The sequence below is a fragment of the Eubalaena glacialis genome, chromosome 5 (genome assembly GCF_028564815.1).
Source record: "Eubalaena glacialis isolate mEubGla1 chromosome 5, mEubGla1.1.hap2.+ XY, whole genome shotgun sequence".
Taxonomy (NCBI): Eukaryota; Metazoa; Chordata; class Mammalia; order Artiodactyla; family Balaenidae; genus Eubalaena; species Eubalaena glacialis.
Genome location: NC_083720.1, coordinates 136,639,248 through 136,704,896, shown reverse-complemented (window position 1 = coordinate 136,704,896; position 65,649 = coordinate 136,639,248). Strand labels below are relative to the sequence as shown.

The 65,649-nt window shown below is 38.4% G+C and overlaps 2 protein-coding genes across 2 annotated transcripts in view; both read right to left on the bottom strand.

Annotated features, from left to right (window-relative positions):
* LOC133092399 (alcohol dehydrogenase E chain) overlaps window positions 1-8,103 on the bottom strand; it is a 20,058-nt gene extending 11,955 nt beyond the window's left edge. The window contains exons 1-2 of the mRNA XM_061191696.1: window positions 8,031-8,103; window positions 5,046-5,147 (exon numbers count right to left, since the gene is read on the bottom strand). Of these exons, the coding sequence (XP_061047679.1) occupies window positions 5,046-5,147; window positions 8,031-8,048 (120 nt within the window). The 5' untranslated portion in view covers window positions 8,049-8,103. The remainder of the gene's footprint in view (window positions 1-5,045; window positions 5,148-8,030) is intronic.
* Window positions 8,104-36,321: 28,218 nt separating this feature from the next.
* Window positions 36,322-49,054, bottom strand: LOC133092398 (all-trans-retinol dehydrogenase [NAD(+)] ADH7-like). The gene is given in 7 exon segments (XM_061191695.1): window positions 36,322-36,346; window positions 38,480-38,618; window positions 39,355-39,490; window positions 41,268-41,317; window positions 41,660-41,870; window positions 48,663-48,879; window positions 48,972-49,054. Coding segments are annotated over 6 exon segments (705 nt in total). The 5' UTR covers window positions 48,807-48,879; window positions 48,972-49,054.
* Window positions 49,055-65,649: the final 16,595 nt, after the last annotated feature.

Genomic DNA, 65,649 nt, shown 5'->3' with positions numbered 1-65,649 from the left:
CCACGTCTCAACAAATGACTCAATTTCATTCCTTTTTATGGCTGAGTAATATTCCATTGTATATATGTACTACAACTTCATTATCCATTCGTCTGTCGATGGACATTTAGGTTGCTTCCATGACCTGGCTATTATAAATAGTGCTGCAATGAACACTGGGGTGCATGTGTCTTTTTGAATTATGGTTTTCTCTGTGTATATGCCCAGTAGTGGGATTGCTGGATCATATGGTAATTCTATTTTTAGTTTTTTAAGGAACCTCCATATTGTTCTCCATAGTGGCTGTATCAATGTACATCCCCACCAACAGTGCAAGAGGGTTCCCTTTTCTCCACACCCTCTCCAGCATTTGTTGTTTGTAGATTTTCTGATGGTGCCCATTCTAACTGGTGTGAGGTGATACCTCATTGTAGTTTTGATTTGCATTTCTCTAATAATTAGTGATGTTGAGCATCTTTTTATGTGCTTCTTGGCCATCTGTATGTCTTCCTTGGAGAAATGTCTATTTAGGTCTTCTGCCCATTTTTGGATTGGGTTGTTTGTTTCTTTAATATTGAGCTGAATGAGCTGTTCATATATTTTGGAGATTAATCTTTGTCCGTTGATTCATTTGCAAATGTTTTCTCCCATTCTGAGGGTTGTCTTTTCATCTTGTTTATGGTTTCCTTTGCTGTGCAAAAGCTTTGAGGTTTCCTTAGGTCCCATTTGTTTATCTTTGTTTTTATTTCCATTACTCTAGGAGGTGGATCAAAAAAGATCTTGCTGTGATTTATGTCAATGAGTGTTCTTCCTATGTTTTCCTCTAAGAGTTTTATAGTGTCCAGTCTTACATTTAGGTCTCGAATCCATTTTGAGTTTATGTTTGTGTATGGTGTTAGGGAGTATTCTAATTTCATTCTTTTACATGTAGCTGTCCAGTTTTCCCAGCACCACTTACTGAAGAAACTGTCTTTTCTGCATCGTATATCTTTGCCTCCTTTGTCATAGATTAATTGACCATAGGTGCGTGGGTTTATCTCTGGACTTTCTATCTTGTTCCATTGATCTATGTTTCTGTTTTTGTGCCAGTACCATATTGTCTTGATTACTGTAGCTTTGTAGTATAGTCTGAAGTCAGGGAGTCTGATTCCTCCAGCTCCGTTTTTTTCCCTCAAGACTGCTTTGGCTATTCAGGGTCTTTTGTGTCTCCATACAAATTTTAAGATGATTTGTTCTAGCTCCGTAAAAACTGCCATTGGTAATTTGATAGGGATTGCATTGAATCTGTAGATTGCTTTGGGTAGTATAGTCATTTTCACAATGTTGATTCTTCCAATCCAAGAACATGGTATATCTCTCCATCTGTTGGTATCATCTTTAATTTCTTTCATCAGTGTCTTATAGTTTTCTGCATACAGGTCTTTGGTCTCCCTAGGTAGGTTTATTCCTAGGTATTTTATTCTTTTTGTTGCAGTGGTAAATGGGAGTGTTTCCATAATTTCCCTTTCAGATTTTTCATCATTAGTGTATAGGAATGCAAGAGATTTCTGTGCATTAATTTGGTATCCTGCAACTTTACCAAATTCATTGATTAGCTCTAGTAGTTTTCTGGTGGCATATTTAGGATTCTCTATGTATAGTATCATGTCATCTGCAAACAGTGACGGTTTTACTTCTTCTTTTCTGATTTGGATTCCTTTTATTTCTTTTTCTTCTCTGATTGCCGAGGCTAGGACTTCCAAAACTATGTTGAATAATAGTGGTGAGAGTGGACATCCTTGTCTCGTTCCTGATCTTAGAGGAAATGCTTTCAGTTTTTCACCATTGAGAATGATGTTTGCTGTGGGTTTGTCATTTATGGCCTTTATTATGTTGAGGTAGGTTCCCTCTGTGCCCACTTTCTGGAGAGTTTTTATCATAAATGGGTGTTGAATTTTGTCAAAAGCTTTTTCTGCATCTATTGAGATGATCATATGGTTTTTATTCTTCAATTTGTTAATATGGTGTATCACATTGATTGATTTGCGTATATTGAAGAATCCTTGCATCCTTGGGATAAATCCCACTTGATCGTGGTGTATGATTCTTTTAATGTGTTGTTGGGTTCTGTTTGCTAGTATTTTGTTGAGGATTTTTGCATCTATAGTCATCAGTGATATTGGTCTGTAATTTTCTTTTTTTGTAGTATCTTTGTCTGGTTTTGGTATCAGGGTGATGGTGGCCTCATAGAATGAGTTTGGGAGTGTTCCTTCCTCTGCAATTTTTTGGAAGAGTTTGAGAAGGATAGGTGTTAGCTCTTCTCTAAATGTTTGATAGAATTCACCTGGGAAGCCACGTGGTCCTGGACTTTTGTTTGTTGGAAGATTTTTAATCACAGTTTCAATTTCATTACTTGTGATTGGTCTGTTCATATTTTCTATTTCTTCCTGGTTCAGTCTTGGAAAGTTATACTTTTCGAAGAATTTGTCCATTTCTTCCAGGTTGTCCATTTTATTGTCATAGAGTTGCTTGTAGTAGTTTCTTAGGATGCTTTGTATTTCTGCGGTGTCTGTTGTAACGTCTCCTTTTTCATTTCTAATTTTATTGATTTGAGTCCTCTCCCTCTTTTTCTTGATGAGTCTGTCTAATGGCTTATCAATTCTGTTTATCTTCTCAAAGAACCAGCTTTTAGTTTTATTGATCTTTGCTATTGTTTTCTTTGTTTCTATTTCATTTATTTCTGCTCTGATCTTTATGATTTCTTTCCTTCTGCTAACTTTGGGTTTTGTTTGTTCTTCTTTCTCTAGTTCCTTTAGGTGTGTAAGGTTGTTAGATTGTTTACTTGAGATTTTTCTTGTTTCTTAAGGTAGGCTTGTATAGCTATAAACTTCCCTCTTAGAACTGCTTTTGCTGCATCCCATAGGTTTTGGATCATCGTGTTTTCATTGTCATTTGTCTCTAGGTATTTTTTGATTTCCTCTGATTTCTTCAGTGATCTCTTGTTTATTTAGTAACGTATTGTTTAGCCTCCATGTGTTTGTGTTTTTTACGTTTTTTTCCCTGTGATTCATTTCTAATCTCATAGCATTGTGGTCAGAAAAGATGCTTGATATGATTTCAATTTTCTTAAATTTACAGAGGCTTGATTTGTGACCCAAGATGTGATCTATCCTGGAGAATGTTCCATGCGCACTTGAGAAGAAAGTGTAATCTGCTGTTTTTGGATGGAATGTCCTATAAATATCAATTAAGTCTATCTGGTCTATTGTGTCATTTAAAGCTTGTGTTTCCTTACTTATTTTCATTTTGGATGATCTGTCCATTGGTGTAAGTGAGGTGTTAAAGTCCCCCACTATTATTGTGTTACTGTCGATTTCCTCTTTTATAGCTGTTAGCAGTTGCCTTAGGTATTGAGGTGCTCCTATGTTGGGTGCATATATATTTATAATTGTTATATCTTCTTCTTGGATTGATCCCTTGATCATTATGTAGTGTCCTTCTTTGTCTCTTGTATCATTCTTTATTTTAAAGTCTATTTTATCTGATATGAGTATAGCTACTCCAGCTTTCTTTTGATTTCCATTTGCATAGAATATCTTTTTCCATCCCCTCACTTTCAGTCTTTATGTGCCCCTAGGTCTGAAGTGGGTCTCTTGTAGACAGCATATATATGGGTCTTGTTTTTGTATCCATTCAGCAAGCCTGTGTCTTTTGGTTGGAGCATTTAATCCATTCACGTTTAAGGTAATTATCAATATGTATGTTCCTATGACCATTTTCTTAATTGTTTTGAGTTTGTTTTTGTAGGTCCTTTTCTTCTCTTGTGTTTCCCACTTAGAGAAGTTCCTTTAGCATTTGTTGTAGAGCTGGTTTGGTGGTGCTGAATTCTCTTAGCTTTGGCTTGTCAGTAAAGCTTTTGATTTCTCCATCAAATCTAAATGAGATCCTTGCCGGGTAGAGTAATCTTGGTTGTAGGTTCTTCCCTTTCATCACTTTAAGTATATCATGCCACTCCCTTCTGGCTTGTAGAGTTTCTGCTGAGAAATCATCTGTTAACCTTATTGGAGTTCCCTTGTATGTTATTTGTCGTTTTTCCCTTGCTGCTTTCAATAATTTTTCTTTGTCTTTAATTTTTGCCAATTTGATTACTATGTGTCTCAGTGTGTTTCTCCTTGGGTTTATCCTGTATGGGACTCTCTGTGCTTCCTGGACTTGGGTGGCTATTTCCTTTCCCATGTTAGGGAAGTTTTCGACTACAGTCTCTTCAAATATTTTCTCTGGTCCTTTCTCTCTCTCTTCTCCTTCTGGGACCCCTCTAATGCGAATGTTGTTGCGTTTAATGTTGTCCCAGAGGTCTCTTAGGCTGTCTTCATTTCTTTTCATTCTTTTTTCTTTATTCTGTTCGCAGCAGTGAATTCCACCATTCTGTCTTCCAGGTCACTTATCCGTTCTTCTGCCTCAGTTATTCTGCTATTGATTCCTTCTAGTGTAGTTTTCATTTCAGTTATTGTATTGTTCATCTCTGTTTGTTCTTTAATTCTTCTAGGTCTTTGTTAAACATTTCTTGCATCTTCTCGATCTTTGCCTCCATTCTTATTCCGAGGTCCTGGATCATCTTCACTATCATTATTCTGAATTGTTTTTCTGGAAGGTTGCCTATCTCCACTTCATTTAGTTGTTTTTCTGGGGTTTTTTCTTGTTCCTTCATCTGGTATATAGCCCTCTGCCTTTTCATCTTGTGTATCTTTCTGTGAATGTGGTTTTTGTTCCGCAGGCTGCAGGATTGTAGTTTTTCTTGCTTCTGCTGTCTGCCCTCTGGTGGTTGAGGCTATCTAAGAGGCTTGATGGGAGGCTCTGGTGGTGGGTAGAGCTGACTGTTGCTGTGGTGGTCAGAGCTCAGTAAAACTCTTTGGTCTCTTTTTAAAAAATTTAACAATTTATACTTACAACTTTCCTTGGCAACGAATGTAATTCCACTGTCTGGATAACCATATGAAAAGTGCCTCTTAATGGTTTTTGGTTATTTTCATTGTTACTCTCTGAAATTTTTAAACCTAAGATTAAATAGAAATGGAAGAAAGTTTTACCTTAATACGAACTTCATAGGCCTTAGGGGGTGCAACCTCCACCTCCTCAATGGAAAATGGTTTTTTGAGCTCCCATAGCACAGCTGCTTTGCATTTTATTACCTGAAAATTGAACAGAAAGATGATACCAGGTTTTCCCCACCCTTGAAGTTAGGGGTTGTGTCTTTTACCTTTTTACGTGCAACATCTAGCCCCATGTCTGGAACCTAACATTGTTCCACAGAAATGAAAACCTTTGATTTGCAAAAAGAATAATAGTACCTCTTTCTAAAAATGTGTAAAGCAATACCACAAGGAAAGAGAAACAGAATTAACTATAGTGAGACATTGAGATAAAATGGAATATATTCTTTTATGAAGAAAGAACACCATGGGTTTTTTTTTTTTCTCTAAGGATTGTTTATTGCTTCTATTTCCTAATGTGGTCCTGAAATTGGTTGTTTACCCAAAACTGTTGGCTCGTATGTGAAGTTCTAAATCACTGTCACTTTGCTGACAGATTCAGTGTCTGTTCACATGACACTGATTTCTCCCTTGCTCAGTTCTGCACTTAAGCCAAAATGATCTGAGTTTATGATTCCAATTATGGACTTGCCTCCCTGCCTAGGGTTTCTCTCTCTCTAATTGCCTGTTCCTTTGATTTTCTCTCTACACTTGTTCTATGTGCTATTTGTTTGCATCGCTTATTTGAAAGTTAGCTTTGGCAGCTCTGTTTTGTTATATAATTTGTGTATAGGGATTTCTTCCAGATTACACTTGAGCTCAAAATTTTAGAGGTTAAAACGCTACACACACACAACACACGCATGTATTTAAAAATGGGACAACTGTGTATTTGACTTTCTAGCTAGCATAGCTTACTTACAGGTGTTCTTACAGATAAAAGTTGAACACATTTTTAGTGCTTGGGAATGTAGTATAAGACTTGTGTTCATTTTTGCAAAGCTTGTATAGTTGACAGTTTTTTCTAGAGAGAATTAACATATTGCAAATACGATAAAAATTCAATTGAAATTTATCTGATAATTTATTTTCATTATTTGTATGCCAAATCCTTCTACTTTGCAAAGTGTTTGTCATGGTCAATTCCACAATAAATATAAGAGTACTTGGAAATAATACACTAATGGTAGATGGGTGTTGATTATTGGGTGCCAGTGATGTAGCAGGCACAAGTGGCTGTGCTGGGTGAGTTATTGATACATGTTTGACTTTTAAACTTCACAGGGCAGTATTATTGAATTATTAGTCTTATTTTACAGATGAAAAGATTGAGGCTCAACTGACTTAGTAATTGACTAAGCACTTTTCCCAGAATCACGAAGCTGGGTGTCCAAAGAATTAACATCATTTTATCTTTTCACTACTTGATGGTAGTAAAAGATTAACAAAAGATTAGAGGTTAGATAGCAATAACAACAGTAATAACAGTGACTAATATTTATTAAATTATTTCTATGTACCAGGCACTATTTTCAATGCTTTCCAGTATGAAAAAATTTAATATGAATTTATTAAATTCTCACAACCACCTTATGAAAGTAGGTATTATTATTGTTGCCATTTAGCATTTGAAGAACATACAGTGCAGGAAGGGTAAACATAAATGAAGTGTTATCATATAGCTAAAAGTTATTGATGTTACACCTGAGGAGTGAGGATTGATTGCCTATAATTTATAATTATCATTAATACATTTGGTTTACCCTTTTGATCTCTGTGAACTCTTTCAAGCTGAGTTTTGGAAAATTTAATTTTTCTTTTTCTTTACTATTCTTCATTTGAAATGTAATATGCCACTGTAAATGCTAATCAGTAATGGATGAAAATAAAGTTAGAATAAGAAAACTGACAATTGGTTACCCATTAGATTTCCAACCAATCTCATTGATATAGACCTTCTGTGTGTCACACACACAGAAAGTGTGTGTAGAAACCTCAGAATCTTTCAGTTGAGTCATCATAGCAAGATATTATATTGTGCAATCAACTCCTAACACAGCAAACCTACTGGAAACAGTTACACAGGCTTTTGCCGTGAAGAAGTTAAACAACATGAATTGATTGTACTGAATAACCACATGTATTTCTCTGCACCTGTAAGCACATTGAACAAATAAACATGAATCTATGGAAGACTTAGAACCAAATATCTCTGTTCCCAGTGCTAATATGTGGTTCAAACTGTATCAGTATTAACTTTGTTTGTTTTAAATCACATTGACTTTTACATGAAGAAGATGTCGTTCTATAGCAATGGTCCCCAACATTTTGGCACCAGGGACTGGTTTCGTGGAAGAAAATTTTTCCACGGGCCAGGGGGTGGGGGAAGGGGGATGGTTTAGGGGGTAATTCGAGCGACGGGGAGCAGCAGATGAAGCTTCACTCGCTGGCCTGCCTTTCACCTCCTGCTGTGAGGCCAGGTTTCTAAGCAGCCCAGGGGTTGGGGACAACTGTTCTATAGGATTTCTATGGAAATTTCCTGAATTGTGCCGTAATAGGACCCTTTTAAATCATAATTTGCATGTTGATGTTGGTTTGTTTAGTCTTGATGGTTCTAATGCTTTGAGATCAATAAAAGTTTTGTCACACTTTACTGTATTCATAAAAAGAATATGATTATAAAGAATAACATTCATATTATGGTATCTTAACATAAAGATAACTTCTTGATAAAAACATTTCATTTCTAACTTTAGATTTGAAAATTACTCGATTGGATGTACTACTTCACATTTATTTAATATATGAAATATAGACTGTAATAGGTATAATGCTATACATTTTGTTAAAGATATTTAGGTATTGTCCATCTCAGTTGTAGTTTAATATACCTTGTATATTGAAGCATATGTTCTATGTTGTATTTCAGTACATATTATTTCTAATTTATATATGAATTTTAAGTTATTCATTAACTACTGTATCTCTTTGTGTATTATATTAATTAGAATATAATTCCAAAAGTAAAAAAAATTGCCTTACTTTTCCTGCTGTACTCATGTTTCTGCTTTCTCTGCAGGCCAGGAGACGTGAATTCTTACAGACTCTTCCCTGCTTAAGTATGTACAACAGATATATTGCACAGATTATTGTTTGCTTGGATAATGCCCAATTCTACACATGTGATCCGGGATCTTTAAGCCCCGCCCATAAGCTTATCTTTGACCAAGTCAAATCAGGAAGAACAGGGCACTCAAACACTGACTGTTTGCAATATGCTGATTTCAGATAACATCTTGATTTCGTCAGGTTAAATATTTCCCTAGATATATCTTTTTCCTGGATTACGTATTTCTCCTCTCTCAATCCCACACAGGGTGTTCAGAGTTCTGTTTTCCCTTTGTGTGAACTAAGCTCCAACTTCTAATCCACATAATGCAGTTAGCAAGGAGGAGGAGTAAGAAAGCAGCACAAATACCTTTGGACGGAGAGAGTTACAAGCCTGAGGAATGTGTTTGCTTCAGCACTTTCCTCCTCTTCACAGCAGAGAAGTCAGACACCAGTCAGTGACAGCAAAGGTGCTCACTGTTTCTGGCATTTCTGCTCCACTCAATACCAATTAGCACTGGCTTGGAACTTCCCTGTTCCAGACACTCAGCTGGGTACCGTGGGGTGACAATGATGGATAAGAAATGGCGTCTACCCGTGCCAGGAGGCATTATGAGGCAGTGGTTATAGCATGACCTTGGATTTGAGCAGACCCTATCCTTACTAGCTGTGTGAACTTGGTCTTGTTATTTAACTGTCCTTGGCCTTAGTTTCCTTATCTGTAAAATGAGGATGAATAGTAGTGCCACCTGAAAAGGTTGTTTGATGGACAAATGAGTTAATCCTTTTAAAGCACTTAGGGTGCCTGACACACAGGACAGCCTTTAATAAGTGTTAGCTACAATGATCATCCATAAAAGTAAACTCACAATCTATGGGGGAAAAAGACACAGGCAACCAAGTCAGACCATCTGTGATGTTCTATATCAGAGGGAGGGCATTCTGACTGAAGGACTCAGAGGAGGCTTTGTAGAGAGAAGACATTTAAGTTAGAAACTAAATAATGATCACTTTGGCAATTAGTCAAGAAAACTCCTGTGCATTTCCATTGTCCTTTGTTCAGTGCAGTGAGTATGAGAAAGAGTTTGATTTTTAATAAGTCTCAAGTCTTTTACCAGCACTTGGAGGACATAGTGCATTCAACTACTTAATTAGATTTAGTCTGTCAACATGTATATGTTAACAAAAAGGGTATGTTTCTGTGGAATTGTCAAGGGAACAAAACTATTGTCTGTTTCCAACTTTACTTCTGCAGGTGTAGAAAACCATACTAGGGTTGCACTACACCCACCAAGAGGAGAGGCAAGAAAGGTCTTCCATCTCACTGTGGCCTTATAATCATTGAGTAGGCACCACTTCTAAGGAATGGCCACCACCCTGCTCTCACCACCTTAACTTGTGGAGGAGAGCAGTGCAAAGAAAGGGAGTCTGACCACTTTTCAGAGATTCTGGATGGTATCAAGGGGCTGATATATCCTAACCAATTTGAAAGACTCATGGGATTCATGTGTTTATAGGATAATGGAAGGATAGGGTATCGGGAATAATGTAAATTCTTAATAAATTGGTGGTTTATTTATGAGATATAAATTTACAGGAAGCTAATGGCCACCATTAATTGAGCACCTACTATGTTTCCAGAACTCTACTGGGAGTTTTTCCTACATTCTCATATACAATCCTCAGAGCAATCCTACAAGGAAGATACTATTATTATTCCCATTTTACAGATGAGATAATAGAAGCTCAGAAATTATACATCCCTAAATACCCTATCCAAGTCGGAAATATTGGCTTCAAGAACATCAAGATACTCAGGCTGATGTTAATAAGAGTGTTAGGGTATGAATATAATAGGCAATCACATAAGCATCAAAGGACAAGAAGTGAATGGTATGCCCTGAAAAAGTGAAATATCAGGGCTAACTGGCTATTTCATATCTTTGATTTCCTCTCCCTCTCTTTCTCTCTCTCTCTCTCTTTCTCTCTCGGAACATAGCTTGGCCGTAAGTCTTCTATCTTTTAACTAAAGGCTCTCTGTCAAGCAGTTGGGTCAGGTGTTGTCTTAGTCTGTCTGGGCTGCTATAACAAAAATATCATAGACTGGGTAGTTTAAACAATAAACATTTATTTCTCATAGCTCTGGAGGCTGGGGAGTCCAAGGTCAAGGTGCTGGCAGATTCTGTGTCTGGTAAGAGCTTACTTCCTGTTCATAGATGGCCATCTTTTCACTGTGTCCTCACATGGTGGAAGGAGCAAGGGATCACGCTAGGGCCTCTTTTATAAGGGCACTAATCTCACTCATGAGGGCTCCACCCTCATGACCTAGTCACCTCCCAAAGGCCCCACCTCCAAATACCAGCTATTGGGGATTAGGTTCAAACATATGAATTTTGGGGAACGCAAACATCAGTCTGTATCAGGTGTCCAGCCATGAAATAGTCAGTTAAAAACAGATGGTTGAGTTTATGCAGCTGTAGAGAGCTACACCATCTCAAATGGTACCATGAAGCTGGAAAGTGGCAGTGGAAGAATGCTAAACAAGGTCTGCCCAATTCAGAAGCCCATATTTTTCCCACTACTTTATAAAAAGAAGGCAGGGCAGAACAGGGTTTGAATAAGACATTCAGCTATCTATCCACAATGGTGGGCCCCACATTTTATAAGGCCTGAGAAAGAACTCTTTAACTAGCAAGGAGATTAGAAACCATCCAATCCAAATTCTTTATTTTATAGGCCAAATGACTTGGCAAAACAATGTGGTTAATATTTACTTAAAAGATATTTGGAAAGGAAAAAGATGTAACTCTTCTCATGGGTGCATAAATAATCTAATAGCTTTCAAATATTGTGGGGTTTGGGCAGGGTAAAGAGGGAGGTTAGCAACAGCCAAACATTTAAGTTGCTATGGCAATATGTTTAAACTGCCCAAATCCAGTACTACAAATCAAGTATTGGACTTCCCTGGTGGCGCAGTGGTTAAGAATCCGCCTGCCAATGCAGGGGACATGGATTTGAGCCCTGGTCTGGGAAGAGCCCACATGCCATGGAGCAACTAAGCCCATGCACCACAACTACTGAGCCTGCGCTCTAGAGCCTGAGCCACAGCTACTGAGTACGCGTGCCACAACTACTGAAGCCCACACACCTAGAGCCCATGCTCTACAAGAGAAGCCACTGCAATGAGAAGCCCGCACACTGCAACGAAGAGTAGCCCCCGCTCACCGCAACCAGAGAAAGCCCGTGCACAGCAACAAAGACCCAATGCAGCCAAAAATAAAATATTAAATTAATTAATTAATTAAAAAAAACAAATCAAGTATTTACTTAACATTTTACTTTGACATTGAAGCCTAAGTTTTTGAGGGAGTTAAAGTTATCTCCTTTTCCCCCAAGTTAGAAAATACTTTGGCAACTTTGACCCCTGATCCTGACCTAAAGAGCATGTATAGAATGTTTAAAATATTTGTAGATCTCCTTGTGAAAGGTCTTAGGAAATAATCTCAGAGAAGTGTTAAGACAAAACCATGCAGATTTTCTTGACAGTTTTCTCTGAGTTCCAAATTCGAATTATCTGAATGCGTAGCAGATGTTTTAGTGAAATATTATGGATCAATATGCTGAAGTGCTACGCAAATGATAATTTTTGAGATGATGCAGAAACAGAAATATTATGTAATGATTTTTTAAAAATTGAAGTATAGTTGATTTACAATGTTGTTTTAGTTTCAGATATACAGCAAATTGACTCAATTATACATATCTATCTATCTACCTATCTACCTATCTACCTATCTACCTCTCTATCTATCTATCTCTATCTATCTTTTCTTTTTCAGATTCTTTTCCCTTATAGGCTATTACAAAATATCGAGTATAGTTCCCTGTGCTCTACAGTAAGTCCTTGTTGGTTATCTATTTTATATATAGTAGTGTGTATATGTTAATCCCAAACTCCTAATTTCTCTGTCCCCACTTTCCCATTTGGTAACCATAAGCTTGTTTTCTGTGTCTGTGTCTATTTCTGTTTTGTAAATAAGTTCATTTGTATCATTTTTTTAGATTCCACATATAAGCGATATCATATAATAATTTTAAAGTAATGCAAAATGGCATGAATTCTGCACTTTAAATAATATGAAAATATGTACCAGGGAAAGATGCAATCTACACACTGAAAACAGTTGTTTAACCATGAAGAATCTATGCTGATTTTCCAAAGGATAGTATTTTTTTTATTGATCATCGCGTTATATTACTAAATATAGCCAAATTTTATTGAGTGATTACTTTATTAGTGCTTTATTTACATTGTTTAGCTTAATATTTATTAGGAAGATATTATCATACATCACCCTTTGTAGATAAGAAACTGAAGATAATACATTAAAAAGTTGATTGAGGGAAGATTCTAAGAGGTTTTCTCCAAAGTTCTTAATAAAGAATAATAATGATGATACTAGTAGCTAGCAATTATATAGATTAAGCATATGCCAGGCACTGTTCTAAGTGCTTTATATTTACTAAAAATTTTCAATCCTATGCAGTACTACTATATTCCTTTCTATAGATGAGGAAACCCAGGCCCAGAACCAGGTTCCCCTGCCAATGTGGGGCAGAATCAGGATTCTAACAGTTCAGCTCCAAAGTCTGCACTCATCTCTTTACTGCTCTAGTCCCAGGGCTTCGTGAAAGTAGCAAAGAAAGAATGAAAAGAGAAATTACAAAGGAAAAATTAAAGTACGTGTGATAAATCCAAAACAACTCAATGTTCCAGTGTGAATGCGTAGGAGAAAGTGGTTTTATTGACTAATAGGAGAGGTTGATTTGAACATGTTAAATTTTAGATAACCTTGAAATATTCTGAGTGGAATGTCCAGCTGGGAAACATGGGAATGTAATAGGCAATATAAAATGACTCAGTATGTAGATTCGAGAGTATGCAAAGAGAGGTAAGAGAACTTCTGGTTTTCAATCTGGCACGCAAGAAGCTTGGAAGTCACCACACCATCGTAACAACAAGTAATACGCTAAACAAACTGAGAAATCAACAACTCTTCCTAGATCCATAAGAGCAATGAGGTCTCAGGGCAGACTGCTGCCCCCCACATTGGAGAAACCAACAGGCGAATACAGAGGATCACAACTAACTGGAGCAGCGACTGCCAGAGAAGCCAGCATTGGGGAGCAAGACCTGAGCTGCAACTGAAGAATTGCTGGAGGCTCAGTTAAAAACTGAGAGAGTGGGCTTCCCTGGTGGCACAGTGGTTGAGAATCTGCCTGCTAATGCAGGGGATACGGGTTCGAGCCCTGGTCTGGGAAGATCCCACATGCCGCGGAGCAACTAGGCCCGTGAGCCACAGCTGCTAAGCCTGTGCATCTGGAGCCTGTGCCCCGCAACGGGAGAGGCCACGGCAGTGAGAGGCCCGTGCACCGCGATGAAGAGTGGCCCCCACTTACCACAACTAGAGAAAGCCCTCGCACGAAACGCAGACCCAACACAGCCAAAAATAAATAAATAAATAAAGTAGCTATAAAAAAAAACCCCAAAAAAACAGAGAGTTAAACAACTCCAGGGGGACTCAGTCAGAAGGAGACCTCCACACTTCTGTGAGTTTTACCTCCTGGATCTTGACTGGATTCTCAGTTATTATTGGAGAAAAATCCCCTCCTGCTTCCTGCAGGGGGGATGAGAAGAGGAACCTTTTTGAAATAGGCCAGCATATTTTGTTCCTCTCAACAAGGCCTTCCCTCAGGAGCAGCTATTTAACCAAAGCCTAACCTTCTGGGGTTTTTCTCAGAGCCTAAGTTACCTGGGGGAAGGGAAATACCCAGCTCCAGCCAGCTCTAGCCATCCTGTCCCACCTAAGGGGGGTGGGAGGGGGACTGAGAAGCCCTGATGAAGTTCACAGTGCAGGGGCACAGCCTCACTGAAAGACTCATAGGGCCACAGAATCCTTCCCCTCTCCCCACACCTTACCACTGCATTACTAAATCATATTTTCATCAGTTCCTTTTACCCAACACAACATGTCCAGATATCAAGAAAAAATTACAAGGCGTACTAAAAGAGACAGAGGAACCAGACTCTAGGAACGAGACTCAGATATGGCAGGAATGTTGGAATTATTAGACTGGGAATTTAAAACAACTATGATTAAGATGCGAGGAGCTCTCATGGATAAAGCAGACAGCGTGCAAGAGCAGATGGGCAATGTGAACAGAGAGATGCCCTGTCCTTCCCTAGAGGGAAGTCAGGATGAGTGTAGTTTGGCATTAAGTAGGTATAAATGCTTTGCTGTTAATATTGATCTATTGTAACAATCATTTTACCCTTTCGTAGTCTACTCTGTGATGCTGGAGCTGTGACTCTCCAAACTAAATTTCCCAGAGTCCCTTGACATGTAGTTTCCCTAACGTTTCGTCACAGAGAGATTTGAACATAGGAGAAGGGAGAGGGGACTTTCTTTCCAGTTCCCATTAGTGTCACAACGTGTCACATGGTTGGCTCCATCCGCCAGCTGCTTTAGGTGCTCGGGGCACCAGTCTTGCTTCACCCCTCAGAGGCAGCAGCAGCAGCTGGGCCCAGCTCTCTTGGCAGAGTGAGTGTGAGCTTTGCCTTCTGAGCAACCACTAGGCTGTACCCTCTCCTCACGTGGTCTGAGCCACAACCCTGTGAGGCCCTTTTGCTCAGGTTTCTGTTCTGGCAGCCCCACTACTTTCTTTTCATTCTCCCAGCCCTTTCGGGGCTTAATGCTTTTAATGTTCTTGGTGACTTCAATATGCCCTTTGTGATCTTTCTAACAATTCTATAACCAATTTTTCTGTATTAAATTCCACTTTACTTGAAATACAGAGTTGTCTGCTTTCCTAACTGGGCACATTGATACAGCTCTTGGCAGCAGGAGTGGTTCCAGAAGCAGACCCTCAAAGAAACAAGTGTTAGCGCAGATTGAGTTGATGTCTTTTTAATGGTCATAATTTGCTGAAATAGAAAGCACTGGAATGAGTACGTTTAAGGGATGTGAGAAGAAAGGCAAAGACCTAGAATCGTCAGCTAAGGAGAAGCCACTAAGGATGACTAACAGGGCCCAGTTCCTCTTTCCCATGACAGATTTATATGGGTCTGATCTGCAGTGTTTTGCACACCTTCCATGTGCCTTCAAGCAGAAGTTTTCCAGAACATTCCAAGGTGTTTGCAATATAGTACCTTTTGAATCTTTATCTGATACAGTCACTGAAAATGTAATGCTCAGCTACATATACCTATTCATACAGTGCTATGAAATTGGTTTTAAAATGTCCATTCACTTTGTATTTTATTAATCCTAGAATGTAACCAACTCTTAATGTCTTCATCATTTTTCCAGTTTTTTCTTTTTTATTTTCATTTTACCTAAGTGATACATGAATATACACTCGCAATTTTTTTTCCTACAAAGTCTAACAGCAGTATTTGCTTTCCCACTTCTTCCTACAATTACTCCTCCCTAGAAGACACTGCTTTCAACTTTTGAAACTTATCATTTTGTGTTTTATCTCTACATCTCTAAGTAGCATGCATATATTCCTAACTTGGTTTTTCTTTGGGCATTTTGTTGTTCTCACTTTGAAGGATGAGAATTTGGGGCAGTCATTACCACAAAAAGACTCTAGTTCTCCCCTGTTTCCCAAGCGAGTAATAGATATTAGAGTAATTTATATTATTATGACAATGTAAATGCTACTTACAGATGAGCCATGCAGTTTGCACTGCTTTTTTTTTTTTTTCTTTCTACCTGAACAATTTCATTTTTCCCTAGGATTAAATATTGGTTTTAAAAAAACTAGTTTGGTTTTGTCTTTATACTTAACAAGTAATTCAATGCCCAAAGCATAGCCAGTTGTCTAATTCTCCATTCAAGGCATGCAGATATATCAAGTATCCCATCAATTTAGTCTTGACGGGAAGTCTCTCCCATAGTCTTTGACTTGCTCCAGAATGGCCTGGGTGCACTCTGCATCTGGAGCAGTCTGTTGTGTTGCTTTCTTTTGACTGCTGTAACAAATTACAGTAGTCCCCCTTTAGCTGAGGGAGATACGTTCCAAGACCTCTAGTAGATAGATGCCTGAAACCTTGGATATATACTGCCTGAAACAATATATATGGTACCAAACCCTGTATATACTCTTTCTCCCTGTACCAACAGGTGGGTAGCCTATACAGCATGGATATGCTGGACAAAAGGATGATTCACACACTGGGCAGGATAGAGGGGAATTGCATGATATTTCATCATGTTACTTAGAAAGGCACTCAATTTAAAACTTATGAATTGTTTATTTCTGGATTTTTTTCATGTAATATTTTTGGACCACAGTCGACTGTTGGTAACTGAAACTGCAGATAAGGGGGGACGACTGTACCACAAACTGGATGGCTTAAAATAACAGAGGTTTATTTTTCTCTCAGTCTGGAGGCTGAAAGTCTGTGTCACTGGGCTGAAATCAAGGCGAAGGCTTGGCTGTGCTCTCACGGAGACTCTAGGAGAGAATCTGTTCTGTGACTTTTCCACCCTCTGGTGGCCGCTGCATTCCTTGGCTTGTGGCTGCATCACTGTAGCCTCTCCTTCTTCTCTGCTCCTTTTCTCCCTCTTCCTTTTTCATATTGTCTTCAGAAGCTTGTAGGATGTTTTGTTAATTCCTAGTAGTCTGAAATTTTCCAATGATGTGTTCTGGGTGTGGGTGTATTTCTATCCATTTTACTGGCTTTCAGTGGCTTCTAAAAGACATGAAGATTAACTTCCTTCAGTTGTAGAAAATTTACTTACATTGTTTTATTAATGCTTTTCCCTCCCTGCCCCTTTCACTCCGCTTTGTCTGTTCTTTCATCCTGGAACTCCTGCTGCTCATGTATTGAACATCTTGATTTGGTACTCTAATTTTCTCTCCCCCTGCCCCTTTCTCCTTTTTTCTATCTCTTTATGTTTTCGCTCCCTCCAGCTCCAAACTCCCTCTTAAAATGAAGGCACAGGTGGCAGCATCCGGGTTTGCAGAGCATGGCACAATCTTCCTAGGGGTTGGGGGCATCTATAAACCTAGTGCTGGCACTTCATCTTTAGTTCCAGTGGGGGGAAGCAGAGGATTGGAACAGAGCCTTAGTAATGTCATGCAGTAGTGTACCAGCTCAGAGTGACTTCCTGGCTCCCAACAATGACAAATTTGATTTCTAAGATCAAGAACTTCTATTAATCTCCCCCTAATTGTCACCCTTTGAATTTGCAGACCTTATATGCATGGAAATAGGGGCCCTGATTTTTTGCTTACCATGCTAGCTAGTACCCTGAGAAATTATGAACGATATTTATATGATGATTGTTAAGTTCATGGTCCACTTAAGACTTGTGCTACTGCTTGAACAGTTAATAGATAGATAGATAATATAAGGTCTCGGTTTGCGAGAGACAGTTACTGTTGTCCCAGTGTTAATTATTGATAGCTCACTTTTCACTTTCAGGAGTGTTCTAGTTGTGATCACCCTACTTATGCCTGGGTATAACCTAGATTTAGTCAGTTGCAAAAGGCTTCCTTGGGATAAAGAAAACTTTCAAAGTTTCAAGAGTTAGAAGTTCATGTTAATTATTTAACCAGTAGCTCCTGTGGTGGTGACCTATTTCAGCAATATTGCAACAATTAAAAGAGTAATATAACACTTAACTAATTTTTACTACTTTCTGAGTCATACAAGCTAGTCTAGGATTAGAAAGCGCAAAGGCTAATGTAACTTAAAAAAATTAGATAGATTCATAAGAAAACTAGTCTCAGAAGCTATATTAGAATGAATCAAAGTCTATTTCAATAACTACATAATATTTAAATATTTAATTTTGTTAGGGACTGATTATTACAAAACCTCAGTTAAGTGTTCACTGAAAGATTTGCAAGTGGTGATTATATTGAAGTATGTCAATTTTTATTTGTATAAAACTTGCAGTAACCTGGAAATGGGCCATTGCATGAGAATAGATAAAATTATTGAAATGAGAATACATGAAAAGTACAGTAGTCATATTGTAGCTTTATCAAATTGGTGTTTGAATTTGAGATTAATTCAATGAGATTAATGGTCTTATATGCGGACTTGATTTTTTTTTTTTGACTTACAATCCAGAAGACATTCTGTGTGCTGCTGTCACAAGCATCACACAACACCAGAACTTATTTATTAGCCTAAGCTGCATGCTAAGTGGAACTTTAAAAAAAATTCTGGTTTGCACAGCTGTGTGAAGTATTATCCAGATAAGCTATTTAACGTGTTAATATTTGTCAACAAATATTACGAAATTTTCTTTTGAAAACAAACCAGAAAAAAGCAAGATTTTTCTTATGTAAGCATTATGTTTTTGGTCTACTGCTCACCCGGAAATCAATGAATTGCAGTAAACTTGATGGTATCCAGTTGCCTTAAGGTAGATCGCTGCAGTCTCAAAACAGAATTAATATTTGTTTATTCTAGTGTCACAAATAAATATCCTCCTAGGATGCCTTGTCTGGGATCTGAGTTGCAGGGAAGGGAAGCAAAGGATGCCAAAAAATAACTTAAGGAATAAGTATTTCTCCAGAGTCTAAACTCAGGCCTTGGGAAAGTAGAAGCTAAAAGAAAGCTAGAGTGAAGTATATTCCTCTATCTCTAAAAGAGAATTCAAAAGCACCCCTCCCATCAAAGCGCAAATAAAAATAAATAGCAGGAAATGTTTGGAGGAGTCATGACCTATTTCTGTGACAGACAGAAACTTCCTCTCTTATAGGGATATTACAAGGCACACAATACTCAAGCCACTGATTATTTCCAAGTCTGAGGGGTTCTGGGCTTTTTGAGCAATTTTTATTTATTTATTTTAACATTAAGTGTACACATTGGTGAGTCTTGCCCAATTAATATACCTCTAAATCTACTCTAAATCTACCACCACAAACAAAATATGGAAAATTTCCATTTCCTTAAAAGTTCCCTCATGCCCCTTTGCAGTCAGTCCACCTACACACACCCAGGCCCAGGCAACCACTGATCTGCTTTATATTAGTATAGACTACCTAGCTTGTTCTAAAATATCATATAAATAAAATCAAGCCAGGATAAACTCTCACGTATTTAGCTGCTTTATTCAGCATCATGTTTTTGAGATGTAAACATGTGTATATCAGTAGTCTGTTCCTTTTTATTGTGAGATAGTAGCTCGTTGTATGGATTTACCATATTTGTTTATCCATCCACCAGGGGATGGACATTTCAGGTGCAATTTTGGCTAGTGTGAAAATAGCCACTAAAAACACATGTGGACAAGTCTTTTCACGGACATATGTTTTCTTTCTTTTGGATAAATATCTAGGAGTGGAATTGCTGTGTCATATTGTGGGTGGATGTTGAACTTTATAAAAAAATAGCCACACTATTTTCCAAAGTAGTTGTACCATTTTACATTCCCACTAACAGTGTATGTGAATTCCAATTGTTCCACATCCTCACCAACACTTGCTATTGACAGTCTTTTAAGTTGTAAGGCCAGACACCATGAAACTCTTAGAGGAAAACATAGGCAGGACACTCTATGACATAAATCACAGCAAGATCCTTTTTGACCCACCTCCTAGAGAAATGGAAATAAAAACAAAAATAAACAAATGGGACCTAGTGAAACTTAAAACCTTTTGCACAGCAAAGGAAACCATAAACAAGACAAAAAGACAGCCCTCAGAATGGGAGAAAATATTTGCAAGCAAAGCAACTGACAAAGGATTAATCTCCAAAATATACAAGCAGCTCATGCAGCTCAATATCCAAAAAACAAACAACCCAATCCAAAACTGGGCAGAAGACCTAAATAGACATTTCTTCAAAGAAGACATACAGATTGCCAACAAACACATGAAAGGATGCTCAACATCACTAATCATTAGAGAAATGCAAATCAAAACTAGAATGAGGTATCACCTCACACCGGTCAGAATGGCCATCATCAAAAAATCTACAAACAATAAATGCTGGAGAAGGTGTGGAGAAAAGGGAACCCTCTTGCACTGTTGGTGGGAATGTAAATTGATACAGCCACTATGGAGAACAGTATGGAGGTTCCTTAAAAAACTAAAAACAGAACTACCATATGACTCAGCAATCCCACTACTGGGCATATACCCTGAGAAAACCATAATTCAAAAAGAGTCATCTACCACAACGTTCATTGCAGCTCTATTTACAATAGCCAAGACATGGAAGCAACCCAAGTGTCCATCAACAGATGAATGGATAAAGAAGATGTGGCACATATATACAATGGAATATTACTCGGCCATAAAAAGAAACGAAATTGGGTTATTTGTCGTGAGATGAATGGACCTAGAGTCTGTCATACAGAGTGAAGTAAGTCAGAAAGAGAAAAACAAATACCATATGCTAACACATATATATGGAATCTAAAAAAAAAAAAAGGTTCTGAAGAACCTAGGGGCAGGGCAGGAATAAAGACGCAGACCTAGAGAATGGACTTGAGGACACGGGGAGGGGGAAGGGTGAGCTGTGACGAAGTAAGAGAATGGCATGGACTTATATACACCACCAAATGTAAAATAGCTAGTGGGAAGCAGCCGCATAGCACAGGGAGATCAGCTCGGTGCTTTGTGACCACCTAGAGGAGTGGGATAGGGAGGGTGGGAGGGAGACGCAAGAGGGAGGGGATATGGGGATACATGTATACGTATAGCTGATTCACTTTGTTATAAAGCAGAAGCTAACACACCATTGTAAAGCAATTATACTCCAATAAAGATGTTAAAAAAACTTTTTTTAGCCAATCTAGTGAGTGCAGTGTTATTTCAATGTGGTCTAAATGTTCACTTACTTCAAGACTAATTTTTTGAGAATTTTGCTCTATTGGTCATCTGTATAATTTCTTTTGTGAACTGTTTAAATCTTTTACTTATTTTTATTGGGCTGTCTTCATCCTGTTTGGTGGCAAGAGTTCTGTATACATTCTGGATACAAGTACTTTGCCAGGTATGTGTTGAGAATATTTTATTCCATTCTTTGGCTTGCATTTTCATTTCCTTAATGGTGTTATTAGAGGAGCATAAATTTTTAATTTTGATAAAGTCTTATTTATCAATTTGCTCTTTTATAAGTAGTACTTTTATGTTCTAAGAAATATTTGTGTTAAGCCAATATGTGAAGATTTTTCCTGTGTACTCTTCTAGAAATTATATAGTTTTAGCTTAAACATTTATATCTATGATCCAAGTTAAGTGAATTTTTGTGTATGGTGGGAGGTAAGTGTTGAGTTTCATTTGTTTTCCTAAGGATAGCTACTTGTTCCTGCCCCATTTCTTGAAAATCTCTCCTTTTATCCATCACATTACTTTGGCACTTTTGCTTAAACACACACACATGTGGGTCTATTATTTCTGGATTCTGTAATCTCTAATATGTTCTATTGCTATTTGTTTATCTTTGTGCTAATATTGCACTATTTTGATTACTATAGCATTACAGTAATTCCTGAGTCTTCCAACTGAGTCCTTATTTTTCAAAACTGTTTTGGAGATTCTAGGTCCTTTGAACTTTCATATAAGTTTTAGAACCAGCTTGTCATATTCTACAAAACAAGCCCACTGGGAGAGTGATTGGAATTATATTAACTCTATAAATGAATTTGGGGTCAAATGATATCGTAATAATCTTGAGTCATCTAATCCATAAACATGGTATATCTATTCTTTTATCATCATCTATAATAAGTGACAAAAAAGTTAAGTAGATTTCAGTGTATAATTCTTGTACATATTTTGTTCATTTTATCCCTAAGTATTTCATATATTGAATGATATGTAAATGAAAACTATTTTCCAGTATTTCATTAATATTTAAAATATAATTGATTTCTGTATATTGATATAGTATTCACTAACCTTGCTAAATTCACTTCCTAATTCTAGAAACTTTTGTTGCATTCCTTAGGATGTATACAATCATGACATCTGTTAATAAAAGCAGCTTTTTTCTATATCATTTTTAAAAAATTTTATTGGAGTATAGTTGATTTACAATGTTGTGTTAGTTTGAGGTGTACAGCAAAGTGAATTTGTTATACATATACATATATCCACTCTCTTTTTTTTTTTTTAGATTCTTTTCCCATATAGGCCATTGCAGAGTATTGAGTAGAGTTCCCTATGCTATACAGCAGGTTCTTATTAGTTATCTATTTTATATATAGTAGTGTGTATACGTCAGTCCCAATCTCCCAATTTATCCCTCCCCCCCCATCCTCTGGTATCATAAGTTTGTTTTCTACATCCGTGACTCTACTTCTGTTTTGTAAATAAGTTCATTTGTACCCTTTTTTTAGATTCCACATATCAGTGATATCATATGATATTTGTCTTTCTGTGTCTCACTTACTTCACTCAGTATGACAATCTCTAGGTTGCTACAAATGGCATTATTTTTTTCTTTTTTATAGCTGAGTAATATTCCATTGTATATATGTACCACATCTCCTTTATCCATTCCTCTGTTAATGGACATTTAGGTTGCTTCCATGACCTGGCTATTGTAAATGGTGCTGCAACGAACATTGGGGTGCTTGTATCTTTTTGAATTATGGTTTTCTCTGGGTATATGCCTAGGAGTAGAATTGCTGGGTCATATTGTACTTCTATTTTTAGTTTTTTAAGGAACCTCCATACTGTTCTCCATAGTAGCTGTACCAATTTACATTCCCACTAACAGTGTAGGAGGGTTTCCTAATAAAAGCAGTTTTACTTCTTCCTTTCTAATATTAAGGCCTATTATTTGTTTTTCTGGCCTTAAGGAACTTGTTTGGACCTCCAGTGCAATGTTGAAATGGTGAGAATAGAATTCCTTGCCTTGGTCCCAAACATAGGTATACAGTCTTTTTTAACTTTCTATTTCTTTATTGATATTCTCTATTTTTAAATTAATTTTTATTTATTTATTTTCTTTATTTTTTTGGCTGCATCGGGTCTTGGTTGTGGGAGTCTTCGTTGAGGTCTGTGGGCTCTTCCATTGCGGCGTGGTCTCTTCATTGTGGCACACGGGCTTCTCTCTAGTTGTGGTGTGCGGATTTTCTCTCTCTAGTTGTGGTGCGTGGGCTCCAGGGCACATAGGATCTTTTGTTGTGGCACGCAGGCTCTGTCACTGAGGCGTGCAAGCTCAGTAGTTGTGGTGCGCGGGCTTAGTTGCCCCGTGGCATGTGGGAATCTTAGTTCCCCGACCAGGGATTGAACCCGCGCCCCCTGCATTGGAAGGCAGATTCTTTACTACTGGACCACCAGGGAAGTCCCGGCATATGGTCTTAAATTAAGTGTGCTGCTAGCTTTAGATTTTTCATAGTTTGCCAAGAGATTTTTCTTATCATGCATGGATGTTGGATTTTGTCAAAGGTTTTTCTTGCATCTGTTGGGATAATCATATGACTTTTCTCCCTTACCCTGTTATGATTTACACTTACTCTGTGGTGAATTACATTAATATATGTATATTAAACCAACTTTTTATTCCTGGGATAAATCCCACTTGAGCATGATATTATCATTTTTATATATTATTGATCTGCTAATATTTTGTTAAGGATTTTGTGTCTATGTTCATGAAATCTGTAGTTTTCTTGAAAAATGTTTGTCTGGATTAGATGTCAAGGTAATACTGACTTGATAAAATGAGTCCCCTCTTCCTCTATTTTCTAAAGTTATTTGAGTAAAGTTGTTATTATTTCTTCCTTAACTGTTTCCAGTTAGAAGTGGAGTTTACTTTGTGGGAAGATTTTTAGTTAAAAATCCAATTTAAAAAATAGGAAAGAAGTGCATGATTAAGCAAAGTGCCTGAGCCCTTGAGTCAGAGTTGACTGATTCCTTTCTACTCATGTTTTCACGATTGGGTAGTTATTTAACTAACGAAGTTTAATAGCACTGTGTGTTTTGGCACCTCATATAAAATAATATACTCAAGAGTCTGAAAAAATAAGCTCAGTAAAAGTTAATCATAAGGTGAGTTTGTAAAACTTCTAAAAGTAATAGATACTTGAAAAGAATATGTGTGTAAGCTTATTGTATGGAACATGAAAATAATATTAGGATGTAGAATTAAGCAAAAGATTATAGTGTTTTCTCTTTCTACCATAAACTTAAACTTTTGCACCTGCTTCCACATGTTTATTTATTCTCTAATCTCAGAATTGCATAATTAGTGACTCGAAATTTAATGTCAACATTATATAATATCCCATAAAGAATATTACGAACTTTAAGTCCTCTGCTTCTTGAAAATTTGAGAACCTCTGCTCTGTAAGGCTTTTCTGACTCTAAAACTTTGTAGGAAAAAGAAAACTCCTATTTCACTTTGAGATTTTGTCACAAACATTCTATGGTTGGATGGGATCCTTTCGTTTAAATTATTTTTCACATGATAAAACTAAAGGTCCTATATGAGATTATGCAATTTATTTGGTCACATAGAGTTGGTGAAATATCTGGAATGGGAACTCCATGCATTTTCTAATATACCTCACTAATATGGGGGTCTGACCACAAGTTTCTTAGTTTTCTAGGTTATTGCCTCCCTGGGTTTGGTTATAGGGTTAACATAATAGGAAAGTAGCCATGCCTGCTACACCTCCACACAACCAAACCAACAATGATGAAAAAAAAAAATGGCACCCACAGTAGAAATTCAAAAGGCCACAGTAAGAATAGATTCCCCATTTGTATTGAGAAGCATATATTTTGAGGCACACCACATACTTCAGCCTTTGAACCAGCTTGCAACTTAACAGAGGAAATAGAAAAGTGTTTTGTTTTATCTCTCTTCTCTGTGCTTTTTCCAAGGTGAAGGGCTGTACAGACCATTGGGCAATTTGGCCATTCCTGAAGTACAAAGTATTGTCTTTGCCCATTAGAATTATTCTACTCTCCTAGCCACATCTTACAAAATTACTGCCTCCCTTTTTCCACCTAGACTCTTCCATGAATGCTATGTATTACATGAAAGGGGTCTGGAGAAAGCACATGGCATCCTTAGATGCTTAGTGACCTAAGGAAAAGTGTTGCAAATGTGGATAGAATGTGGGAATAGTTCACATGGAGGTCTAGTCCCATGTATAATATTGTTCAGTTAAGAACTGCACTCTGCATGGCAGTTGCATTGCTAGTCAATGTAAAAAGAACTAGGAGCTGAGCACATAAATTAGCTTTAGCTACAGAACAAGGCTAAGGTAAAGGCTGGAATCCAAATGGTATCTGAGTGAATGGGAAACTTATACAATAAGCTATAGGTACAAGTTTAAAAATCCCCTCAAAATGGAAGCAGTAAAGAGTAGAATTGACGTTCCTGACATCAAATCAACAAACTAGAGAACAAACTTGAGATACTCATCAAGAAAGCATAGAGTGGGTAAGGAAAAAAAAACAAAAACAAAAACAAAACCTTGCAAAACAAAATGATGAAGGTTAAAAATTAAAGAATGGGTGATGACTTTATTCATTTGATTAATTCTTATTGAACATCTATTGTGTTTTAGGCATATATTGGGCAAATTCAAGCAAAAAGAAATCAAGATGGTTTCATAAACATCATATAGAGTTCAAGGCAAAGAAGCATGAGACCAGATAAAGAGGATCACTTTGTATTGATAAAAGGAAAGCTGCATTGTCAAGAAATATCCTGGCATTAAATAATGTAATATTTTAGAAGTTTTAATTACAGAGAAAATGATAGAAGCAAACACTTAACGAGAACTTGGAAGTGCTAATCTACCATAAACAGGTTGGAACACTCTATCCATGAGAATGCCTGCGCTACAAGTTACAAAATACAAATGAACAATGGCTTTAACTCTTGCTAATCAATGTGAGGTCCATGGACCAACAGCATGGGCATCACCAGGGAGTTTGTTAGAGATGAAGAATCTCAGGGCCCACCCCATACCTACTAAATCAGACTCTACATTTTAACAAGATCCTCAGGTGATTCAAATGCACATTACTCATTAATATGAGTAATGATATGTAAAGTACTTGATATGTACTTGATATGAGTACTTGATATGTAAAGATTTTGAGTAATAAAAATAATAAGGTAAAATTATATATGCTATATACTCTACTTACAAAGGCTAGCCTCTTATTTGAACATTTATGGAAGACTTACAAAATGCATCACTAGGCTAAAAACAAAATTCCTATTAGCTCCAAAGAGTAGAAATTGTAAAAGTCATATAGTCTGGGGACTAGATTAAAATTTAACTATACAGATTTGAGCAAAAATCAGTCAACCAAACAGTAAACAGACAAAAAACTCTAGTTAGCTATCATTTCAAAGAAGTAATTATAATTATTGATTCTTCCAATCCAAGAAGATGGTATATTTTCCATCTGTTTGGGTCATCTTCAGTTTCTTTCATCAGTTTCTTATACTTTTTGGAGTACAGGTCTTTTGCCTCCTTAGGTAGGTTTATTCCTACATATTTTATTATTTTTGATGTGATGGTAAATGGGATTGTTTCCTTAATTTCTCTTCTGGTAGTTCATTGTTAGTGTATAGAAATGCAACAGATTTCTGTATATTATTTTTATGTCCTGAAACTTTACTGAATTCATTGACGAGGTCTAGTAGTTCTCTGGCAGTGCCTTTAGGATTTTCTGTGTATAGTATCATGTTATCTGCAAACAGTGACAGTTTTACTTCTTCCTTTCCAATTTGGATTCCTTTTATATTTTTTCTTCTCTGATTGCTGTGGCTAGGACTTCCAAAACTACATTGAATAAAAGTGGTGAGAGTGGGCATCCTTGTCGTTTTCTTTACCTTAGAGGAAATGCTTTCAGCTTTTCTCTGTTGAGTATGATGTTAGCTGTGGGTTTGTCATATATGACCTTTATTATGTTGAGATATGTTCCCTCTATGCCCACTTTCTGGAGAGTTTTTATCATGAATGGATGTTGAAATTTATCAAAAGGTTTTGCTGCATCTATTGAGATGATCATATGGTTTTATTCTTAAACTTGTTACTATGGGGTATCATATGGATTGATTTGTGGATACTGAAAAATCCTTGCATCCCTGGAATAAATCCCACTTGATGATGGTGTATGATCCTTTTAATATATTGTTGGATTCAGATTATGGACTTCTTTTTTTTTTTTTACATCTTTATTGGAGTATAATGGCTTTACATTGTTCTGTTAGTTTCTGCTGTACAGCAAAGTGAATCAGCTATATGTATACATATGTCCCATATCCCCTCCATCTTGAGCCTCCCTCGCACCCTCCACATCCCACCCCTCGAGGTCATCACAAAGTGTCGATCTGATCTCCCAGTACTATGCAGCAGCTTCCACTAGCCATCCATTTTATATTAGGTAGTGTATATGTGTCAATGCTACTCTCTCACTTCTTCCCAGCTTCTCCTCCCCCCACGTGTCCTCAAGTCCATTCTCTACACCTGTGTCTTTATTCCTGCCCTGCCACTAGGTTCTCAGTACCGTTTTTTTAGATTCCACATATATGCGTTAGCATATGGTATTTGTTTTTCTCTTTCTGACTTACTTCACACTGTATGACAGACTCTAGGTCTATCCACCTCACTACAAATAACTCAATTTCGTTTCTTTTTATGGCCGAGTAATATTCCATTGTATATATGTGTCACATCTTCTTTATCCATTCATCTATCGATGGACATTTAGGTTGCTTCCATGTCCTGACTATTGTAAATAGTGCTGCAACAAACATTGTGGTACATGACTCTTTTTGAATTATGGTTTTCTCAGGGTATATGACCAGTAGTGGGATTGCTGGGTCATATGGTAGTTCTATTTTTAGTTTTATAAGGAACCTCCATATAAGGAACAGCCATATGTTCTCCATAGTGGCTGTATCAATTTACATTCCCACCAACAGTGCAGGAGGGTTCCCTTTTCTCCACACCCTCTCCAGCATTTATTGTCTGTAGATTTTTTGATGATGGCCATTCTGACCAGTATGAGGTGATACCTCATTGTGGTTTTGATTTGCATTTCTCTAATGATTAGTGGTGTTTAGCATCCTTTCATGTGTTTGTTGGCAATCTGTATGTCTTCTTTGGAGAAATGTCTGTTTAGGTCTGCCCATTTTTGGATTGGGTATTTTGTTTTTTTGATATTGAGCTGCATGAGCTGCTTGTATATTTTGGAGATTGATCCTTTGTCAGTTGCTTCATTTGCAAATATTTTCTCCCATTCTGAGGGTTGTCTTTTCGTTTTGTTTATGGTTTCCTTTGCTGTGCAAAAGCTTTTAAGTTTCATTAGATCCCATTCATTTATTTTTGTTTTTATTTCCATTTTTCTAGGAGGTGGGTCAAAAAGGATCTTGCTGTGATTTATGTCATAGAGTGCTCTGCCTATGTTTTCCTCTAAGCATTTATAGTGTCTGGCCTTACATTTAGGTCTTTAATCCATTTTGAGTTTATTTTTGTGTATGGTGTTAGGAAGTATTTTAATTTCATTCTTTTACATGTAGCTGTCCAGTTTTCCCAGCACCACTTATTGAAGAGGCTGTCTTTTCTCCATTGTATATCTTTGCCTCCTTTGTCAAAGATAAGGTGACCATATGTGCATGGGTTTATCTCTGGGCTTTGTATCCTGTTCCATTGATCTATATTTCTGTTTTTGTGCAAGTACCATACTGTCTTGGTTACTGTAGCTTTGTAGTATAGTCTGAAGTCAGGGAGCCTGATCCCTCCAGCTCCATTTTTCTTTCTCAAGATGGCTTTGGCTATTCGGAGTCTTTTGTGTTTCCATACAGATTGTAAAATTTCTTGTTCTAGTTCTCTGGAAAATGCCATTAGTAATTTGATAGGGATTGCATTGAATCTCTAGATTGCTTTGGGTAGTATAGTCATTTTCACATTGTTGATGCTTCCAATCCAAGAACATGGTATATCTCTCCATCTGTTTGCATTGTCTTTGATTCCTTTCATCAGTGTCTTATAGTTTTCTGCATACAGGTCTTTTATCTCCTTAGGTAGGCTTATTCCTAGGTATGTTATTCTTTTTGTTGCAATGGTAAATGGGAGTGTTTCCTTAATTTCTCTTTCTTATCTTTCATTGTAAGTGTATAGGAATGCAAGAGATTTCTGTGCATTAATTTTGTATCCTGCTACTTTACAAATTCATTGGTTAGATCTAGTTGTTTTCTGATGGCATCTTTAGGATTTTCTATGTATACTATCATGTCATCTGCAAGCAGTGATAGTTTTACTTCTTCTTTTCCAATTTATATTCCTTTTATTTCTTTTTCTTCTCTGATTGCTGTGGCTAGGACTTCCAAACCTATGTTGAATAAGAGTGGTGAGAGTGGACATCCTTGTCTTGTTCCTGATCTTAGAGGAAATGCTTTCAGTTTTTCACCATTGAGTATGATGTTGGCTGTGGGTTTGTCATATATGGCCTTTATTATGTGGAGGTAGGTTCCCTCTTTGCCCATTTTCTGGAGAGTTTTTATCATAAATGGGTGTTGAATTTTGTCAAAAGCTTTTTCTGCATCTATTGAGATGATCATATGGTTTTTATTCTTCAATTTGTTAATATGGTGTATCACATTGGTTGATTTACATATACTGAAGAATCCTTGCATTTCTGCGATAAACCCCACTTGATCATGTTGTATTATCCTTTTAATATGTTGTTGGATTCTGTTTGCTAGTAGTTTGCTGAGGATTTTTGCATTGATGTTCATCAGTGATACTGGTGTATAATTTTCTTTTTAGTGATATATTTTTCTGGTTTGGGTATCAGGGTGATGGTGGCTTCATAGAATGAATTTATGAGTATTCCTCCCTCTGCAAATTTTTGGAAGAGTTTGAGAAGGATTGGTGTTAGCTCTTCTCAAAATGTTTGATAGAATTCACCTGTGAAGCCTTCTGGTTCTGGACTTTTGTCGGAAGATATTTAATTACAGTTTGAATTTCATTACTTGTGATTGGTCTGTTTATATTTTCTAATTCTTCCTGGTTCAGTCTTGGAAATTTGTACCTTTCCAAGAATTTGTCCATTTCTTTGTGGCTGTCCATTTTATTGGCATATAGTTGTTTGTAGTAGTGTCTTATAATCCTTTGTATTTCTGCAATGCCAGTTGTGTTTTCTCCTTTCTCATTTCTAATTTTACTGATTTGTTTCCTCTCCCTTTTTTTCCTGATGAGTCTAAGGGTTTATCAATTTTGTTTATCTTCTCAAAGAACCAGCTTTTATTTTTATTGATCTTTGCTATTGTTTTCTTCGTTTCTATTTCATTTATTTCTCCTCTGATCTTTATGATTTCTTTTCTTCTACTGACTTCGGCTTTTCTTTGTTCTTCTTTCTCTAGGTGCTTTAGGTGTAGGGTTAGATTGTTTATTTGAGATTTTTCTTACTTATTGAGGTGAGATTGAATTGCTATAAACTTCCCTCTTAGGACTGCTTTTGCTGCATCTCATAGGTTTTGGGTTGTCGTGTTTTCATTGTCATTTGTTTCTAGGTATTTTTTGATTTCCTCTTTGATTTCTTCAGTGACCTCTTGGTTGTTTAGTAGCGTATTGTTTAGCTTCCATGTGTTTGTATTTTTTACATTTTTTTCCTCTAACTGATATCTAGTCTCATAGTGCTGTGGTCAGAAAAGATGCTTGATGCAATTTCAGTTTTCTTAAATTTTCCAATGCTTGATTTGTGACCCAAGATTTGATCTATCCTGGAGAATGTTCCATGTGCACTTGAGAAGAAAGTGTATTCTGTTGTTTTTGGATGGAATGTCCTATAGATATCAGTTAAATCTGTCTGGTCTATTGTGTCATTTAAAGCTTGTGTTTCCTTATTTATTCATCTCTGTTTGTTCACTCTTTAGTTCTTCTAGGTCCTTGTTAAACGTTTCTTGTATTTTCCCTATTCTATTTCCGAGATTTTAGATAATCTTTACTATCATTACTCTGAATTCTTTTTCAGGTAGTTTGCCTATTTCCTCTTCATTTACTTGGTCCTGTGGGGTTTTATCTTGTTTCTCTGCCTTCAAGTTATTTCTCTGTCTTCTCATTTTGTCTAATTTACAGTATTTGAGGTCTCCTTTCCCTAGGCTGCAGGGTTGTAGTTCCTCTTGCTTCTGCTCTCTGCCCCTCCTGGTGAGGTTAGTGCTGTGGCTTGTGTAGGCTTCCTGATGGGAGGGACTGGTGCCTCCATTCTGGTGGGTGGAGCTGAGTCTTTTCCCTCTGATGAGCAGGGACGTGTCAGGTTGTGTGTTTTCGGTTGTCTGTGAGATTAGTATGACTGTAGGTAGTCTGTGTGCTGATGCATGGGTTTGTGTTCCTGTCTTGTTTGTTGTTTGGTGTCAGGCATCCAGCGCTGGGAGCTGCTGCAGTTGGGTGGAGCCAGGTCTGGATTCAGTTAGAGGCTTCCATGAGAGCTCTTGGTGATTAATCTTCCCTGGGCCTGGGAATTCTCTAGTGGTCCAGCTTCCTGGACTTGGTGCTCCCAGCCCCGAGCCTCAGGCCAGACTTCCAGTGAAGGAACCAAGACCCCACAAGTCGCTCATCCCAGCAGTAAAGTGGATTAAAAAAAAAAAACAACACTAACAAAACCCCAGACAAATGGTAAAAAGTAAAATCAAACAAACAAAAACAGAAACAAGGAAACATGCACACACAAAACAGAAACAAAAACAGAAGCAAATAAAACAAAAAGCAAGAGAACAAGCAAACAAAAGAACCCAAGAATGAAATCAAACAATTAAAAAGAAAACTGACAAAAACATAAAAACAAAAAACAAAACCAAAGCAGAGTGCCAACTGCAGAATGAAGCAAAGAAACAAAAGAAACCGACAAGAATGATTTTTAAAAAAAGAAAAAGAAAAAGGGGAAAGAAGGCAGAAGAACTGAAAAGCAACGTAGAAATAGAAATGTAAAAAAATAAAATAGAAAATATATTAAAGAAAAAAAAAGACAAACAAAACCCCAGAGAAATGCTAAAAACAAAATCAAACAAATACAGAAACAAGGAAATACACACACACACAAAAGAACCAAAAACAGAACCACATAAAACAAAAAGCAAGAGAACCAGTCAAATAGAAGAACTCAAAAATGAAATCAAAGAATTAAAATCAAACTAACAAAAACACAAAACCTAACAACAAAACCCAAAGCAGTGTGCCAACTGAAGAATAAAGCAAGGAAACAGAACTAACTGATAAAAATGATTTTAAAAATAGTAATAAAATAAAATAAAAAGGGAAAAAAAAAACAGGACAACAGAAAAGCAAAGTAGAAATGGAAATATATTTAAAAAAAGAGAGAAACAGATATTAAAGAAAAAGAGGAAGAAAAAAATAAGGGGAAAAAACACAGAACAGAAAAGCAAAGTAAAAATAGAAATGTGTGAAAAAATAAAAATAAAAAGTAAAAATATGTTATAAAACATGGAGATCCCAAAAGACTAAATAAAAAAAACTAAACAACAACAAACAAACAAAAAAAGAAAGAAAAAGAAACCAAAAAAAAATTCTAGAACCAACAACAGAATGAATCAAAAAATAATAAAATTAATAGTAATAATTATGTTTCCCTGGGATCTCTGCTGTGAGGGTCCTTGCACACACTGTGAGCCACAGCCCACCTCCACCTCCCCAAGAGCCCCTCCTCTGCCTCTGGGCTGGTCTCTGGACCTGCTGTGGGCCCTGTGGGGACCCGTCAGACTCTGATCTGGCCCATTTCCCACGTGTGCTGCCCCCAAAGTCCAAAGCTGCCAGAGCTAGACCGTTTTCATTTGTGGGAACACTCATTGTCTACTCAGATGTTCCATAGATGCAGGGTCTTCCTAGCTGATCGTGTGGATTTAATCTGCAGCTTGTACAGCTGATGGAAAGATTTTCGATCTTATTCCTTAGTCACCACGTCCCTGGGGTTCAGCTTTGGTTTTATCCCCACCTCTGCATGTGGTCCGCCCACAGGAGTCTGGTCCTGAGACCGCCTTGGAGCTCTTGGGTCTGCCCCTGTGAGGACCGGGTGCAGAGGTGGTATGACTGCTTGGATCACGGGAGCCCCAGCAGCGCCAAATGCACAGGGAAGCCAGTGGCCATGGGTGCAAGAGATATGGCCCTAGTGAGGGACTTTTCTTGTGCCCAGCATAAGGCACATGAGGGCCAGCCCTGGCTGGGGTTTTTCTGGCACCTGCCAGCAGGTGTGCGAGGGCCAGCCCTGAGATGGCTTTTTTTTTTTTTTTTAACTTGCCCTGCAGCCAGCACATGAGGACCAGCTCTGAGCGGGCTTCTTTTATTATCGTTGGCAGGCGACGACATGTGGGGAGAGAGAGGTTACAATAGTGGATCCTTCCCCTGCGTGTGACTCAGCAATAACGCCCTGCTTCCATGGCAGTCCAGTCTTCCTCCATAGGCAAATCCCTGCAGATTTCCTCCCTCCTGTCCCCTTAGTCCGTCTCCCCACAACCAATAGCAGTTCTCACTCTGGGCCTGTTCTCCAATCCCCATGCACCAGCTCCCAGCCCCCTTCCACACCTGTGAACACACATCCCAGTCTGGGGCTCGTAGGGCCACAGTACAGACCGTCTGTGTATTTCTCATTCTGTCCCCTCTGACACAGATTGGCCGCTTCACCCTCTTTCTACAGCCTCAAATGCTTCCCTTCTGTCCCAATCGAGTTCCCTGTCGGAGAGGGGTTTCCCCACATTCGGGAATCTCTCCTCTGCTTCAGCTCCCCCTCCCCGGGGTGCAGGTCCCATCCCACTTCCTCTCCTCCTCCTTCTTCCTTCTTTTTTTCCATCCTACCCAGTTATGCAGGGATCTTTATAGTCCTTTTCAGTGTCCAAGGTCTTTTGCTAGTTTTCAGCTGGTGTTCTGTGAGAATTGTTGCATCTATAGATGTATTCCTGATGCATCCGTGGAGAGAGATGAATTCCATGTACACCTACTCCTCCGCCATCTTGAATCTCCCCTCCATGTCTGTTTTACTCACCGCTGTGAGCTAGGTGTTTACCTAACTCAGTGCTTGGTACATGGTTGAAGTGAAAAAAAAATTGCCTAATAAATTAGTACTTTTCACACATGATTTAAGTGTATAAAATTCTAGATTATTTTTTAAACAAGAAGCTGGATATTTTGTTTAACATGCCTCTAACTATTTCTTACTCATTTATCCTCTGATTTAATAGTCAAGAACTCAGTTTGACACTGCTTCATTGCTTCATTGACTAGAAATGAAAAATACATTAAAACTATCAATTTACTGATCTCTCCTTAGGACCAGCATTTTCTGATGATATGAAAAACTACTCATAGGCAGGTTTCCCTGGCAAGATTGTAGAAGGTCTTTCTGTTCACTGTTTGGCCATGACAAGCTCAGAAGTGAGAAATGATTGCACAAAGTTTCATAATAAATACTAAAAATATAAAATTGTGACATACATAATGATTAAAAAATATAATTGATAAGAAGCTCTAGGCATAAAGTGGAGTTCATTTCAAAAACTGTGATCTGAGAATATAAATGTTTATTCCTTTTGGGATTTATTTCTTCTGATGTAACTATATTTGTATATAACTTTTGCTATCCTTATGTAATAAGTTTTTTCAAAATTTGAGATAAGGTACATAAACATTAACCCATTTTACATATGGATTAAAAATGCTTTTGGGGGGTCAGTTTTCCTTCATTAATTAGGTCATAGGATCCTAACTATAGATGTTGCTAATGGATGAGGGAAATGTCTCTGAATGATGCTCAGGTGGAGATTTTGTGTGTGTGTGTGTGTGTGTGTGTGTGTGTGTGTGTGCGCGTGTGTATATGCATATATTTTTTTTCTAATAAACTGTGACTATTTATAAGTGCTTTGAGAATTGCCATACCTAAACAGCTTGATGAAGGGATTTCATATACTTTTTAGATATTTCTCCTGTTTTTTGTTTTGCTTTGTTTTTTAAACCTAGATTAAGCAGACCAAAAAACTGGTAAAGAGACCTTTTACCCCTTGAGTTCAAGCCACTTTTCATTGGGAAATATTCATTGTGTAAAAGTGACTCATAATTACCTGGACCTTTTGCAATCTCCCAAGGCAGGACTGTCCAAGTTATCTGACAACCTTATATTGAAACCTATTTCTGCTATGCCCACCTTACTTATTTTTCTTATAAAGTATTTTGTATGTTTTCCAGGTGCCTTAATACTTTACTTTCGTCAATAAAAGCTTTATAACAAATAAAACTGCCCTCTTCAAACAAAATATATCACCACAAAACATTTTATAAAACATTTAAATTTTATTAAGAATTTTAAGTATATCATATATATAGATATAGCTAGATATGCCAGTGCAGTCGTACCAAATTGAAAACATTTTTTGGTTAAATGAGTCATTACTAAGTAAAGTGGGACTTAGGGATTTATAATTCTACTTTATTGAACTGAACATTAGTATATATATTACAGTATGATTCTAGCTGCACTTTTATATTTAAGTAGTATTGCAAAAAGACATTTTCTGAAATGTTAATGTATGCTGGCAAATAGCCTCATGACCCCTTATAGGATGCTTTTCAGTTTCATCTAGTTATAAAATGATTCTTAAAGTTAATCATTTAAAGTGTGCCCCTCCCTTATATTTCACTATTTCTTTTCTAAACTAATCAAGTAACTTGCACCATGCAATGAGCTGATTTCAAAACCTACTTCAAGTTAATTTGTAACAAGTGCTTTTTAAAAATATTTACATTTACATCCAAAAAGAAAGGTTACAATGTGTTAAAGACTATCCATAAAATTAATATTACTGTAGGAAATACACATACCATATCTTTATATGCTAAATCTGCTCTAAGTGGTGGCAGCTGGGTAAAAGTCTTTTTTAAAAAATCTCTATTCCAACGTAAAAATCCAAGTGTGTGTTTGTGTTTGGGTGTTTGTATACGCACATATATATCTCAAAATATATAATTATGGCTTTAGAACATGTAAATTAAAAATTTTAATATTGTTGACCTAAACGCCCTGCTAATTCCCAGGTCCTCATAAGACACTAAATCTTTATTTCATAAAGATTATATATCTTCATCAAATCTTGTACTTCTGCTTGTATTTATGAAACAGATCCATGGTCACAGCAGAGGAAATGTGAAAAGGGAAGCCCAGGTCACCATCACGTGACACAGACCTTCTGTAACTTAGAATCTCAAAATGTCAGGACAGTTCTAATGCTGAAGTGTAAAATGATGGTTTTTAGTGATTTGTTTCCATACCTTCCAAACAAGAACATTTTATGCAATTGTCCTTTCTGCCTGGTTTAGGAAACTTGAGGTAAATTCTGTTACTGGAAATCCTTCTGGGCCTGAGGTCCCCACCAGAAAGAAAATGAATCGGTGTATGAGTATATGAATATGGGTATCTGAGCTGATTCTTGAAGCATCTGTGCAATTGCAAAGGCTGACAAGAGGAAAGGGGTTTCCTTGCTGAAGGGAAAGCATGAATATGCTAGGAAGGTGTGAACAGGAAGGATAGTCCAGTATGCTTAGACTTCTGAGTGCCAAGGAGAAAAGTAGGTGAGCCCTGCTCCCTTACTTTATCCCCAGAGCCTAGCACACAGGCTGTGATAGAGTGGGTGCTAAATTCTCAGTTGTTGAGTAACTGGGTATACTAATAAAGTAGGTTGTGGTCCAATAGTAAAGGCTTTCAAAACCATGCTAAGGCGTTGATATTTGGGGGCAACTTGAGTTTTAGCAGCTTAGTGAAGCCTGGCTAATATGGTAAAATACAGAAGGCAGGAGACATATTATCGTGCTACTGTGTTAACATGTCCAGGTGAGAGATACTGGACTGAACTAAGGTAACAATCATGGGCAATGAGAGGGAGGATCCTGGAGGAAAAACTGGACCGTGCACTATCAGAGCTTAGCATCAGTTTGCATGTTGTAGGCAAGAGTGAAGAAGGAGTCAAACGTGATGCTCTGGCTTCTAGTCTGTAAAAGCAGAATAAGTGGCATTATTTGCTGAGATAAGATGTACTGGTGGAAGCATTATTTTGAGTGAAGTTGATGCAAGTGGGACATTCGAGTGGAGTTGTGTGGAAGTCGATGGAAATTGAAGAGCTTAGGTTTATAAATGTCAATTTAGAAGCCACTGCCTTAAGGTAATATTTGAAACAAAATTCCTAAGAGTAGAATTTATGTTTCTTTGGATAATAGCTAGTAACTATTTTTCAAAGTGACCATATTAAGCTATTATTATTGCTTGACTAAGTAAAGGTGTATGTCGGAATAGACATTTTTCCAAAGAAGACGTTCAAATGGCCAAGAGACACGTGAAAAGATGCTCAACATCATTAATCATCAGGGAAATGCAAATCAAAACACAATGAGATATCACTTCACACCTGTTAGGAGGGCTGCCATCAAGAAGATAAGTAACAAGTGTTGGCAAGGATGTGGATAAAGGGAATCCTCATGCACTGTTAGTGGGAATGTAAATTGGTGCAGCCACTATAGAAAACAGTATGGAGGTTTCTCAAAAAAATTAAAATAAAGCTACTCTGTGTCCCAGCAATTCCACTTCTGGATATTTATCTGAAGAACCCAAAAACACTAACTTGAAAAGATATATGCACCCCCATGCTCACTGCAGCACTGTTTACAATAGCCAAGATATGGAAACAACCTGTGTCCATGGATGAATGAATGAATAAAGAAAATGTGGGGTGTGTGTGTGTGTGTGTGTGTGTGTGTATAATGGAATATTTAGCCATAAAGGAATGAAATTTTGCCATTTGCAACAACATGGATGGACCTCAAGGGCATTATGCTAAGTGAAATAAGTCAGTCAGAGAATGACAAATACTGTATGATCTTACTTGTATGTGGAATCTAAAGCAACAACTTCACAGATACAGAGAACAGATTGGTGGTTGCCAGAAGCAGGAGTATTGGGTGGGAGAAATAGATGAAGGAGGTCAAAAGTTAAAAAAAAAAACAAATAAGCAAAGAAAACCTAACCTTCAAGGATCAGAAGAAAACACATTTTAAAAAGCACTTTGAAAACTGTAAAGTAAGGAAATTTTGTGACATTACTTGAAGAAGTGAGCAGCTTTGTGCTGAAATAAAAATAGCCAAGATGAAATCAATCTAGTATAAAAAAATGAAGTCCAGAGGTTTTTTAAAAAATTGGTTAATATATGACAATGACACAATAAGTCTATGAAGAAGAAGTAATCAGCTATATCAATCTTGCTACATAATATAATCAGAAATAAAATATGAAGGAAACAGATGCATTTATAAATACTAAATTTAAAAAGTGACCTATGGGGAGGAGACAAGAGAACCATAAAAAACAGATACCTTTGATGTGAGTAGAGCAGTTCAAAGCCTTCATTGATTTGTTTAAAAGGGAAAACATGGGTTATCAATTGGTCCAGGTCAAATTTCTTTTCCAGGAAATCACTCACTAGTTTTGGAACATCATCTCTGCTTTCCCAACCTGTAAGTAAGCATACATGTTCTCTTTAGACTTGACTGAATGATCTTTATGTGTTATTATATTTGTTCCTTCTCTCTCTTGCGTTATTGCCTTTTCCCCATACGGGACTATCCTTAACAGCACACAAATGAGCTGTATTTCTCCCATCTTAAGAAACAAAGGCAAAAACCCCATGAGGAACCTCTATTGCCCCCATAACTTCTAGCTACTCCGTGTCTCTGCTCCTTTTACAGAGAAACCACGTTACAGTTCACTGCTCCACTTCCTCTTTTCCCATTTTTTCTTGAGCCCACTCAGCACTTCGCTAGTACAGCCCTTGTCGAGGTCACCAAAGATACAGACAATGGTCAATGTGAGGCCAAGCCTTGTTCTCTTTCCACAGTACCCGGTGCACAAAAAATGAGAGGCTGGTTGGTACAGATGAGATTCTTTAGAGAGGGCTCCTTCAAGGAAATAAGACTTGAACTGAGAAATACACAAGAGGTACAAGTTGAGCCTCCTCACTTTGACTATTTGTGTGATGTGGGGAGATTATGGATTACCCAGGAATTAGAAGTAAAATTCAGTTATTCACCAAATATCTTTTGGGAATATGCTAAGGACCAGGTACTGTTTCCAGGGCTGGGAATAGGGTAGAGGTATAACATACCCAGTCCCTGCTCTCAGGAAGCATGAGAATCCTCTCATTTAGTGCAGAGAGACTGACAATAAACAAATAAGGCTCTGCCATTCTTACCTCCAAAAATGCATCCTTTCCATATGTGTCCACGGAAGAGCAGCCTTGGGTCATAGGTGAGCATCTTGGCTGATAGAGGAGCCTCTACCACCACGCTGACCCCATAGTTCATGTTGCAGGATGCAAGGGCATCGATCTGAGCTTAGAATGAAGGAGACTGTTTGTTTCTCATGTCTCATAATATGTCATGGGCTCAGAAATGCCCTACATACTATTGCAGTTCCAGTAGTTGGTTTTGTTTCCGAGTCATGAAGTGAAATTAGGCCCACATGCCTTTTTCTTTCTGCTTGCTTTTTTTTTTTTTAACTTTCCTTTTATTTATTTATTTATTTATTTATTTATTTATTTATTTATTTATTTATTTATTTTTGGCTGTGTTGGGTCTTTGTTGCTGCACGCGGGCTTTCTCTAGTTGTGGCGAGCGGGGGTACTCTTCGTTGTGGTGCACGGGCTTCTCATTGCGGTGGCTTCTCTTGTTGCGGAGCACAGGCTCTAGGTGCACTGGCTCAGTAGTTGTGGTGCACGGGGCTTAGTTACTCCATCGCATGTGGGATCTTCCCAGACCAGGGCTCAAACCCGTGTCCCCTGCATTGGCAGGCAGATTCTTAAGCACTGCGCCACCAGGGGAGTCCCTCTGCTTGTTTTAAAACACTCTCAACACAATTTTAGTCATGAATTAAACTCGTTCATACATTTGTCCTTTAAGGCAGAAAGTAGAAATTAATGTGGTCAGTGTTCATGGCATTTTCAGTTTACCATGGACCAAAATGCAGAGGGAAATTCCTGTATTTTCAGACCAATATCACCACTTCAGATAAGGTTTGGAAAGCCATTTGAACTAAACTAAATCAAATTACCTATACTGAATCAATTAATCCAGTTTTTTTAAAGTTTAGTATGAAAATTAAATCAAATGCTAAAATGTGGGAGAAAGGAATCCCTTTCTTGCTTACATTTCTGAGACTAACCCCACATTTTCTGGTCATCCACCCATCCAGTCATTCATTAATAGTTTTTTGAATACTTGGTAGGTTGTAGCAATAAATGTTGGCATTTTTCAGAGACTAATGTTCATTAAAGTATCATCTGGAAATCAGTAGGCCATAGCAATATCCAGTATTGCATATTGGCTGTGTAAACATGGTATTTGTTGCTATGGAATAATTCTAAGTGACACTAGGGAAGGGGAATGAAAACAGTGGTAAATTAAAGACTACTTATTCCTAAAGTACCAAAAGTATTAGAGCGAATTTAGTCTCCTACTCAATTGTGAGCAGAATTCACTTTGTCCCGTATTTCCAAGTCTCCCTCCCTACCTTATCCCAGGCTGGGGCTTTCCAATCCAGGAGATCTGACCTGTTTCTCAGATTTAAATTGAAGTCTGGTGCTACTGACTGCCACAAGGGAGGCATATTTTAAAAAGTTGAAGGCTCCTATTTTAAGAGAATTCAGAAAGGAGAAAGCAAACTCAGGTATAGAGTGAGAAGTTGGCTACATCGTGGTTTTGAGGGAAGAGACTGCCAAATTTGGAATAGTTCCTTTCGCCCCTGGATCTCCTCCTTCTCTGTCTCCAGAGAGTCACTTTGTGCTGTTTGACTTGCTAATGTTCAAGAGATGGAATCACTTTTGCCAAAAAAGCCATACATACAAAGTAGATTAACACTTAAACAATTTGCCTAGATGGTTGACTCCCTCCCTGGCAGTCTGATCACATGAGAGTGGTATGATATGATACTTTGGTCAAGCAGACCTGCACATAAGTTTTGCTTGACTTTTTAGGCACAAGTGCTTCATGATTACCAGGTATTTTGCCTAACGGGTAGTCGCTTTCAGTAAAGCTGTGGAAAATGAGTTTACCCTGTGCGATCAAGGTAGCTTGGGTATTGTTTGGCTCCTCTAATCTTGGCTCTCACCATAGTTTCAAGATGCCCAGTAACTTCAAAACTGTAGCCCACAGTGTCACCTGTCATTTATTTTCTTTTCTTCTTTTAAATAAATTAATTTTATTTATTTAGTTTTGGCTGCTTTGGGTCTTCGTTGCTGCATGCAGGCTTTCTCTAGTTGTGATGAGCGGGGGCTACTCTTCATTGCAGTGCACAGGCTTCTCATTGCGGTGGCTTCTCTTGTTGTGGGGCATGGGCTCTAGGTGCACTGGCTCAGTAGTTGTGGCTCACGGGCTCAGTAGTTGTGGCGCATGGACTTAGTTGCTCCGTCGCATGTGGGATCTTCCCGGACCAGGGCTCAAACCCGTGTCCCCTGCATTGACAGGCAATTCTTAACCACTGCGCCACCAGGGAAGCCTCACCTGTCATTTCTGACAGCACATCACTGATGGGCTTGGTGGAGTCCTTGGGGCTGATGCACTCAGTGGCTCTGACAGACACGGCCTTTTCAAATTTGCCTTTGTTGAGGTCAATCCCAATGATCCTGGATGCACCAGCTGACTTACAGCCCATGATGACCAAAAGGCCAACTCTTCCCAGGCCAAAGGCCACACAAGTCGAACCACGGGTGACCTGTGGAGAGACAAGTTCCTGTAAATGTTAGACCTAGGGTTAAAATGTGGAACCTGCAAAGTATCTCCAATATTAGAACACAAAATTCAGAAGATCACTATGATGAGTTATTAGGACTGGATGACTTGTTCTCGTGAGAATGCCACAAAGAGAGCTAGAAACAGCAGAATGTCTGAGAACAGAAAAGGAACAAAATCAATATTTTGCAGATAAATGAAAACCTTTGATAAAAGGTTACATCATTCAGGCCTTTGTTGTGGGAGCTTTTGCAGCCTTCTTGGACACCACCCATAACCTCATCTAACCTCATAACAGGATTAAATAAGCACTTGGATCTCTATTACTCTTCTCCACAAAACCATGCTAAATCTGTTTTAGATTTGGTTTAACTAGCATTTTCTTAATAACCATAACCCTGAGTCATTTGTAAATAAACTGTTTTTTCATTGAAGTTGAATTTCCATGTTGCAATTAGATGATCCACCTGTAGCTCCAGGAAGGAAATGTAGTTAAATCAATTGGGGGATATTTATCCTGTACTGTGCTATGTTAAAGAAGGTTCTAGCCAAAAGTCATTTTCCTGCTAGTAGAGTCCTAATCCTGTTTCATAGCAGGGATCAGGGAGACCTGAAAACCAGGAAACCCACAAAAAGGGTATGGAACTTATTGTGATCATTTTTGTCTTCTTTTCCTTTCTTTTTTCTCCTCCCTCCCTTCTTCCCTTTCTTCCTTCCTTTTTTTTTTTTTTTTTTCTTTTTCGTTTTCTTTTTAACATGCAAAGGCTTATGTATGAGCAGGGTGTGTTGTCAGATGTCCTGATTCTCCAGTTTTGTCCTCCTTTGCAGGAATTACCTGAAGAAATAGCCTGTGTGTGGAGGTCTATGTATGCATGTGTTTTGAAATGTCTGAATTTATAAGCAGATATTTAAGTGGGTACAGAGGTGCTGTAGTTTCAGCTACGGCATCCTAACCCCTCAGTTCATTTCCTGAATTTGGAGCTCTGAAGTTAGTGTGGCCATTCTCTCAAGTATCATTCAGTCATTCACTCATTTATGCAGCAAACTTTATTGATGGATTCTTTGTGGTCAGCATTTTATGCCAGAAACGAAACTGGGCGTTCTCTACCTTTTCTACTAGTTTATCTGCTAGCTTTGTTATCTAGATCTGAGATGAAATTTTTTGTTGATGGTTGAATTCTAAATCTAGAATTTTATGATTCTAGCACTGTCTTCTGGGACCTCTTTCAGCCTTCCTTATTTAATCTCTAGCAAGCCTTAGGCTGTGGTGGCCCTGAAGTGTGATATTTCTGACCACCTGGGAACTGTGCCTCTAAAGACTTCTCCCTAGGACTCCATCACCCATCTGGAAAGTTGTAATTTTTGACCTTCCTGTCACCCTGACTCTAAGCCTTTAAGTGGATCATGGCCCCAGTCTCTTGCTAACTTCAGATGTCCCCCCACCTGAAAAACAAAAACAAAAACCAAAAAAGCTTCTCTTCCTTCCCAACCTTCTTGTTCTACAGAATGGGAACTGGAGATTAATATCTATAGTGAATTATCCATATCATTATTATAGAAGAAAATTATAGTCTAAAGAGTGTCAATTTTAGGTCACTTAAAAATTTTTATTATTTTAAATAATATTTTATTATTTTGTATTTTAAAATATAGTAAGCTTCCACTTTTCAGTATTATTTTTCTTTACTCTTCTGATCCCCTTCATGATCTTTAATAAATACTTAAATTTCACTATTCCAAAGAACTTGAGGACCTTAACCAGCTCTTGGGAGATAACTTTTGAGTCCTTGGAATATCCTGTCCACTAAGAGTGTCTTTGTACATCTGAGACATTGGGCTACTCCAGATAGTTTATGCTAACAGTGTGACTTATGGTGAATACCTGTTTTCATATGTCTGGGGCTTTGATCCATCAGCTTAACTCCTGATGCTACTGGACTCTGAGTAGCTGAGGTCAGTCCTGTGTGTGCTGTGTGCCTACATGACTGTTCCCACAATAGAAACCCTAAACACCAGACTTGGGTGAGCTTCCCTGGTTGGCAACACTTAATATGTGTTGTCACACATTGTTGCTGGGAGAATTAAGCTCTGTCCATGTGACCCCACTGGGAGAGGACAACTGGAAACTTGTACCTGGTCTCTCCTGGACTCTACCCTATGTGGCTTTTTCCTTTGCTGGTTTTAATCTGAATCCTTTCACTGTAACAAACTGTAGCTATGAGTATAATAACTGTTCTGAGTTTTATAAATCCTTCTAGTGAATCATCAAATCAAAAGAGCGTCTTGGGGGACACCAACACATCCTCATATTGTAAGTTTGACCTATTTTCAAATAGGCAAAGGCAAGAATATGTGTTCATTCAAGTAATTTGCCTTAAGATTTAGCTTCCAGTAAAAAATTATACCTAAAAGTGGAGAATGTATTGGTTAATAATATATTAGCCAAGTACTAATATGGTACCAATATATCAAGTACAATAAAAAACTTAGAATACTAACATAAAACCATATCCAATGTCCCTCCTCTCACCTCTATCTTGGTAGAAAATTCTTAGTGGAAGGTCTCGAGGAATGTTCCAGCACCAAGATTTTCCAAAGAAATTTAAAAGCAAGTGGTTACTAACATATGTCATTGACATGTACATGCATGCTAATGTAATACATTCATAGATCTCAGACCTGTCTTGAACCTATGTCTGGGATAAATCTGCTTCAACGCCCATATGTATATTTTCCACAAGCTCCTCACCTTTTTATTCTTCCACATATTTGGACATCCCTTTCCTTATTCATTCATACATCTCTTTTTTTCCAACTATTATTTATTAAGTCATTACTATGTCCAGGCTCCTTGCTAAGTACTGTAGTGAATAGAGACTTGGTCCATACCTTCTTGGAGCTTGTGGTCTAATGAAGACTAAAGGTATAATAAGAATTTGAGATTTGGGACACATACTGTTAATGAAGCAATCATGTAGCCTTGAATAATGGAAAGAGGTTCCTGCTTAGATGGAGTAGACAGAAAAAAAAAAAAAACAACTTCTTTGAGCAAGTGGGTTATCTTTTTTTTTTTTAATTTTATTTTATTTATTTATTTATGGCTGTGTTGGGTCTTCATTTCTGTGCGAGGGCTCTGTCCAGTTGTGGCAAGTGGGGACCACTCTTCATCGTGGTGCGCGGGCCTCTCATCATCGCAGCCTCTCTTGTTGCGGAGCACAGGCTCCAGACGCACAGGCTCAGCAATTGTGGCTCACGGGCCTAGTTGCTCAGCGGCATGGGGGATCTTCCCAGACCAGGGCTCGAACCCGTGTCCCCTGCATTGGCAGACAGATTCTCAACCACTGCGCCACCAGGGAAGCCCCAAGTGGGTTATCTTTAATCTGAGAATAATGTTAATGAAGCACCTACACAAGGGCTCGGTAGATGAGTGTTCCAGACAATCAGAATAGCTTGTGTAAATGTCTTCATGTAGGAACAGCTCAGCAGGCTTACAGATCTCAAGAGAGGCGAGCAAGTGTGAGTGGATCATAGTGGAGGAGACGAGATTGTTCCAAGTATGGAAGCTACTGAAGGATTTTTGGCAAAGAAGTAATACAGACCAATTTATGTTTTATAAAATTCCTCTGGCTTGTAAATGGAGAATTATTGGAGATGGTCAAGAGGAGTAATCAAGACTACAAAAGGGAGGCCATTGCATCTGTCAAGGTATGATGATGGTAGTGAGTTGAAGAAAATGGAAAGATTTAAAATATACCTTGTAGGTAAAATTAACAGGACTTGCTGCTGGATTACATATAAGGTAATGGAGAGGGAAGATCAAGGATGAAGAAGATTTGAGTGTGCATAAATATGTTTGGGCGGTAGGGAGGAAGAAAATTAAGAATTCTGTTTTATACATATTCAGTTTGAGATACCTGTGAGACCTTCAAAGGGAGAGGTCAGGTAAGGAGTTGGACAAAAGAATTTGGGGTTCAGAGAGAGTTTGAGATATAAATTTGGAGTCAACTAACATATAGGTAATTTTTAAGACTTTGGAGTTGGATGAGACCACCACAGTATGGAGATTGCTTGTGGGAATGGTTTTACTATTTATGAACTGTGTGTTATTCTACTTACTTCTTTGCTTCATTAAGAGTGACATAAATTGAATCCAAATAATCACTCTTAAAAATGCATTCATGTTTTCATACTATATGCCAACCATTATAGGTTGAATTGTGTCCCCCCGCCCAAACCTGCAAATTCATATGTTAAAGTCTTAACCCCCAGTACCTCAGAATGTGATCTTATTTGGAGATAGGGTCTTTGCAGAGGTAATCAAGTTAAAATAAGGTAATTAGGTGGGCCCTAATCCAATATAATTGGTGTCCTTATTAAAAAGGGGAAATTTGGACAAAAAAGACTGGCATAGGAGGAAGGTGATATGAAGAGACATAGAGAGAAGACAGCCAAGGAGAAAGGCCTGGAACAGATCTTTCACTCACAGCCCTCAGAAGGAACAAATCCTGCCGACCCTTTGATCTCGGGCTTCTAGTTTCCAGAATGTGAGACGATAAATTTGTTTTGTTTAAGCCCCCCAGTCTATGGTATTCTGCTACAACAGCCCTAATAAACTAACAAATTGATATTGCATTGATATTTATTTTGTGAAACAAAATATTAATTATATTTTATTTATTTTTTTTAACATCTTTATTGGAGTATAATTTTTGTGTGTTACTTTCGGCTGTATAACAAAGTGAATCAGCTATATGTATACATGTATCCCCATATCTCCTCCCTCTTGCGTCTCCCTCCCACCCTCCCTATCCCACTCCTCTAGGTGGTCACAAAGCACCGAGCTGATCTCCCTGTGCCATGCGGCTGCTTCCCACTAGCTATCTATTTTACGTTTGGTAGTGTATATATGTTCATGCCACTCTCTCACTTCGTCCCAGCTTACCCTTCCCCCTCCCCGTGTCCTCAAGTCCATTCTCTAGGTCTGCGTCTTTATTCCTGTCCTGCCCCTAGGTTCTTCAAAACCATTTTTTTTTGTTTGTTTTTTTAGATTCCATATATATGTGTTAGCATATGATATTTGTTTTTCTCTTTCTGACTTACTTCATGCTGTATGATAGTCTCTAGGTCCATCCACCTCACTACAAACAACTCAATTTCGTTTCTTTTTATGGCTGAGTAATATTCCATTGTATATATGTGCCACATCTTCTTTACCTATTCATTTGTCGATGGACACTTAGGTTGCTTCCATGTCCTGGCTATTGTAAATAGAGCTGCAATAAACGTTGTGGTACATGACTTTTTTTGAATTATGATTTTCTAAGGGTATATACCCAGTAGTGGGATTGCTGGGTCGTATGGTAGTTCCGTTTTTAGCTTTTTAAGGAACCTCCATACTGTTCTCCATAGTGGCTGTATCAATTTACATTCCCACCAACAGTGCAAGAGGGTTCCCTTTTCTCCACAACCTCTCCAGCATTTATTGTTTGTAGATATTTTGATGATGGCCATTCTTACTGGTGTGAGGTGATACCTCATTGTAGTTTTGATTTACATTTCTCTAATGATTAGTGATGTTGAGCATCCTTTCATGTGTTTGTTGGCAATCTGTATATCTTCTTTGGAGAAATGTCAATTTAGTTCTTCTGCCCATTTTTGGATTGGGTTGTTTGGTTTTTGTATATTGAGCTGCATGAGCTGCTTGTATATTTTGGAGATTAATCCTTTGTCCATTGCTTCATTTGCAAATATTTTCTCCCATTCTGAGGGTTGTCTTTTCATCTTGTTTGTGGTTTCCTTTGCTGTGCAAAAGCTTTTAAGTTTCATTAGGTCCCATTTGTTTATTTTTGTTTTTATTTCCATTTCTCTAGGAGGTGGGTCAAAAAGGATCTTGCTGTGATTTATGTCATAGAGTGTCCTGCCTATGTTTTCCTCTAAGAGTTTGATAGTGTCTGGCCTTACATTTAGGTCTTTAATCCATTTTGTGTTTACTTTTGTGTTAGGTGTTAGGGAGTGTTCTAATTTCATTCTTTTACATGTAGCTGTCCAGTTTTCCCAGCACCACTTATGGAAGAGGCTGTCTTTTCTCCATTGTATATTCTTGCATCCTTTATCAAAGATAAGGTGACCATATGTGTATGGGTTTATCTCTGGGTTTTCTATCCTGTTCCATTGATCTATATTTCTGTTTTTGTGCCAGTACTATACTGTCTTGATTACTGTAGCTTTGTAGTATAGTCTGAAGTCAGGGAGCCTGATTCCTCTAGCTCTGTTATTCTTTCTCAAGATTGCTTTGGCTATTCGGGGTCTTTTGTGTTTCCACACAAATTGTGAAATTTTTTGTTCTAGTTCTGTGAAAAATGCCATTGGTACATTGATAGGGATTGCATTGAATCTGTAGATTACTTTGGGTAGTATAGTCATTTTCACAATGTTGATTCTTCCAATCCAAGAACATGATATATCTTTCCATCTGTTTGTACCATCTTTAATTTCTTTCATCAGTGTCTTATAGTTTTCTGCATACAGGTCTTTTTCCTCCTTAGGTAGGTTTATTCCTAGGTATTTTATTCTTTTTGTTGCAATTGTAAATGGGAGCGCTTATTTAGAAATAAAATTTCGAATCTGAATTTTTTCTTCCAGTTGATTTGGCATTGTGTAGAAACAGTCTGTACATGAGATGTTTTCAAAAGTGTTTTTCCCAAAAAGCTTCAGGTTTTCAAAAAAAATTATTTAAAAAATAAAAAAGAAGGAGCTAGCCCACCCTGCTGCTTACCTTGCCAGTTTTAATAGCAGTCCCACATCCAGTGGAAAATCCACATCCAATTCAACAGACTTTCTCAGGATGAGCTGCATCATCGATCTTAGCAACGGAAGTTTCATCCACCACCGTGTACTCAGTAAATGTACTAGTGCTCATGAAGTGTTAGACTGGTTTGCCCCTGCACGTAAATCTGGTGGTGCCATCAGCCAGGACTCCATGACCAGTAACGCTATTTGATACATCAAATGATCATATTAATTCAATTCAAAAATTAGCACAGGAACAACTAAATGGCATTAGAGAAAAGTGACTGAAACCTACTCACTCCTTATACAAAGGTTGCCTTCTGGGTCGCGACAAGCATTGCATTCTCTACACTGAGGCGGAAAGAGGGGGATGACTTTGTCACCTAGAGGGAAAACATCATGATATAAGGCATTGGTAATTAACATTAAAGGCTGAAATAGACGAATGTGAATTGAGCTAATGCCACATGCAAGAATTTCTTAAAAGTAGAGGCATACCTTGGAGATATTACAGGTTTGGTTCTAGAGCATCACAATAAAGTGAGTCACAAATTTCTTGGTTTTCCAGTGCATGTAAAAATTATGTTTACACTATACTGTAGTCTATTAAGTATGCAATAGCATTGTGTTTAAAAAAACAATGTACATACCTTAATTAAAAAATAATGCTATTGGAAAAATGGCACTGATAGACTTGCTTGACGCAGGGTTGCCACAAACTCAATTTGTAAAAAAAATCCACTTTGAAGCACAATAAAGCAAAGGGGTAAAACTAAGGGGTGGAGATCCTCAGTGAGTAGCCTCCAGCTGTTCAGTTGGTTTTGGTATAGTTATTCAATTAAGTAAGTTTGCTGACATTATTGAAATCAGTGAGGGGTGGAGGGAGAGATAGAGAGAGGGAGAAGGAGACAGGGAGAGATTTTTCTTGTTTTCCCATCCTCAAGTCTGTCTAGGAATCGTATAAAATATTTTAATTAATTTGTTCAGATACAAAATGCGTTATCTCTCATCTTACTTGTCGACTAACATACCACTCCTAGAGATCTCCTTTAGATGGATGGTTACATGGCTCTTTTGCAAGTGATTAAGTGTGAGAAATGATATGCTGGAAATAGATGAGAGGCTGAAAGCCATCAGTGACTTTAACATTCACCCTCTGCCTCTGCAAGGCATTTGTCATGGGTCACAGTGCAATGTGGGCCAATCTCGAAGTTAGAAATCTCACACCACAATCCCACACAAGTTCCTGCTGGATTAATAGTTGAGATTTAAAGTCAAACTATTTTATTGATAAGTAAAGACATAAATATCAAATACATGGAGAATGGAGGAACTTTTATGCTTGAGGATGATAGAAAAAGTCATAAAGGAAACATCTAAGAATGAAAATTTTGTGTGTTGAGAAACAGTAAATAAATCTTCCAAATGTAAGTAATTCAAGCAAGTAGTCTGAGGGAAAAAAGCTTAAAGCAAAAGTGACGCGTTAACATTTTTGATATATACAGTGCATAATCGAATTGATAGGGAAAGCATTAAAACTTCCACTCCTACCTCTTCTGCCCTCCCACATATTTTACTCCTACCTGGAGATACATGCAAAGAACATAAAGAGGAAAATACAAATTAATAAATATATAGTGAAGTGTTTGTTTTCCTTGGTTATAAAATTTTTTAAAATAAAAGTAATGAGATAATTCTCTGTTAGGTCAATAATGATTTTTTACTTACGTATTGTCAAAGGGGTGGTGAAATGGGCAGTGTCATTCATGTCAACACCTTTGGAAAATAATTTGCAGTATACATCAGGATACTAAAATGGTTCTTTTTTCCTGTGGGTGGTCACATTTTGTTTAGCAACTTAATTGAGATATCTTTGCCATATAAAAATTGTATATGTTTAAGGAATATAACTTGATGTTTTGATATATGTATACATTGTGAAAAGATCACCACAATCAAGCTAAATAACTTATCCATTACCTCTACCTAGTTACTGTTGTGTTTTCATGTGTTTGTTCATGTGTGTGTGTTAAGGTTTAATTTAAGATCTGTCCTCTTAGCAAATTTCAAGTATACAATACAATATTGTTAACTATAATCACTATGCTATACATTAAATCTCCAGAACTCACTCATCTTATATAACTAAAACTTTGTACCCTACTTAAGAATATTTTGACACTTTCACCTGGTAATTCCATTTAAAAAAACCTAACTTAAGGAAATTGTAAATTCAGAAAAATATTAGTATATATTAGAGGTCATCACAGCACTAGTTATAAAGGGAAATATGTAAACAATATATGTAAGCAAATATGTAGATAATAATAGAGGAATGAGTAAATGAATGGTAAATCTAGAAATTAGACATTTAAAAAGTTTATAAATTGTTATAAATTTGGAAAATGCTTATATTAAGTTGGAAAAATAGGATAAAAATATTTATATATTGTACGAGTACAGCTACATAAAATATGGATGGAAAAATATACAGAGGGAAATAAAAACAAAAAAAAATCAATGGTAGTCTTTAAGATATAAGACAATTGTTGATTTTTTCTTCGCATATTTTCTGATTATCCAAATTTTCTGGAATGATTATTGTTACGGGCTGGATTGTGTTCCCCCAAAATTAACATGTTGAAGTCCTGACCCCCAGTACTTCGGAATGTCTGTATTTGGAGATAGGGTCTTTTAAGAGGTTAAAACGAGGTCATTCGGGTGGTCCTTAATCCAATATGATTGGTGTCTTTATAAGCAGAGGAGATTAGGACACAGATATATACAGAGATAAGACCATGTGAAAACACAGAGAGAAGATGGCCATTTGCAAGCCAAAAGAGAGGTTTCAGAAGTTACTGCCAGCACCTTGATCTCAGACTTCCAGCTTCCAGAACTGTGAGAGAATTAATTTCTGTTGTTTAAACCATCCATTCTGTGGTACTTTGTCATGGCAGCCCTAGCAAACTAAACAATCATCTTTTACTTTTTTAATGAAAAAGAAAACATTTATTATAAAAAGAGAAAAAAGCAATCCCCAGTGTAAAGAGAATCCCTCCTTTCCTGTGATTCAACTGAAACCCTAAAGCAACTTGAGCAATATAGAACTCTAATGCAAACCACACTATTGCATGCATATCTCTATATCAAAATAGTATAGCTTTTATGCTATATCTTAAATTATATACTGTATCATTAATTTTAACTGGAAACTGCTGCCTTTAGGTTACAGAGCTCTGCATCATGGGAAATGTTCTAATAATGGCTAGATATCCACTTTATAGAGGTAGCACAACTAGAACTCAAGCATCTGTTGGTTGGATGGAGTTGCAAATTTTTAAGATTCCTTCCAACCCTAAGATTCATTAATTTCTATGGGTAGAGTTGCTAGCTTCTAAAGTCCAAAATTAGTTCCCTGATTAAGCTAGTTTTGCTGGGTCCTTGACCCAAACTAGAATGCTTTTATTCTAGTTCTATTCCATTCCAGGAAGAATTATTTCAAATTCTAACATCATAGGGCCTCCTCACTTGTCACATCACCCAGACTTCAAATGTCATCTTCATTTTTCCAAAACCTTAAGGTAGGCTAAATGCAAAGTTGTTTAAACAAAAACGAAACAAACAAATGAAAGCACCTAACACTATAAACAATTGCATACCCATTTCAAGCAAGCAACTATACTGACCAACCTGCAAATGAAAAAAATGCCAAAACTCTTTCGAAGTTAATGCCAACTCTGTTTTAAAAGAATAAACATACTTTACCTACAGTGCATTCTTGGTTTTTAAAGATTTTTTTAACTTGTATTTTGATGAAAACTGTACCCTTAATAAATCTTAAAAGCATGATACTTTCTTGTCCACTTTGCATTCCAGAATTAGCATTTTTCCATTGTCAACAGCAGGAAAATCTTTTCTAACGGCTGAGAATGAGACCTTGGTTACCCTATGAACTACAGAAGTGAATGTAATGCGTGCTATTGAAAGTCAAATAGAAACCACATTTCTCCATTTTCCCCCAATGTCTTACTGAAAAACCTTAATACGCTGTTTTATCCTGTTTCTATTAGCATTCTCTGAAACTCCAACCCAGTGTCCCCCCACCAAGTGTATGCTTGCTCAACAGGCATTTAATTCCCCAAGAAATAACCCCAAGTATTTAATTACGTTAAGGTATTCCAAGTTCTAACAATCAGTCCCACATTATTAGATCATAATGAGGATACAGAAATGTTCTGCTTACTTTTCCAGTGGTGCCCATCCTGTCTTTCTGTTCATTCTGTATATTAGTAAACAGAGACTTTTTCTGCCTGATATTTGACTCCGTCTGCTGTAAATAACAGCATCTTGTGCCTTCAGTTAAATAGTCTGGCTCAAAAGTTCCACCTTTAGCGATATGACTCATAGCCTTCAAGACTTTCCAATGACCCATGAGCCCCACCATTTGCAGATCAAGTTGTGAAAAGAAATACAGTAACTTATAATGATCAAACCATGGGTAGAGCTCTAACAAAGACAGGATAATCAAACCTATTGAAAATGACTGAAAGCTTTCTTATCCACCTTATATCTGGGAATATAAAAACATGTCAGGTTAGTTCAGCTCAACTCAACTCAGTAAAAATGTACTGTGTGCTTCTTTAGCTGCTCTGCAAGGCGCAGCTGATTTTAGGGATGTGTGTGTGTGTATTTATTGATGCTCTACTTCATGCCACAAAGACATGATGTAGTTTGTGGAAAACATGTAATTAAACATAAATGAAAATAAGGCCAAGAAAATGTAAACAAATTGGAATAGAAGGTCAAAATTTGGAAAGAGGAGTTGGGGGTATATAGAACATAGGTATGGATAACCATAGTTTATAGATATTTGGGGGATAGAAAAATATGTAAAATTTGTTAGCTCTGCACGTAGACAGATTATGGTCTGAACCCAAGTCACCATTACATACACGGCTGTCTCATACAGTTGTACAGGTTGTGCATGGCACAAAGGCACGCAGTGCAGAGCAGAAGGGGAACTGAAGTCCAGCCTGTATACTGGCTCTCAGATGCCAAAGGGCTTTTATTGGGGCAAGTGCTTCACTCTTCTGAAGTAGCTGTTTAAATACTTCAAGCCACTATTTCTTAAAATAAGATGCACTGATACTAGAATCTCCTGGATCTACTGACTCTATTGATAGGAGAGTGTCCAGGATGGATTTTATTTTTTACACTATTTGGAGGTGCACTGGCAGACTTACCTCCAAGTAAATTTATTCTACACAAAGGACATTTTACTCTTGTGGAGTCAATCAGTGGGGCAGGTTTTCTAAGTCTTCAAAGCTGTTCAGATCATGAAATATTTTTTCAGACAACAGGTATGAACAAAACTTTCCTTTGAAAAGCTGGTATAAGCTTTGCCCACAGATCTCTCTCTCAATGCAATATAGTAAGTGTTGTAGGTCCAATTTAAAATCTGTATGGCTAATTCAGAATTAGCAGTTAGAAGGACCTTGTTTATCCATTCTATATGTAATAGCTTACATCTGCTAACCCCAACCTCCCAATCCATCCCTCCCACACCTCCCCTCCCCCTTGGCAAGCACAAGTCTTTTCTCTATGTCTGTGAGTGTGTTTCTGTTTCATAGATAGGTTCATTTGTGCCATACTTTAGATTCCACATATAAGTGATATCATGTTGTATTTGTCTTTCTCTTTCTGACTTACTTCACTTAGTATGATAATCTCTGGGTCCATCCATGTTGCTGCAAATGGCATTATTTCATTCTTTTTTATGGCTGAATAATACTCCATTGTATATATGGACCACATCTTATTTATTTATTTATTTGTTTGTTTATTTATTTATTTATTTATGTGTCTGCTTCAGGTCTTAGCTGCGGCATGCGGGATCGTCATTGTGGCATGCAGGGTCTTTCGTTGCAGCATGCAAGTTCTCTCTAGTTGTGGTGCAAAAGCTCAGTAATTGTGGCACACAGGCTCTCAAGTTGTGGCATGCAGACTCTAGAGCATGCAGGCTCAGTAGTTCCCCTGCGGCATGTGGGATCTTAATTCCCCAGCCACGGATAGAACCCACGTCCCCTGCATTGGAAGGCAGATTCTTAACCACTAGACCACCAGGGAAGTCCCTGGACTACATCTTCTTTATCCATTCATCTGTTAATGGACATTTAGGTTGTTTCCATGTCTCAGGTATTGTGAATAGTGCTGGTATGAACATGGGGTGCATGTATCTTTTTGAATTATAGTGTTGTCTGGATATATGCCCAGGAGTGGGATTGCTTATATTTTTTTAGAAAAGAAAAGGAAAAAAAAATAAAGTCCATGAAGAAAGAAAATAGAATTAGCAATTAGAATTAGTCATTCTAACTCACTGGCCAAATTAAATCCACCAGGTAAAAGCACTACCAGTCGATCAGCCTTGACTGTGAACACCATTTTTTTAGCAGCAAAACACTGAAGAAACCCAGCATGTTTTACAGGTATTACCAGATAGAGTTAAGCAGGTGTAGACCAAACAGCTATTTTGAGTTTTAATTTTCAAACCAAAGAAACCAAAGTTTATCCCAGCAACAAATAGTTGTTTACTTATGAAAAAAGGCAAAAGAGTACCAATATGGGTGGTATCAGCACAAACAAAAAAGTACTCATTTGGTAAACTCCTTCATAAGGCCTTGACAAAATCTTATAGCACCTAATCTAAAAAATAAAATTTTACAAGAAAATAGTGTGTCCAATAAGGTTTAATATCTGTATAAATCTTTATGGTCCTAATCCCTTCTCCAGGAGAATTGATTGGATGTTAAAATGTCAAAAACTGAAATTTGGAAGGTAACCTATTAAAAAAAAAAAGTTGAGATAAAAAAGTTCATGGTCATGTTGCATGATATAGCATGTTGTTAGTCCTAATTTTTGGTTTAGAGAAGTTACCAGCTGAATCTCCCCTGTAAACCCTTTTTACAGTGTTTCTGTGACATTCTGGGGCCAAGTCTCTCAGGGTAATGTATCTCCAAAATGCTGTGAGCCTGGTTCCACTCCAAAGTTTCCAAGAGCCTCTAAAGAAAGGTGCTGATCTCAAAGTAGCCATGCAATTCCAATTTGCGTGGGACAGGGTACAGGGGACCTGGAAGAACTTTGAGAAATGTGCTGCAGGAATATGGGCTTTGGAGTCAGATACACCTGGTTCAGGGTCTGGAGCCTTGCTTGAATACGTATGACCTCAATACCACATTTGTAAAATGGGAGTAATAATAACCACATTATGTGTCAAAGATTAGCAGTGAGGATCAAAAGCACTTCCTATACTGCCTGTTTCATAATTAGTAGAAAATATCATTGTTATTAACTTGGTTCCCATTGGTAACCTAGGGTTTAGATTTTTAAAATATTTAAAATGTAACCACTTGGGGCAAAATGACCCCGAGTCCAGGCTCAGTAAAAACTGTTTTGTTGAGATCCACTGTGTGTTCCCAGAAGCCTCTAGAATTTCCTAAGAGTTTGGGGCTAAGAATCTTCTGAACCTAGAGGTGCTACCAGAAATTTAGGTGGAAACAAAGAGGCAGAATATTATCCATATGGGGGGTGGCCAGCCGTCCTGGTTTGCCCATGACTGAGGGGGTTTCCAAGTCACAGGCTTTTCAGTACTAAAGCCAGGACACCTTATAGCACCTGATCTAAAAAATAAAATGGAGCTGAGCTGGTCACCCTCTGTGCACCTGCATCACTACACAGGTGCTGTGATGTGAGTGTGTGTGGTGGACAGGGTCACGTTAGCTTCAGGTTGTCAGCCCTCCTCTCTCACAGCTCTGATCCCTCACTCTCAGTAACAGCCTTCTATCACGGACCCCAGCCAGGACTCGCATCACCCAGTCTCATAATGACAGCAGGGGAGATAGAATACTTAGTGGAGTCAGGAGAGCAAGGTTTGACTGTCATCTCTAGCAGTGACTGGTAAGTGCTCATGAAAAGACACTAAATGCTCTGAACTTCACAATGAGAGGAAATTATACTGACTTCAGGGCTTGTTGTGAAGCCGAAGTGAAGTATTGTGTGTAGAAGTGCCCATTAAACTGTTGAACACTCAGTAAATGAAAATTACAGTAAGTGATACCTCTAAGGTTAAGAAAGTAAGAAAAGAGCCTTTGTGTGCACAGGGAAATGGACCTCCGTTTATTGCTGAATCATTCTTAATAGCAGAAATAGTTATGCAATTGTAGTACCCAACGGCATACAACTGCTAGTCACTAGAATCACAATGGCTTTTGTTCTGCCTTAGCAAACCATACTTTAAGAGTGGAGTTTTACTCTGATCTTTGTTTTTTCAAACACTCCAAACTCAGGTGGTAAGTCAAACACTCCAAACTCAGGTGGTAAGTCAAACAACCAGCTGCAAGCTGAAACTCATCCTTTAATCTTTCCGCTATGCCAAGCCATGCCAGGATGGGGCCAAGCTGGAAAGCAGGGTTGAGATGGGGTTTCTGCAGCTGTACCCTGACAGGTGAAGATTTTGCTAATCCTTTTTCAGGCATGCTGTGCCAGTTTTCAGAACTGCTGTGTGAGATTATGCTTGGCAGTTTCAAAAATTTTCTTCTCCATGCCAACCCTGCCTAGGAAAAGAACGCAGAGCAGATTTTTCATAATAAGGCAAGGGCTTCACATCTGCTCCACATAAACTCTCCATTGTGCTCAGCTCACCAGCCGAGTGTGCTGGCCGATGAGAATTTCCGTTCAAGGAGATCAGGAATTGTGGAAAAAGTATAAATCCAAGTTGTTTTGTGCCCCTCTTGAGCTCCCCTTAAGAAAACACAGAACAGTTAGGGAAATTGGTTTTGCCATGTATCTGGCTAAGGACGAGTTGAAAATAATTCCAAGGCACCAAGGCTCGGCAGTTCTTCATTACTGACATGGGTCTAGGGATTGTTTCTTGCAGAGGACAAGCCACAAACCATCACAACAATTGGAAGCGTCTGCCTAAGGACCAGAAGGCAGGATCATGGCCTTGGAAAGAAGGCAAAGATGGCTCCGGATGCGCTGCATGGCATTAAGTCAGGTACATTGATTTGTTCTCGCTTTGCTTCCAGAGTTCCCCTCAGGACTTGTCTCGGTAAAACATGGAGTAAGATTCGAGAATGTTAGCACCAGAAGTAGGCGCAGACCACTGCTCCGTTGCAAAAGTCCGCTCCGTATTCAGAGGGAACTGTCTTCCTGGCACAGGGAGAATGCGGCGCTCAGAGTGGATCAGCGCTTCCCGTGCCTGCTGCTCCACCCGGCCTCTCCTCGAGTTTCACGTTATCAGGTAAGATGGTTAGAGAGTAGATCCAGGGGAATGTCGAATCCTGTCTCCATGGGATGCTGCGGTATGACGAGGTTATCTTTGGTCTAGAAACGTCTCAGCTTTGCAAGTTCAAGAACTTGATTTTATTAGTATGCCTAAGTTTGATTAGACTCTGAAGGCTGATTCACATGAATCACACCAATGAAGAATTGATAAACTAGATACCAATTTATAATTTTATAATACATTAATTTATAATGCTTGCCACTATAACTTTGAATAGATTCTGCACAAAGAACATAATGGACAGAGGTAATATTCAGAATATTTATCAAACCTGAAAGGCATGGGCACCAATTAATCAGAATGGGTCCACAATCCATTATAATAGATGCCAGCTGGCTTGCTATTTTAGGGCATATTAGGGAGATAGCCCTGGAAATAGGGGCAAGAGTTAATATTTAAGTGACCCTACTACCTGCCAGATACTAATATATGATCAATTTACGTGGACTTTTTTTTATTGAAAACTTACAATGACACTTTGAGGAAGGCATTAAAAAAACTGGCTATCGAAGATTTCAGATAACCTGCCCTTGGTCCAACAGGTAGTAAAATAGTCCGGTTTTACACACAGGTGTATGTGTACCATACTGCAAAGGTAAATTCTCCCCTGGTACATTCACACAGGAAACAAATTTAGATCATAGAGTCAGCTAGTGTTGCTATTATAAGAGCGAAGTATGCCATTGTTAATTAAAAGAATTCTTTGAATTCTCAAAGTTCTCCTTATGATGCCAAGATTGTCTCTAAAAAACAAAAGGCTAGACTTTTATTTTATTTTGGCTCAGCTGGGCTAGAATTTCTAAGCTCTCTGGACCTTCATGGTTATTCTGCCTGGGATAGAGCTGGCTGTGTGTCAGTGCTTGGCAGGAATGAAGCTGAAATAAAAGTAAGGCATTTAACTCTGGAGCAATGTGATGAGATAAATACCAATATTGAGAGTGTTTAGAAATTTTTATAGCAATTTGACAGAGTAAGTATATGTCTGTTGAATCTGGCTAGTATTTTGCATGTCTTTGTTTTTTTATTTCATTTATCTAGTAATTCATTTATATTATATTTTACAAAAGGATCAGTCCATGATGGAGTTGGGGAGGGAAGGTAGGGGTTTTCACCACAAATAGTTTGGAAAGCACAGCTCAAAACCATCTATTTGGATCACCTTACTTCATGCTAAAGACCACACTTTGAGAGAAATGCTACCTGTACCTGCTGCCCTTCCAAGGCTGCTATTGGATCCTTTACCATTTTTGATTTCACTATCAGGGTCAAATATAGCATCTTCAAGTGTTGGCTTATCTTTGCCAGTTTTTCTCAGAGGACACAGTTGCAGCACTCTTTCACTTCTATACCTGGGAAAAAATGGAAATATATAAGTACAAAACACAAACTGACTCTAAGTGGTAAAAGCTAAAGGAAGGGCACTTGGAGATGAGCAGTGGGTGCCTGTCTTAGGCTAAATAGGAAGCTCCTCAGCCAATCGCACTTCTGGAGGTAAGAGCCCTGGGCATTGTTGAAGACCTGTGGTCAGGCAGAACTGTGGCCCTGATTTTCTTTTCTGGTCCAAGGAATGACAGTATGTGACACAATGGAGCCGCATGGCAGTTCTCACTGACAACAAGACCCAGGGTTGCATAACATGCAAAAGCTAGTGGCTAAATGAAGTCTGAGCTATAATCCTGTGGGGGAGGACTAAACTGAGAACAAGTCTGCAACTCGCCCTGGATTATTTCAAAACAAAAAACTTCTAACTTAAAAATAAAAGGTTTAATTATGCCCCAAATATTGTGCATTTTATTTTCCTAATTAAAAATCAACACAGTCTAATAAAGGGTTTGCTTTTGATGCTGGCGATGTCCCTCCATTTAATACTTCGGACCTCATCTTGGAAGCTTAATTTGGACACTCATGTAGGAATTTTCTGAAACATTTCAATGCTTTATGGAAAGAGAGAAACAGAATATTTTACATCAGAATATGCTTGAAAATCAGAGATATGGCCACATTTCTGCCAACATGAAAGAAGGAGAGGCGATGGCCTCCTTGCATCTGAAGTTACAGTCTTCAACAATGCCCAGGGGCTCTTCCCTTCCCCCCTTTTTTTTTTTTTTTTTGGAATCCTGGTTCAAAAAGCCCAACCTGAGCTCATGCTAAGTGGCTCATGCACAGCCACTATGTAAATGCAGATTCTGCTTCTTCCCTCTCTCCATCTACCCCAGTAGAGATGTGAAAGTCAACAAAACAAATTAGGTGGATCTAAAATTATTCATCAGAATAAACAAATTATTAACTTTTTCAAGTGCACCATGGGGTTGGAATAGTTCCTTTTAAAGAGAAAAATGAGATAAGACTAAGCAACATAATTTTTTTATATTTAAATGATCCATTATAAAAACTTAAATATTAATGATTCATCTAAAAAATATTTACTATATTTTTTCTTCCCATCTTTTTAGGTCTTTCTAGATAAAATGATTGGCTTACACATATTCAGTTTGGTTCATTTTCAGTGATTTAGAGTGAAAAAAAAACATAGGTTTTGGAGTTAGAGACTGAGCTTGGCCAGGTACTAGCCATATACTTTAACCAAGTTACCACATTTTTCAGAGCCCCAGTAAACGAGGCATGTCTTTGAAAGGGTGTTTTAAAGTTTGAAGAAGATAATGTAATTAAAATGCACATTGTAATAGGTACTTGCTAGGATAATTTTGTTTATTTTTGATTGCTAATCATTATTTTGGAGTGTAATACTTTTCATTTTTCAACCCAAATGTCTACAGACATATTTTAAGTTCATACAAATCTTCTGGGTATCACCTCTTTCCTCCCCAAGGTTCCCTCTCTACCCTGCTCTGTCCTCAGGGAAGCCTCACTAACTGGATACGTTGATGGACTCTCTTGCCTTCTGGCTGTGTTTTGGCCAAGGGGGGATCATAGGCAGAAGAAGAGGTAAAGAGTCGGGTTGAGGATTTATTTCCCAGGTGCTTCCCTGTGGGTCCCTGTACCAAAGGCCACAGCCGCTGTCAGGACGCCCTCTCTGTGCAGCTCTATCTCTCTCCTGGTTCCAGTAAATGCTCCCTCTCCCACCTCCCAACACCCCGAGCCCCCCTTACTCACTCCAGGGTACTAGACCACTTTTTGTTTGTTGCTTTTTAAAAATCCTGTCCACAGCCTTACCATCTATTAAACTTTTCTCAATAATTCAGCTTGGAGGTAGCATCTATTTCCTGCTAGATCTAGAAATGATAAAATAGTTATTACACTTCCACAATTATTGCTTCCAAGCTTCATAAGATTTTGTTTATATTACATGTATATGTGTATAGTTATCAATCAGGTTCTTCCACGAGGCCTTCCATCATAGCTAACAGAAATGTGTTCTGGAGGAGGTTTGGCTGAACAGGAGCTTTGGTTTCAAACAACTGGGTTCTGGTCACAATTCTGCCATTTCTAAGCTCTGTGGTCCATCCAAGACTTCTCTGTAAGACTCAATTCTTTCATCTATGAAATAAGGATAATAGTAGTTTCTATCTCATAGGATAGTTAGAATACATGTAATTGTTCAATTAATGTCAGCTATTAAGAATAAGAAAATGATGCCCAGCTGATCATAAACGAGCAGCTGAGCTGTCAAGTCTGCCTTCAATACTGTAACATTTCAGGCCAAGGTGGAGGTACTGAAATCAGGCCTTGTGTGAACCCAGTGTGAACAGGGGACGGGGCAGCTGAGTGCTGGAGGAACAGTCAGCACCCTCTGGCTACAGAGCAGATCTTGCTGGAGGCCTGGCTCCACAGAGATTTTTTTTTCCAACCCTGACTCTGCATCACCCTACCAGGAAAGGCTTTTTAAAACAAATTGCAGGTCCTATTTCAGAGCTCCAGAATTTTTACAAACCTACTCAGGTGCTTCTGATATTCAGCCTGGGCTCTGAGCCTACCCCAAGGGGCAAGATACAATCCTGGGCAGAGGTCGCCCTGTGCTACACCCTGTGGCCCTCCTCTGCTCCACAGCCACCCAGGGACCAATCTGATCAGCCTTCAAAGAAAGCAAATACTTAGAAAATCTTAGGGCTAGGATGCTAACATTTGCCCTAGGATTACCAGCCATAGATTAGACGTACGAGCTGTTTTTCCCAACTTGGATATAGAGTCCTAGTGCCAGATATTAATAAGCTCAGTATTCTCTGGGGAAACTCTCAATCTACTGACTTTTGACAAGATCTGTTAGTGACCAGGTCCTTCAGGGTTATTGCAACTACCCAAACTGCAACTTTTCTGGAAGCACTATGGCTGTCACTGCTGGGAGCTTTGCTGTGCTTTCTCCAGGCCAGTGCATGGTCCAGCCAAGAGTCTGACAGTACCCTTTGTTCTCATCAACTCCCTACCTGTCCTGTATATTCTTTTATTCACTCATGCATTCAGTAAATATTTATTGTGCTATCACAGAGGGTGGATTCTACCCATATATCTGGAAAGCCTCCTGGGGAAAAAAATCCCCAAGTAATTCTTTGGCACACCCAGGATTGAGAATCATGTTTCTAAATGTAGTCAACCTGAAATAATAACTTGAGTCAATGGTAGCTCACATTTCTGTAAGACAGTTTTGTAGAAATTATTTTAATTGTTCATTCTGCTTATCCAAGAGGTAGAAGGTCCACTCCACTAGTGAAAGCAATCTACTGGTGGAAGCAGATGTTCCAATTTATCAAGAGTATCTTTTTGAAAGGGCTATGCGTAAGTCTTCATTGAGTTTTACCTTCTAAAGGGTTTATTAGTTTAGGAAACTGACCACAGCAGTTGCTGCCTCCATTCTGGCTCTTCATGCTCTAGCTGACCTGGACACAGCCAAGTCTGTGGATGGCATGTTGTCGCCACCTAGTGGTGAACATGGCACTTTAACCTTGTGACTGGAATAAAAATCTCTTTAGGAGGGAATTGGTAGAGTTGGAGTAGCAACATCAGTTTGAAAACAATCTTGAATCCCCTCTTGCCCTCAAAAAAAAAAAAAAACACAACCCACCCAACCACCCTGATATATTCCTTTGACAAGTTTAGGTATTCTTTAACTTTTTTAAAAAGGGCACACCAACGCTCATCTTCCCCCTTTTCTCTATTCACACCCTACAGTAATTTTTCCTTCATTAAACAAAAAGTCAGAAATAAACTATCACCCTAACCTCTCAATATCTGTGAAATATCTAATGTGGATATGCAAACGACAGAGAATGCTCGTTCAACCTTTTTAATGAAGCCTTAAACATCAAATGCATAGCGCTTCTTCTGATGAATGAAACATCTCTTCTCAGAGCCAGGAGAACAATTGAGAAGCACTCGGGAGGGAGACCTTCAAGATGGCGGAGGAGTAAGACGTGGAGATCACCTTCCTTCCCACAAATACATCACAAATACATCTACATGTGGAGCAACTCCTACAGGTCACCTACTGAACACTGGCAGAAGACCTCAGACCTCCCAAAAGGCAAGAAACTCCCCACGTACCTGGGTAGGGCAAAAGAAAAAAGAAAAAACAGCGACAAAAGAATAGGGAGGGGACCTGCGCCAGTGGGAGGGAGCTGTGAAGGAAGAAAGGTTTCCACACACTAGGAGCCCCTTCACGGGCGGAGACGGGAGTGGGCGACGGGGAAGCTTTGGAGCCACGGAGGAGAGCGCAGCCACAGGGGTGCGGAGGGCAAAGCGGAGAGATTCCCGCACAGAGGATCGGTGCTGAGCAGCACTCACCAGCCTGAGAGGCTTGTCTGCTCACCCGCCGGGGCGGGCGGGGGCTGGGAGCTGAGGCTCGGGCTTCGGTGGGATCCCAGGGAGAGGACTGGGGTTGGCGGCGTGAACACAGCCTGAAGGGGCTAGTGTGCCACAGCTAGCTGGGAGGGAGTCCGGGAAAAAGTCTGGAGCTGCCGAAGAGGCAAGATACTTTTTCTTCCCTCTTTGTTTCCTGGTGCCCGAGGAGAGGGGATTAAGAGCGCTGCTTAAAGGAGCTCCAGAGACAGGCGCAAGGCGCGGCAATCAGTGCGGACCCCGGAGACGGGCATGAGACGCTAAGGCTGCTGCTGCTGCCACCAAGAAGCCTCTGTGCAAGCACAGGTCACTCTCCACACCTCCCCTCCCGGGAGCCTGTGCAGCCCGCCACTACCAGGGTCCCATAATCCAGGGACAACTTCCCTGGGGGGACACACGGCGCACCTCAGGCTGGTGCAACATCACGCTGGCCTCTGCTGCCGCAGGCTTGCCCTGCATCCGTACCCCTCCCTCCCCCTGGCCTGAGTGAGCCAGAGCCCCTGAATCAGCTGCTCCTTTAACCCTGTCCTGTCTGAGCGAAGAACAGATGCCCTCAGGCGACCTACACGCAGAGGCGGGGCCAAATCCAAAGTTGAACCCCGGGAGCTGTGCGAACAAAGAAGAGAAAGGGAAATCTCTCCCAGCAGCCTCGGGAGCAGCTGATTAAATCTCCACAGTCAAAGTGATGTACCCTGCATCTGTGGAATACCTGAATAGACAACGAACCATCCCAAATCGAGGAGGTGGACTTTGGGAGCAACCGTAGACTGGGGGTTTGCTGTATGCGACTGACTGGTTTCTGGTTTTAAGTTTACCTTAGGTTAATATTTAGAGTTTATTATCATTGGTAGATTTGTTTATTGATTTGGTTGCTCTGTTCCTTTTTTTAAAAAATATATATAGATATATATATGTATTTTTCCTTTTTCTCTTTTTATGAGTGTATATGTATATGCTTCCTTGTGTGATTTTGTCTGTATAGCTTTGCTTTTACCAATTGTTCTAGGGTTCTGTTTGGCCTTTTTTTTTTTTTTTTAGTATAATTTTTCGCACCTGTTTTCATTGGTGGATTTGTTCTTTTGGTCTGATGACTCTCTTCTTTCTTTCTTTCTATTTTTTTTCCTTTTTTAAATTACTTTTTAACCTTTTTCTATTTTTAATAATTTTTTTTATTTTTTATTTTAATAACTTTATTTCTTTTCATTTTCTTTCTTTCTTTCTCTCTTTCTTTCTTTTTCTTTCTTTCTTTTCTTTCTTTCTTTCTCCCTTTTCTTCTGAGCTGTGTGACTGACAGGGTCTTGGTGCTCTGGCCGGGTGTCAGGCCTGTGCCTCTGAAGTGGGAGAGCTGACTTCAGGACAGTGGACCGCAAGAGACCTCCTGGCTCCACGTAATATCAATCGGCAAAATCTCTCCCAGAGATTTCCATCTCAACGCTAAGACCCAGCTCCACTCAACAACCAGCAAGCTACAGTGCTGGACACCATATGCCAAACAACTAGCAAGACAGGAACATATCCCACCCATTAGCAGAGAGGCTGCCTAAAATCATAATAAGGTCACAGGCACCCCAAAACACACCATCAGACACTGTCCTGCCCAACAGAAAGACAAGATCCAGCCTCATCCACCAGAACACAGGCACTAGTCCCTTCCACCAGGAAGCCTACACAACCCACTAAACCAACCTTAGCCACTGGGGACGCACACCAGAAACAACAGGAACTAAGAACCTACAACGTGCGAAAAGGAGATCCCAAACACAGTAAGTTAAGCAAAATGAGAAGACAGAAAAACACACAGCAGATGAAGGAGCAAGGTAAAAACCCACCAGACCAAACA